This window comes from Carettochelys insculpta, chromosome 7 (assembly GCF_033958435.1).
Source record: "Carettochelys insculpta isolate YL-2023 chromosome 7, ASM3395843v1, whole genome shotgun sequence".
In the NCBI taxonomy this organism is placed as follows: Eukaryota; Metazoa; Chordata; order Testudines; family Carettochelyidae; genus Carettochelys; species Carettochelys insculpta.
In genome coordinates, this window is record NC_134143.1 from 3286333 (window position 1) to 3356362 (window position 70030).

The 70030-nt window shown below is 54.0% G+C and overlaps 6 non-coding genes across 6 annotated transcripts; 1 reads left to right on the top strand and 5 right to left on the bottom strand.

The window, feature by feature from the left end:
- Window positions 1-6690: 6690 nt before the first annotated feature.
- TRNAK-CUU (transfer RNA lysine (anticodon CUU)) lies at window positions 6691-6763 on the bottom strand. Its single transcript has one exon. It is a non-coding gene; the product is annotated as a tRNA-Lys (tRNA).
- Window positions 6764-19945: 13182 nt separating this feature from the next.
- TRNAT-AGU (transfer RNA threonine (anticodon AGU)) lies at window positions 19946-20019 on the bottom strand. Its single transcript has one exon. It is a non-coding gene; the product is annotated as a tRNA-Thr (tRNA).
- A 12178-nt stretch (window positions 20020-32197) lies between these two features.
- TRNAR-CCU (transfer RNA arginine (anticodon CCU)) lies at window positions 32198-32270 on the top strand. Its single transcript has one exon. It is a non-coding gene; the product is annotated as a tRNA-Arg (tRNA).
- An 11301-nt stretch (window positions 32271-43571) lies between these two features.
- Window positions 43572-43643, bottom strand: TRNAP-UGG (transfer RNA proline (anticodon UGG)). Its single transcript has one exon. It is a non-coding gene; the product is annotated as a tRNA-Pro (tRNA).
- Window positions 43644-57133: 13490 nt separating this feature from the next.
- Window positions 57134-57226, bottom strand: TRNAI-UAU (transfer RNA isoleucine (anticodon UAU)). The gene is given in 2 exon segments: window positions 57134-57169; window positions 57189-57226. It is a non-coding gene; the product is annotated as a tRNA-Ile (tRNA).
- A 12051-nt stretch (window positions 57227-69277) lies between these two features.
- Window positions 69278-69387, bottom strand: TRNAL-CAA (transfer RNA leucine (anticodon CAA)). Its single transcript has 2 exons — window positions 69350-69387; window positions 69278-69323 (listed from the first exon to the last, which is right to left on the bottom strand). It is a non-coding gene; the product is annotated as a tRNA-Leu (tRNA).
- Window positions 69388-70030: the final 643 nt, after the last annotated feature.

Here is a 70030-nt window from a genome sequence, read left to right on the forward strand (position 1 = left end):
AACCCCCAATGACCACAGAGTCTAGTAAGGTGCGAAGGCGCGTCAGCCAGGTTTATTGCTGTATTGGATACAGTAGTAGTTCCCTGTAGATTTCTTAGTCTAAGTCAGGGCATACTACAAATATGCACCCACGGTCAATGGACTCGGCTCAGTCAGTGGCGGGACTTTCCACTGCCCCCTCGGCCGGACCCAGACCACATCCCAAGATTACATTCTTATACACAGCTACAAACAACTTACTCATCACTCCTGACGTATTGAGGTGCACCCTTCTACGTAATCAGGTGCCGCCTCTCACCTTGTACATGGTGGTTTGAACAAAATTCTATCCATCATATTACCCTTCTGCCCCTGTCATTGGGATGGGTTGGCCTGTTCTTTCTTATCTGTGGAATGGTCCAGGGTCGGGTGTTCTGGTACCATGTTCCTTTTTTCAACATGCTAAGTAGATAGGTTTCTGCAACATCAACCCTCTTCTTGCCAACTTCTGTGAGCAATGCATTCCTTTTGCTTACAGCTGCACTTTGCTTTCTGTTAGCAAAGTTTTGACCATTACTTTGGTTCAGGCCTCATACTAGGCCTGTACTTACTAGAGCTACTGTTAGTAAACAGGACTGGTGCATGTTAGATATGACCCCCAAATGTACATTCTGATGATTTCCATGATGCTGGCAGGGACTCATAGCAGAGCTGCTGACAGCTCAGTGCTCCTGGCTCCTCTATTGGTGGGGGCAGGGTCCTGGGGGGTGGGAGGCTCTCTCTGGGGGCCTGCAGGCCAGGGCTTTCCCCACCTTTGATACTCTGTGTTTTTCAAGCCCCCCCATGGAGCTGTCAGCATTAGCAGCCCCCTGCTGCAGGTTCCCAGAGGAGGGGAGTTGTGGTGGGCTGCAGCCTGGGATGACTCCTCCCTTCTGCTTTCCTCTGACTTCTGAATCCTGGACTGAATGCTGGACTAATCTCGACCTTCACAGCCTCCTCTGGTGAGAGGTTCCATTGGTTGGCTGTGAGCTGGGTGAAAAATGCTTCCTCTTTGGTTCTGGTTGAACTGGTGCCTATTAATTTCATTCAGTGATGCTCGTTCTCGTGTTATAAGGAGTAAATGGTATTTTCATATTTATGGTCTTGTGAGGGGTGGTGTATTCAGAACCCCCTTTATGTTTCACAGGGCAGCGTAAACTTGCGGCCACAGTCAATAGTCCAAGTGCTGTCTGCAGGGCAGCCTGGCCTTGCGGAGAGAATCAAGACAGCCAGGTCCTTAATGGATGAGCGCTTTGGAAGGGGTTATGGGGTCACAGCCACAGACCCCACAGCAGGGAGCTGGTTTCTCGCTAAATCACATGGCTAAGCAAGTCCAGCAGTCTCTGCAGCTGTGCCAGGATTGTGTTCCCAGCACCCCCACATGACGTGAAGTTTGCGTCAGTTGGGAACCGGCTAATTTCCTGGCAGAAGGCCCCTTCTGCAGCCTGGGAAGCAGCAGGAGCATCTGAGCTCCTGGAGCAACTTTTGAAAGGTAAGTCCTGGGGTTGGGGGGCAGCTGAGGTGGATTAAGCCTGGCTGTTGGTTGGGGCTGTGGCAGGGGAGTAGCGGGATGAAGGCTTGGGGGGGTTAAAGCTGCAGATGGTGAAGTTGAGCCAGGGCCATGCAGCCCTGCAGAGGATTGATCTGGAGCTGAACATAGTGGGGGTGAGTCAGAGCTGCACGGTGGGTGGTGATCCAGAGCCATGCAAGGGCTTGAACTGAGACTGCACAAGGCCAGGTGTGGTGAGCCAGGGCCAAGGGGGCGGGATTTTGAGTTTGCTTAAGGTGCATTAACCAGTGAAACCTAAACCTGCCACACACCTGAACCACTGAAACGTAACCCCCCCTGCTACCCTGTGCACTCCCAACTGCCAAAACTCAACCCCCCCACCAGCCCTGCAGCCCCAAACCTAAACCTCTGACACACCTGAACCACCGAAACATAACCACCCCTCTGCCCCGTGCACCCTGAACTGCCAAAACGTAATGCCCCCACAAGCCCTGCAGCCCCAAACCTAAACATCCCATACACCTGAACCACCGAAACATAACCCCCCCCCCACCCTGTGCACCCCGAACTGCCAAAACTTAACCCCCCCGCCAGCCCTGCAGCCCCAAACCTAAACCTCCCACACACCTGAAACACTGAAACGTAATCCCCCCCGCTGCCCCGTGCACCCCGAACTACCATAACTCAACTCCCTGCATGTGACCACTATTATTCTAATGAGGTGCTGCATATGCATGGCAGAGCTTCATTAGCAGCTGTTGAAATGGCTCATTAGTATCCCCCTTTTGAAAGTGTAGCCACAGCCTAAGTGATCAGCTCTTCTGAGAAAGTTTTGATATCAATTTCATACTGCTGAGAATTACTTTTTTTAAAGCACGTGTGAGGAGAGAGAATAAATCTGGTGTTTAAACATTTCTATGTTCTGAAGTTGTTGAAAGAATTCTCGTGTTCTGTTCTGCACACACACATTTCTTTGTGATAACCTGTTGCAAATGTTTAGGCTGGAGCCTGGTTCTGCTTTTCTACTTTTTTCCCCACAGCTACGTCTGCACTGGAGAGCTTTTTTTTTTTCAAAAAAGCTGCAGCTCTTTCAAAAAGTCCTGTGGAGCATTGACACACGAAGCCTGTGGCTACACTGCCCAGCCCTTTTGGAAGTGGCATGGAAATGTGGCCAATAGGAAATGCAAATGAGGTGCAGATTTAAATATTGCGTGTCTTATTTGCATAACCACTCAGGACCTCAGTTCTGGAAGAGCTGAAATTGAAAGTCCCAGTTGTGAGTGCAGCTGCTTCCCTCTCCTCTAGCAGCTGAGCCGGTGAAGGACTCCCCCCAGTTTTTATAAGGGCCCCCACCTGCATGTGGCAGGGCAAGCAGTGGCTTCAGGGTGCGAATGAGGGGAGGGCAAGGTACCACACAGCAGCAGGTCAAGCTCCTGTAGTGGAGTCGTTATTCCATTTACCTGACGCACAAAAGGTCCTTCCTTCAAAACCAGGCAGAAGCCTCAATGCCTCTGTTTTTCGAGCTCCCCCTTATGCCCACAAGGGCTCGTCTCTTTCTGCCATAACCTTTCCCTCTGATAAGCCCAACGCCCCTGTGACAGGAGTTGAACCAGACCCTGCTCTGCAGCAGGAGAGCCCAGCAGGTGCATTGCAGCGAGTGCACAGAAACCGTGTCCCTGCACGTACCTGAAGGCTTTTCCCTCACTGATGTCCCTGGCGAGGAACCACAGAGCTGTCTTTGCCTCTCAGCCAACAGAAGCTGTGCCAGGCAAGTGCCCCTGCCCTCTCCCACACCTTCCCTCCCAGCCCCAGCCTGCTCCTGAACCTGCCTCCCACCCCAGCCTGCTCCCCATCCGCCCCCTCCCTCACAGCCTGGCCTGGCAGAGAAGGGGCCAAGCCAGCTGGAGCTGCTGTGCTAACGGAGCAGCTGGAAAGGAGCAGAGCATGTCAGGAGCAGACACAGAGGCTGCAACCCCTGCCGATGGCCGGCCATGGCCCTGGTCCGTATCCACCCAGCAGGGGCACATGGAGAGAGCCGGTGCAGGGCCCAGCCCCAGAGCAGAGACTGACCACGGCCGGGCTGTGCTGCTCTCAGGACAGGGCACAACAGGGCCCTGCTCACCCCAGCAAGCAGCACTGCAGGGTACAGGAGTGAGCGTAGCCCTGTTGGGCAAAACCTGCCCCTCCTGTGTCCCCGGCCGGCCAGCGAGTGGCAGAAAGGTTCCTGGCAGGGTGAAGTTGGGCCGTACAAAAAGGTTCCAGGCATGTTGGGTGAGGTGGCTGGGGGTGAAGGCAGTGGACTGCTAATCCATTGTTCTCTGAATGCACGTGTGCAAATCCAGCTCTTATCGAACCTTTCCAGTCACCAGCCGGCTGAGCTGTGTTGAGTTCCAGGCTAGTGTGTGATGCCACTTCCACTACAGCTGAGCCTGCCGCCTCCCAGCTCCTGTGCTGGGCAGACTCCAAGCACAGGCCATCTGTGTGAGGCTGAGCTGAGCTCTGGCTGCAAGGGGTGGGATGATTTCATTTGCCTCACAGACCCCAGGCTGTCTCCAGTGTCAGCCCAGCAGTGCTGTGTTCATCTCAGTCCCCTGCAGTGCTGCTGCCCGGGGAGAGCAGAGACCCAAACACTGCCAGGGTGCAGGGGTGCAGTACCCAGCCAGACATGGGGGCCAGGTGGGGGCAGCCCTGGTTCAGCTGCAGCCAGTGACATGGGCAGCTGCCTCTGAGGAAGGGCCTGTTCCCAAGGCTGAATCAGGGGCTCTGGTCTCTCCCAGCTCCTGGGCTGGGCTGGGCAGTGCACAGCTGGGAAAAGAGCAGATACTTGCCCAGGGGAAAGAATGTTTCTCTGCCCCAACTGCAATAGGTCCTTCCACAGCACCAGCTACAGGCCCTGGGGCAGGTCTCCATTCAACTGTGCCACCCTGGGCAAGCCCTGAGTTCTTCTGTGCTTCTCAGCAGCTGGGGATGCCTCTTTGGGACATATCTCCTGCCCCACTGCTAAAAGGAGCCCTGCAGTAAAGAGGCCCCACTTGGAGATTGGCTGATTTTGTACCACCTTGTGCTGCTGGCCTCAGCGTGCAGGCTGCTTTTGGGGTGGGTTTGGTGGAGGGGAGAAGCCAGGTGGGGGGGCTCTTTATGGAAGTCCTCTGGCCACATGTAGTCATGGTCCCCCTTCTTCTTCAGCTGTCCTGAGGTGCTCTGTGGCATTGGAGCCATCCCACGGATGTGTCACTACCAGCAGCTGCACCTCCGGGTGCCCGAAGGAGGACAGGTGAGCTGGGCTGCTGCCCGGAGCCATCAGGCCCACCAAGAGTGGGTCCATGTCTGGGAAGCCCTATGGGAGTACTTTGACTGGGGCGGTCCCAGTGAGCACCACCCAAGCCACCCCTGGTGCACACCCTGCACACTCATACCACCACCTGCACACCGCCCCCACCACCCACTCACTGTCCCCATCACCCACACACCAGCCCCACCACCCACTGACCACCCCCACCACCCGCTCACCACCCCCACACGTAACACGGGTGTGTGTGAAAATAAAACTGATTCCTTGTTAAACAGCCAAAAAGCTCACCTCTGAGTGTGGAACATAACAAACACCATCATAACTCAGTGTGGACATGGGAGAAACGAGATACACTAACTATTTACATGGGGGGACGGGGCACATGGGACTGCCCAAGGGTGTGGGTGCTCATGGGCGCTGGTGGCCGTGGCCTCATCCGTGGGCTGTCGTCTGCCAGGCCCAGGCATGCCAGGGTCATGCCCTGGGGGGTGTGTGCCCTGTGGGGTACCTACCTGACAGTCCAGTGCCGTGGTCAGGGAACGCCCGTTGGGCAGATGCCTGGCTGGAGCCGTAGGAGGGGATGTCCAGCACAAGCTCAGCCTCATTGTTGGACCACTTTGACAGTGGGGTGACTGGCTCCTGCTCTGGCCCTGGGGGTGCGGGGCTGGGCTCCGGTCCAGACTCAGGCTCCACGTCCTGCTGGGTCTCCTCAGCCATGGCGCCAAGGAAGGCCGGGGAGAGGAGGTGTCGCTGGGGCCCAGGATGGCGATGAGCTCGCAGTAATAGGGGCAAGTGGTGGGAACAGCCCCACACCAGCTGGCCGAGTCCTGCGCCCAGGCGTAGCCCTGCTGCAACTCCTTGACCTGACTCCTGATATGGTGAGGGGTGCGGGCAGGGTGACCGAGGGTGGTCAGGCTCTTGGCCAGCTGGGGAACACGTCTGCGTTCTGCTGCTTGCTCCCCATTCCGTGGAGCACCTTCTCCTCACTCAGAGCCCCAGAGGTCACGGAGCTCAGAGTCAGTCCAGGAAGTGCTCCTAACAGCCGACTGCTGCCATTGCGGACCCCACTATTTCGAAGTAGAGGGACGTGGAATGTCTACACACGTCCTACTTCGATGACAGATGTCGACGTAGGGCTCTGTTCCCATATTCTGATAGGAGCTGCAGCTTTGACATCACACTGGCTAACATCGATTGCAGCTTTGAAGTAGCGTGTCTCACGTGGAGATGTGGCACGTGCTATTTCGAAGTTGTGCTTGCTACTTCCATCTCGCTTTCTCGTGTAGACGCACCTTCTGTGTTCTTTCCAAATAACTACAAATTGCCCCGTGTGCCCTTTCCATGTGAGAGCCATCTAGTGACTGACACTCACCTTTCCACTGCCCTGGCGAGACGGGCGGCAGGAGTGAAGAATCAGAACATTCCAAGCAGAAATCTCCATCCCTCCATTGAACACAAACCATCACTGCCCCTGTCCAATAACACTTTTCCCCTCACACTTTTGAACCCGCAATCTCTTGCTCTTGTGTAAGTGAATAACAAGAGCTCCTCATTTCGTCACCATCCCCTGGATAGTTGGAGCTGATTTGGACACCCAGTGCCCACCTGGAGCCAATGCAGAAAGATGCGAAGCTACCGAGCACTGAAGAGGGACAGGCAGCTGGGGAGAGGATTTCTTCTCTCCTCCTTGTGCAGGTGGGAATAGAGACGAAGAGAAGAAAATCCTCTTCCGCTCTCTGAAGATGATGAAATAACAGTTTGTAGAAGAGACAAGAACAAGAACACACATTTCCTGCCTTAGGCCAGGACGTCAGACACATCTGTTAGAGAATTGCTCAATGAGCTGAGAGCACTAGAGCAAGAAGGAAAGCACCCAGTATGGGGCTTGAACCCATGACCCTGAGATTAAGAGTCTCATGTTCTACCAACTGAGCTAGCCAGGCCACGAATATGGAAGCTTCCCATGTCCTATCACAGAGCAGAAGGAGTCAAATGTGCATGTCAGCTGGTTCTCAGTCAAATATGTGTGGCAAAGTGCTCACAAGGGCCAGACTCCAGTCTTTGTTCTTTGGGCTGCCGGAGGTGAGATGCAAAGAAAACAGACGGTTGGAGTGAATCTTGGCCAAGCCTCTCACTGCTGCTGCGAGCTCTCCCGCACACCTCACACACCTACGGCCATTTCTGCACAACAAATTAACGCTGACACCATTTCCCCCAGCGCAGAGCCGGTGCAGGCAGTCGAACACGTTTCTTTTTCATACAGAGAGAACACGCAGGTGAAGAGAGTTTTCCGTGGGAAATTGCCTGTTAGTGACTCTCCAGAGAAAGGGGCATTAGTGGCTCACAGGCGGTTGTGCTTTTCAACGCTGGGCAAAGGGAGTAGAAAGGGGGACCTGATTCACTCACCCTTCAGTTCCACTGGGGAGGGCAGAACCCTAACCGAGTGTTTCCTGCCTTCAATGTGCCCAGCACCGGGTGGATCAGGCTCTGACCTGCCCCAGATGAACGTCGGTCGTCCAGCGCAGTTAGTTATGGGGCAGGAGAACGGGACAAAGAGGCTCCTCCTCATGCTCGTTTTCCTCACCCTGATTCCTCTCCAGCCCCGTGGGCAGAGCTGAGGAAGGAGAGTCCCTGAGGCAAAGCCCCGGGGGTGTCTGAGATGTCACCTGCCCTGCAGCCTGTCCCGCGTGGCTGTTGTAATGGCCTCTCTGTGAGGTCATCACCTTCCAACTTCTTTTAACCAATCAGCTGAGGTGCTGTAAGAGGCCCCTGTGATGTCACTACCACACCTACCTGTACCCTGCAGGGCTTGTGTCCTGCCCCTGGCAGCCCCTTTGCATGGCTGAGCTTCCACCCCTGTGTCACCCCCACTCACTCAGGGACATTCTGGGGCTCAACTCGGCTGCACATGGGAACACCAGAGGCTGCTCTGTGCCACAGGCTGTTTGCAGAGATCATCTCGTCTGACCTCCTTGCACATCACAGGCCTCCTGCATGGCGCAGTCGGGAGCAGGGCACCAAAGCGCACACCAGACAAGCACTTGGTCTGCACTGGAAGGTGCCCAGGGCTAGAGAAAGCCCCATACCCTGGGGGTATTTGGAGGACATTAATGCAGTGACCGGAAGGGAAAGGACCCAAAGTCCACTCTTGTGGGTCTGCATCATAATTCACATGCAGAACAACTCTGTGCTCAGGTCTGCACATTTCACAGTTTTATTTCTCTCTCAGGCTGAAATTGAATTCTTTGAGCAGTGAGTTCTACAGTTCCTAATCGGGCCAGAGTAACGACCAATAGATAGATAGATAGATAGACACCAAATATCCATCAATCTATCTGTCTAATTGGGAATACAACTATATGTCATAAAATTCCTTCCCTTTAACTTTAATTAAATTGAATTCCCCTTTAACTGCAGCAAGGGAGATTTCGGTTGGACATTAGGAAATATTTCCTGTCAGGGCAGTTAAGCACTGGAATAAAATGCCTTGGGTAAAGGCAAAATCTCCATCTTTGGAGATATTTTAGAAGTTGGATAAATATCCAACGGGGAATATCTAGATTAGGGATAAGGAAACTTTTTACTTTGGTCCCCACTTTTCATCTCTGAAATTAGGAGCTACCCCACAACCTCTCGAATGTGATCACAACGTACAGAAATTTCAGTGATGTTCACAAGCTTAAACGCCCCTTTGGGCGTGTGAAAGAAAACAAGTCTGTAAAAGAGAAGAACTTTATTCATCAGTGTATAAATGTGATGACACAGACATAGAAACAGTAACAGATTTCATCATTTTTCATTAGATGGATGAGCCTGAGACCCAGCAGGTAACTGGGCTGTGCCCCACTTCTGAAATTTCATGCCCCCTGAGGTTTGCTCACCCCACGATAGATGGTGCTTGGCCCCGCCATGAGGGAAGGGGTCTAGACTTGATGACCACTTCAGGTCTCTTCAATTCTAGAGCCCTATGAGTCTGAGACTCCCACTGGCCCTGGCCCTGGCCCTGCTTCACTTCTTAAGACTTTTGAATTTCTATGCCCTGTTCCTTAGCCTTGGAGTGTCAAGTATTCTCTTTAGTGGCCAGCACATCCTCTGCAGCCCCAGGGGAAGGCACTGAAGGGGGAACTCATATCTGCCCTTGACTGCAGGAATTGCCCCTGTGTTTCCCATTGGCCAGGAAGGGGGAACCGCAGCCAATAGGAAGTGGTGTGTGGTGCCTACGAATGGCAGGGAGTTCACGGAGCCACTTTCCCCTCACCCCCAGGAGCTGCTGTGAGTGGGAGGTGAACCTGCTTTAGCCCCACTGCACCACCCCATGGCTGCACCAGAGTTTGATATGCCCCAATCTACGCTGCTGCACAAGGGATACTGCAGCTACCCAATGCACTGCAGCCCCTGGAGGGTTTGTTGGAGGCAAAGCGCTGTCTAAGCAGAGTCCCTGACCCTGTACATCAGGTCTGGCATCCCCAGGGCCTCTCTGTTCCCTGCCAGCATGGCCCACACAGCACAGAAGGAACACAGGGCTGAGACTGGGGACTCAGGTGCCCAGCTGCCGTTGCAATGAATGGAATGAAACGGGAAATGCTGAGGTGTCCTATGCAGCAGCGCAGTCAGCATGTGGGTAAGGACGGCCCTGCCACCGGATACTTAGCTGGCAGAGAGCAATCTAGAGCTCTGATAGGAGGAGACACCAGCATGCACATGTGGTGAGGCTGGCCAGCCTGTTGGAAAGGGGCTTTGGCCATCTCCATCCCTCCCCTCGCTTGGCTACTTACTTCATAGGGTGTCATAAGGAGGAGGGAGAAAACTTGCTCTTCTTGGCCTCTGAGGATAGAACAAGAGGCAATGGGCTTAAGCTGCAGCAGGGGAGGTTTAGGCTGGACATTAGGAAAAAGTTCCTAACTGTCAGGGTGGTCAAACACTGGAATAAATTTCCTGGGCAGGTTGTGGATTCTCCATCTCTGGAGATATTTAAGAACAGGTTACAGAGCTGTCTATCAGGGGTGGTTTAGACAGTACTTGGTCCTGCCATTGGTGCAGGGAGCTGGACTCGATGGCCTCTCAAAGTCCCTTCCAGTCCTCGTGTCCTATGATTCTATCACTGATTCACCTGACTGAGAAGCACCTGGGCCCTGGGCACAGCCTGACCAGCCTTTCCCCATCCCAGGAGATGATGTTGATCACAAGGTTCTTCTCCAGTCCTCATTGTGTTGACGTGATGGACAAAATTCTTGCTGTCAAAATACACCCCACCGGGGCAGGGTCTCCAGCCCATGAGGCAGAGGAAGGCTTAATAGTCACCACCTCTACAAAAGGGACAGGCTTCCAAGTGGGTCTGGACCAGGGGAGGCTGGGGCTTGCCTGGACACAGCTTCCCAAAACACAAAGCCAGCCCCCCATTAGCTCACACTGCACCGCACACTACCCCAGGAAGGGGCAGCAGGAGCACCCTGCCAAGTGGCACCTGCCCTCCACAGCAGCTCCAGTGGTTTTCTCTGCTCTCCATTTCCTCCCCAGTTCTGCTGGCCTCAAAGCTCTAGGAATCAGGGAAGTCATAAACACAGGAGACCACTGCCCCAGCCAGTCATGGCCCCCAGCGCTTCTGCAGAGGTTGTTGTGGAACTCTGCAAATCCGCTTCAGAGACATTCAAGTGTCTAAGTGTCTGGCTGTGCTACACAAATTAGTTCAGAGATGTTAAGGGTGGTGGGACCTCATTCCTCTGCCGGGGTGGGATGCTCAGCAGGAACTAAAAACCTTCTGAATAACTTTGGATTGCAACCTTCCCTCAAGATGTGATACCGAGTCTTCCCCCCAGCACTCCCTTCCTTCCCTTGGAGGTGGTGGGATTAGAAGGCCTCCAGGGCTCTGCTTTCTTAGTTTTCAACTTTAAGCTACTGGATGAGGAAGAGTGGCCAGGCCAGTGGGTTGCTGAACCAGGGGACAGGCCAAGCCAGCAGGAACTGGTGGAGTGACAATAAAGTCAGAAGAAAGAAGGGGGCACTGCTCTCCCATTGCCTTGGAAGAAAAGGCTGCATAAAACCACTCTCAGTGGAGAACAGGGGTATCCATCCCCCTACCTCTTGCATGCGAAGCAACTGCTCTACCATTTGAGCGAATTCCCCTCTGCTTAAATAAAATTTCTGCCCCAGCCACCTCATTGTTGAGTCCATATGTCCCTGCAGCTCCCCTGGCTCCTTTCCAAAGATGACACTTGTAAAACCAGTTCCAAGCAGCCAGCCGGCTGAGCTGGTCAGACACATCTGCTACGTGAGCCCTTGGGGCATCTTGATGAAGTGGCCTGGCTGCGTTGGATGGGGAGGTTCCAGCATGTATGGGGAGCTGTGCATGTCCAGCTGTGCAGGAGAGCTCTAAGGACATCCCTGCCTGCATCACAACGCCACTGCCTGGGGGTGCTGGTGCCTGGCAGCCTGGCTTTGCAGAGCCTGGTGTCCTCAAACCAGGTTCCGCTGCTGTATCACCTCCCTGGGCTCAGACTTTCATTGAGCTACCTGGGCAGGTGATCGACATGCAACAGGGGTGGCTCTGTGAACTGCAGAGGTCTGTAGCATGCGCTGCTTTGGCAGATGCACCATTTCTGAGAGCAGCTGCAGAGGAGATGATGGACAGTCAGTGTCTGTGGGAGGAGGGGTTCACTTTGGGGCTCTGGGGCATATTTTTATGCTTTTAATTACAGGCCATGTCTGTGATTTATTTCTCGAGCTGTTTTCAGAGTGCCCGATCTGGGTGTGTTTCCAAGTCAGAGCTGTTTGAAGCACCCACCTGGGCTGAGGGGTACGACCAATGAACGAGCAGCACCCACCCGGGCTGAAGGATTCAACCAATGAACTGAACATCCCTCCCTCTCCATGGCCTCCTACTCAGAAGATAAATGGTACATTAGTTTGCCACAGGAGGCAGGATCCAGACATTCGGCACAATGGGGTGCCGGACACGTTGGACTCTGGCCTCAACCAAGCACCCAACATTCCCTGGGGTCTGGCCAGCCCCAGCAGGGGAGTGTGCTGATGGGAGGGAGTGTGTGTGGGTTCTCAGCCTGTGTGTACTTAGCTGGGTTAAATTGGGATAAAAGTTAGACCATGAACCGTTCGAGCTGCACATGACTTTTGATTGGCTTTCTAATTGGTAACGATTCCAATGAAACCTGGTTTGGAAACAATTCACTCGTCGGTTACTTTGAAGTAACCGGCACAACGTCAAAATAGCGCATTGTGTCTGCTCGCACCATGCGCTATTTCAGTGTTAAAATCAACGTTAGGAGGTGAGACGTCAAAATCGCTATTCCTATCCAAAGATGGGAAAAGCCCCCGACTTCGACACTGAACGTCAAAGTAGGGCATGTGTGGACAATCCACGTCCCACTACTTCGAAATAGCAGGGACCTCCATGGCAGCAATCAGCTGAGGGGTTGAGACGTGCTGTCCACCCCCTGCGGGGCTCTATGATCACTGTGCACAGCAGCCCTTAATGCACCATGGACCTGCATTTCCTGTGGCAGGAAGCTGAGAGCATGCAGGCAGCAGCACACACATGTGCTCGCCTGCAAGCCCTCTACGGACCTCAACCCGAACACCCAGCACCAATTCATCGAGCCAGCCCCCTGACAGCCCCCGGGGCTCCCCCCCATGGGGACCCAGGGACTCCCAGTACCCAAACGGGGGACCAAAAAGCAGTAGGGCCCCTCCTGGTTGGAGGCCTAGCTGTGAGACCTGTTGGGGCTCTGGGGTGAGGAGGACGCACTCCATATGATGGGGAGCAAGCAGCGGAAGGCAGAAGCATTGACCTGACTGGCCAAGGGCCTGGCCGCCCAGGGTCACCCTGCCCGCACTGCAGATCACGTCTGTAGCAAGGTGAAGGAGTTGCGGCAGGATTACACCCGGGACTGGGAGTCGACCAGCTGGTCTGGGGCTGCCCCCACCACTTTCCTCTTATTACAGGGAGCTCAGGGATATCCTGATCCCCCAGAACACCTCCTCCCCCCAGACCACATTGGACACAGCAGCTGAGGAGTCCCAGCAGGCCTTGGATCTGGAGTCCATCCCGGAGGCCAACCTTGCACCCCAGGGCCCACCCGAGCAGCCACCCCTTGGGATGGAAGAGGAGGGATCCAGCAGCAAGGAGGGGGGGCTCCTCATAGACCTCTCCTCTCAGAGCACCAGCCGGGCATCCACCCACCAGGGTTCCCTCAACCGTGGCAGTGGAGGGTCAGGTACATATCCTACAGGGCAAACACCTCCGTGCCACTGGGCGGGGGCACCAGACACGACCTGGAGCCCACACACCCCCAGGGGACCCCGACCTGCAACTGCCCAGCCACAGCACAGTCCCAGGATGGCGGCATGGCCAACAGCACCCTGCTCAAATTGCCACACATTCTGGGTGCACATGGCCCAAGCTCAAAGACCCACCTGGCCCTGTGTGAGCCAGGGCTGCCCATTGCAACAGCCTGTCCCTGGAGCAAGGAGCTGGAACTTGGGGCTTGTGCCTCAATGCTGTGAGCTGCACTCCAGCAAGCCCCTTGCTGCACTGCAGAGCTTGTCTACATGAGCCGGTGGCATCAACTCAGTTCCATTCTTATTACATCAGCCCAGAGGCTTTCCAATTCAGGCGGCCTGGATTCCCCCTCTGCCAGCTGCCAACTCCTCCTGGGAGCCCCAGATCTGAAACCAGGGCAAGAGGCAAATCCCCTGGGACCATATCCCAGCCCCAGCTCCCCCGTGTGGGGCAGACACAGCAGGGCTCACACTCAGCAGAGGAGCCGCCCTCGGCCCCAGCACACACTGTCTGTGCTGCCCAGGGAGTGAATTGCACTAAGGGAGCCTGTGAAGCGAAGGGGCCTCACCACAGACCTGCAGCCCTCGCCAGTGCAGACGTGTGGTGCCCCTCACTCCTGACCTCCAGCCCCTAACAGCCCTGGGAAGCCTCTTACTCATGACTTGCAGCACCCACGAGCCCAGCTCCGTGGTGCCCCTCACTTCCCACACGCTGTCCGGATACTGGGCTCGAGGGCACCTCTGAGCTGGGCCCCCAGGGCCAGTCCTGTTGACACAGCTCCACACTCCCTGCAGGTGAGTGACTGTTGTGAAGAGGATCCAAAGGGCAGCTGGTCCCTGTGAGAGGAGTCTGGGCCAGGGCTGCCTGTGGGATCCCCTGGAAAAGCCAAGAGCCCCTGGGAGGCCATTGACTGGCTGCCAAGCCCCCGGCCCTGCTCAAAGGTTTCACACAGGGAAAGCTGTAAAGTCAGCCCCACCCCCAGGGCACAGGGATTTGCACTGGGCTGGTAACAGAGCAAAGGGGTTGTGTGGAGGGTCACAAGTGGGACTGAAGGGCAGAAGGAGACAGAAAGGCAAAATGTTCTTCTCGTTACGCTGCATCAAACACTCACCCTGACGAGCTCCAGCTGGGGCAGCGCAGCCCATCCCCCCTCCGTGAGAGACAGGAGATAACTGTGCCCCACAGCTGGGCCCTCCTCGCCCCACCCCTGGGGTGTGAACAGGGAGAAAGGAGGGAGTGGGGAGCACAGAGTGAAAGTGAGGGGGGGTCTCAGGCTGGGGGAGCAAAGGACGGGCAGGACTCCAGGCTGTGCTGGTGGGATCCTGCACTGGGGCAGGTGGGGAGAGAGGAGGCTTCCCTCAGGCACAATGTCTGTGCTGGGGAATGGGAAGGGCTGGTTGTGGGCATCCATCACAGTGGTTCAGCCCCACAAAAGCTCAGCACTGGATAAATTACGTTAGTAACCTTTAAAGTGCTGCAGGACGGGTTTCTGGTTGAAGACACAGACTTATGCAGGTACCTCTTTGTCAAAACCCACAGCTCAAAGGGTGGGGCACCAGGGCTTAGCTGGCTAAAGCCCCTGTCTAGTAAACAGGAGATCCTGGGTTTAACTCCCAGTGGTGCCTTGCTGCACATCTGTGGCAATGTTTCCCTACATCTGTCTGGGGAACAGAAGAGCCCTCCCTAAGCAATCGCAGTCATTGCTGGGGAAGGTAAAGGGTGATGGGAGAGGGGCATTGGAAAGCCTCCACTCACAGACTAGAGCTCAGGCAAAGTCAGCTGGAACTGGTGTTGGGAAGGTGACTCCTCTGGCAGGAAGAAGAGAGGATGATCCTCCCAGCTCTGGGGCTGTCTGGGCAGGGCAGGAGAAGGAGAGTTACTCTCCTCTCACATCCCTTTGTCATTGACAAAACCCAAACAAGTTAGAAGAAAAGTCCCAGAAAGGCAGAACATGGCCAAGATGGTGGGGAAGCACATGGAGGTGTGGGCTGTGGGAAGAGAAGTACCTGCACAGTACAGCATGTACTGTGCCCCCTCTCACATCTTGCTCACAACTCTCCTGTTCATACATCCCAGAATCACGTTTGCTTTTTGTGCTACAGCATCACCCTGTTGATTCATATTTAGCTTGTGGTCCTGCAATGAACCCTAACTCCATTTCTGCAGTTCTCCTTCCTAGACAGTCACTTCCTCACTGGGCCACTTTCCATTTCAGATCACACTGACACACACAGGAGGGAGATGGGGGTTACTAGCTCCTCTTCCCAGCTGTGGTGTATCACACTCCCCTTGAAGCCCCAGTCATACTTCCTGAACGCAGCTGCAGCCCTCGGATCCAGCAGCTGAGCCTGTGAAGGGCTCCCCACAATTTCTTTAAGGCTCTCCAGCCCTGTGTGCCTGACAGAATGTCAATGGAATTGGAGGGATGGAAAAGTCTTGCCCCAAGAGCTCCTGTGGTGTAGTGGTTGTCACATTTGCTTAACATGTAAAAGGTCCCTTGCTCAAAAAGAAGTAGAAGCCTCAACGTTTTCCTTATTCTCTCTCCCCTCACCTCCTTCTGCCCCCACCTGTCCCTCTAATAAGCCCAGCTCCTGTGTGACAGAAGATGGAGACCTCAGCTGAGCATTGCCTTTGCTGTGAACATGGGGAAGCTGCAGGAGATAAACCAGTCACTTCTAGGAGGCTTGAATCTTGGCCTCCCTGCCCTTGGAGGTTCTCCTGTGGAGGTCGGCTCTCCCTGCTGGCCTCCTCTGCTTGAGTTGCTGAAGGAAGAAGTGAGGCAGGAATGTAGGGGAAGAAGGAAGCCAAGCTGAGGAAGGAGGGCGGGGGGGAAGCTGAGTGCTTTAGGCCCATAAATGGAGCACCACCCTTTCTTCTGCCAAAGCCTGTGGAGGTGAGGCTGCCTGAGGGAAGGAAGAATCCTGTGTCTGTCTCATGGCATGTCCGGGGTGGCTCATGGCAGCCCAGGAGCAGACGTGGGTGTCGGAGTGGAAGGGAAAGAAGCAAAGCTGTGTCCAAGAGGGCAAGACCCACCACTCCATTGTGGCAAAGCTGAGTGAGCAGAAGTGGGTTTGAGGGGGCTCCCTGTCAGCCTCAGGGAACTGAGAAGCACTGACCCTTTGCAGCTGAGCCAGGGGAGTGGTTCATAGTGTTGGGCATGGCTGGATGTGAGCCACTGGACACCACGAAGCCCCAGCCAGCTTGTGTAGGAGGCAGATCTGAGGCAATTGTCCTAAATAGAGGCGGTAAGGTAGGGGGGAAATGTTTGAATCATTCACATATTACAAGCTCATTTCTGTGTGTGCAGACTTTCTATTTTGGGTGATGGCTGTGTCTGTCTGTCTGTCTGTCTGTGTTTCAGAACTTCTGCTCTGTCTCTGGGTCACGCTCAAAGCCAGTTGGGCAACGCACTGCCTAGCTTGCTCAATGGCCCCTCCTGTGGCATCTCCTATCCAGTTGCCCCAATGAGAAAGCCAGGAATACAGCTGAAGGCTACGCAAGTAGCTCTGACCATGCCCATGCACAGAACCCAGAGCCTTCCAGGCCACATGCTGAACGGCTTTTGCCTGGGACAAAAGAACCGCAAATCACATGGCAACAGGAAGACAAGAGGGAGCTGCATCTTCCCCAGCTTGTCTTCATTCCTGCTTCTTCTCTCTGGGGTAATTGTTCTCCAACCAGAGCACTGAGAAAAGCACTGAAAGACCCACCCCAGCTGTGGCTGGATCACGGAGAGACTTTCAGTCCTGCAAACTCCCCAGAACTGCTTGGAATCGGAAGGTCTGGGAGGCTTTGTGTGCCTGTGACCTGCCATTTAACATCTCCCATCCTGTTCAGTTGTGTTCTCTTCAGAATAAACCTTTTGTTTCACACACTAAAGGGTTGGGTGGCCTGTGGGGTCAGAAGAACATTTTTGTATGTGAGCAGGGCGGTTAAACTGATTCTCACTGTCCCAGACCTAGTTCCTGATTGGGAGTCAGAGAACTGGGATCAAATCAAGCCCTGAGAGTGGCCAGTGCCTTCAGCAGGGGCAACATCGAGCATTTCCAGGGAGGATGGACCCAGACTCACCAGAATGAGGACTCCAGGCATCTCTGGGCCCACTGCCTAGTTCTACAGCACCAACCCATTGCCCCAACCCCTCCAGCCAGCTAAGCCAAACACCTGGATCCAGCAGGCCTGAGTCACCCTGCTCTCCCTCTCGCATGGGATGAGAGAGGGAAGCAGCACAGAGAGCTTGCCAAGGCAGCGCTAGCAGGTGCCTCTGACCTTGAACTGTGACTGCAGGAAGCAGAGCCCTGAATGGTGACCTTCACCCCTCCCCAGCTGCTCCTTACGCATTTGAACAGGCTGGTATTCCACGCTGGGCACCTCTCACCCTCAGCTGGCAGCAGCACTCTGCCCTCATTGCTTCCCTGGAGCTGCTCTTTCTCCCGGGACCCCCTCTCCCCACCCTGGGCTTCCTTAGCATGTGGCCCCACGGCACTTCCTCCAGTCAGAGACTGAGCTGTCCAGGCCCATTCCTGTGGAGATGTGATTAGAATCATAGAATCCTAGTGCTGGGAAGGACCTCAGGAGGTCATCCAGTCCAGACCCCTGCCTTAAACAGGACCAACCCCAACTAAATCACCCCAGCCAGGGCTTGCTCAAGCCAGGACTTGAAAACCTCTAGGGATGAAGATTGCACCACCCGTCTAGGTAAAGCACTGCAGTATTTCACCACCCTCCTGGTGAACTAAAAGCAGCACGACCCAAACACTGCGCTATTACTGCTACGGCTTGAACCAAGGTTGTTGTAGCCACAATGCAGAGTACTTAACCACTGTATAGTCAGAGGCAGCGACAGGAGGCCTGCAGGGAGCACTTTCCTTTCTCAGGCTTTGCCTGACAGTCTGATGTGAGGCTGGAAGGCCTGGGGAGGTGATGCAGAGCAGAGAAAGCCAGTGCAGCAGCTGTTGGGGACGGCTGGTTCCCTTGGCCTTGCGTTGCTGGTGTCTCTTCCTGTGTGAGGTGGGTTTTGCCGTGTTGAAGAACTGGGGAATCCTCTCCTGGCCCACACCCCAGCTGCAGCCCCTCCCTTAGCCGGGGGTGGTGACTCTGGCCTGCTCCCTGCCAGCCACTCAGCCTGTTTCCCTCATCTCTGTTGCTCTCCTGCCCAGAGGGGTCAGGTGAAGGACAACAGGAAACACCCTTCAGTGGCCGGCATGGGGCTGGGACTCACGAGTTTGGTGCTCTGAGTACCAGGCCCTGCCCAGCTGAGCTCTCCAGCCTGCAGAGAAGGGCCTCCCAAGGGGCCTTTTGGAAATGAGCAACAGGCAGCTGCAGGGCCCCTGGCCACTGAATGAGATTTTCTCCCCTCCCCCACCAGCCTGGCCTCCCCTTTCAGCCTCTGTCACCCACCCCCACTGCTCTGAGCCCAGCTAGGGGGGTCCCCTCAGCCCCGGCTGCCCCTTGCCAGCTGTCCTGGGCCCCTGCAGTGTGTCCCTCAGACCCTGTCTCTCCCACCCCTCCCCACTGCCCTGAGCCCCTTGTCCCCTCAGCCATAACCCCTGGCTGGGTTCTCCCCACACCTGCCACCCCTCCCCACTGGCACCCGACCTCCCCCTCCCTTTCCATTGCACAGTCACCAGCTGAAAACTTTGGTCCTGCCCAGGGGCTGGGTGAGAACAGAGACAGCCTGTGGGTGCAGCCCCTGCCCGGAGAGATCCTGCCCCGCTCCCACCTGCACCATTCATGTCCCTGCAGGGGTTTTGCTCCCAGCAGGACAAGGACATTTCGAGGGGAAGCAAAGGGAAGCCACAGGAGGGGTCCCAGGCTGCTCCCCGGCAGTGCGGGTGCATCAGTTCAGCACTGGGGGCAGCTGGGGGAGGGGGAATTACCACTGCGGGGGCAGAGCTGGGTGTGTGCACCTGGGAGCGAGACTCTCCCTGTCGCTCACTAGCGTGGGGTGTCTCTGCAGTGGCAGGGCTGGGGCAGGAGTTGCTCCCGCAGACAGGGCAGAACGTAGCTCCTGCCGGCTCAGGCAACTGTGTCTGTGTCACAAATGTGCTGCAGGAGCTGGTTAGCACTGACCTGTCTGGAGAGGGCCAGGAGGCAGCACACACTGTGACCGGGATTCCCTCGTGCTCCGTGGCCCAGGACTTAGTGCTGAGCACTGGGCTGCACAGACCTGGTGGTGAATAACAAGAATCAAGGGCGTCACCTCCCTGCCTTAGTAACAGACAAAGGGCTTTGGGGTTCCTCCCATGCTCCCCAGGCCCCTCTGCAGCCACCTCAGCCGTCCACCTGTCAGTGTCTGTTACTTCTTCCTCCAGAAGGACGGCAGCCGCCTCCTGCAGCTCTGAACTCTCCAGCACAGCCCAGAGGTGCTGCAAAGCAGGTGAGAGGCAGCCAGAAATATTTGGCCAGGCACCACTGGGTGCTGCTTTCCTCATCCCCATGTACCTGGGAGGTCCATGGCCAGGGGAGCCACAGAGCCTCTCTGGGACTTTTCTCCTCACTCGTTTGGGTTTTGTCAGTGACAAACAAAAGGATGTGAGAGGAGAGTAACTCTCCCTCTCCTGCCCTGCCCCACTGCCACCTTCTGTGTGCACAGACAGCCCTAGAGAGCCCCAGCGCTGGGAGGATCAGACTCTGCTCTTGCAGCCAGAGGAGTCACCTTCCCAACACCAGTCCCAGCTCCCTTTGCCTGAGCTCTGCTCTGCGACTGGATAGTTTCCAATGCCCCTCTGCCATCAGCCTTTACCTTCCCCAGCAATGGCTGGGATTGCCAAGGGAGGGCTCTTCTGTTCCCCAGACACAGGTAGGAAAATGTTGTTTAGGACTTTCCACAAGACACCACTGGGAGTTGAACCCAGGATCTCCTGTTTACTAGACAGGTGCTTTAGCCACCTAAGCCCTGGTGCCCACCTTGTTTGAGTTTTGTCGCTCCTGACACAGAGGTGTCTGCCTAAGTCTGTGTCTTCATCCAAAAAGGCACCACTGGGAGTTGAACCCAGGATCTCCTGTTTACTAGGCCGGTGCTTTAGCCAGCTAAGCCAGGGTGCCCCCCCCTTTGTTTGAGCTGTTGGTCCTGATAAAGAGGTGTCTGTGTTAGTCTGTGTCTTCAACCAGAAAGCAGCCCTGGAGCACTTTAAAGATGACCAACCCAATTTATCAAGTGCTGAGCTTTTGTGGGGCTGAACCACTGTGATGAACTGCCCACAACCAGCCCTTCCCATTCCCCAGCACAGACATTGTGCCTGAGGGAAGCCTCCTCTCTCCCCACCTGCCCCAGTGCCAGGATCCCACCAGCACAGCCTGGAGTCCTGCCCGTCCTCTGCTCCCCCAGCCTGACTACCCCCCTCACTTTCACTCTGTGCTCCCCACTCCCTCCTTTCTCCCTGTTCACACCCCAGGGGTGGGGCGAGGAGGGCCCAGCTGTGGGGCACAGTTATCTCCTGTCTCTCACGGAGGGGGGATGGGCTGCGCTGCCCCAGCTGGAGCTCGTCAGGGGGAGTGTTTGATGCAGCGTAACGAGAAGAACATTTTGCCTTTCTGTCTCCTTCTGCCCTTCAGTCCCACTTGTGACCCTCCACACAACCCCTTTGCTCTATTACCAGCCCAGTGCAAATCCCTGTGCCCTGGGGGTGGGGCTGACTTTACAGCTTTCCCTGTGTGAAACCTTTGAGCAGGGCCGGGGCTTTGGCAGCCAGTCAATGGCCTCCCAGGGGCTCTTGGCTTTTCCAGGAGGTCCCACAGGCAGCCCTGGCCCAGACTCCTCTCACAGGGACCAGCTGCCCTTTGGATCCTCTTCACAACAGTCACTCACCTGCAGGGAGTGTGGAGCTGTGTAGACAGGACTGGCACTGGGGGCCCAGCTCAGAGGTGCCCTCGAGCCCAGTATCTGGACAGCGTGTGGGAAGTGAGGGGCACCACAGAGCTGGGCTGGTAGGGGCTGCAAGTCATGAGTAAGAGGCTTCCCAGGGCTGTTAGGGGCTGGAGGTCAGGAGTGGGGGGCACCACACGTCTGCACTGGCGAGGGCTGCAGGTCTGTGGTGAGGCCCCTTCGCTTCACAGGCTCCCTTAGTGCAATTCCCTCCCTGGTCAGCACAGACAGTGTGTGCTGGGGCCGAGGGCGGCTCCTCTGCTGAGTGTGAGCTCTGCTGTGTCTGCCCCATGCAGGGAGCTGGGGCTGGGATATGGTCCCAGGGGATTTGCCTCTTACCCTGGGATCAGATCTGTGGCTCCCGGGAGGAGATGGCAGCTGGCAGAGGGGAAATCCAGGCCGGCCTGAATTGGAAAACCTCTGGGCTGCTGTAATAAGAATGGAACTGAGTTGATGCCACCGGCTCATGTAGACAAGTTCTTCAATGCAGCAAGGGACTTTCTGGGGTGCAGCTCACAGCACTGAGGCACATGCCCCAAGCCCCAGCTCCTTGCCCCAGGGACAGGCTGTTGCAATGGGCAGCCCTGGCTCACACAGGGCCAGGTGGGTCTTTGAGCTTGGGCCATGTGCACCCAGAATGTGTGGCGATTTGAGCAGGGTGCTGTTGGCCATGCCGCCATCCTGGGACCATGCTGTGGCTGGGCAGTTGCAGGTCTGGGTCCCCTGGGTGTGTGTGGGGCTCCCGGTCGTGTCTGGTGCCCCCGCCCCATGGCACGGAGGTGTGTGCCCTGTAGGGTACGTACACTCAGGGTACGTACACTCAGGGTACACTGACCCTCCACTGCACAGTCGGGGGAACGCTGGTGGGTGGATGCTCGGCTGGTGCTGTGGGAGGGGAGGTCTATGAGGAGCCCCCACCTTGCTGCAGGACCCCTCCTCTTCTGTCCCAAGAGGTGGCTCCTCGGGTGGGCCCTGGGGTGCAAGGTTGGCCTCTTGGGATGGACTCCAGCTCCAAGGCCCGCTGGGACTCCTCGGCTGCTGTATCCAATGTGGTCTGGGGGGAGGAGGTGTTCTGGGGGCCCAGGATATCCCTGAGCTCCCTGTAATAAGGGCAAAGTGGCGGAGACAGCCCCAGACCAGCTGCTTGACTCCCAGTCCCGGGTGTGTCCCTGCCACAACCCTACACATGCCCTACCTTGACGTTCAATGTCGAAGTCGGGGGCTTTTCCTATCTTTGGATAGGAATAGCAGTTTTGATGTCTCGCCACTGAACGTTGACTTTAACATTGAAACAGAGCATGGCGCGAGTAGACACAATTTGCTATTTTGACGTTGTGCCGGTTACTTCAAAGTAACCAACGAGTGAATTGTTTCCAAACCAGGTTTCGTTGGAATCGTTACCAATTAGAAAGCCAATCAAAAGTCATGTGCAGCTGGAACGGTTCATGGTCTCACTTTTATCCCAGTTTAACCCAGCTAAGTACACACAGGCTTATAACCCACACACACACTGCCTCCCATCAGCACACTCCCCCGCTGGGGCTGGCCAGACCCCAGGGAATGTTGGGTGCTCGGTTGAGGCCAGAGTCGGACGTGTCCGGCACCCCATTGTGCCGAATGTCTGGATCCTGCCTCCTGTGGCAAACTAATGTACCATTTATCTTCTGAGTAGGAGGCCGTGGAGAGGGAGGGATGTTCAGTTCATTGGTCGAATCCCTCAGCCCAGGTGGGTGCCGCTCGTTCATTGGTCGTACCCCTCAGCCTGGGTGCGTGCTGCTCGTTCATTGGTCGTACCCCTCAGCCCGGGTGGGTGCCGCTTGTTCATTGGTTGTACCCCTCAGCCTGGGTGGGTGCGTTCAAACAGCTCTCCCAGAACAGCTCTAGAAATAAATCACAGACATGGTCAGTAATTAAAAGCATAAAAATAAGCCCCAGAGCGAACCCCTCCTCCCACAGACACTGACTGTCCATCATCTCCTCTGCAGCTGCTCTCAGAAATGAAGCATCTGCCAAAGCAGCGCATGCTACAGACCTGTGCAGTTCACAGAGCCACCCCGGCTACGTCTATACGTGAAGCCAACATCGAAATAGCTTATTTTGATGTAGCAACATCGAAATACGCTATTTCGATGAATAACGTCTACACGTCCTCCAGGGCTGGCAACGTCGATGTTCAACCACATCGAAATAGGCGCTGCGAGGGTACGTCTACACGCCAAAGTAGCACACATCGAAATAAGGGTGCCAGGCACAGCTGCAGACAGGGTCACAGGGCGGACTCAACAGCAAGCCGCTCCCTTAAAGGGCCCCTCCCAGACACAGTTGCACTAAACAACACAAGATCCACAGAGCCGACAACTGGTTGCAGACCCTGTGCATGCAGCATGGATCCCCCGCTGCCGCAGCAGCAGCCAGAAGCCCTGGGCTAAGGGCTGCTGCCCACGGTGACCATAGAGCCCCGCAGGGGCTGGAGAGAGAGCATCTCTCAACCCCCCAGCTGATGGCCGCCATGGAGGACCCGCCAATTTCGACGTTGCGGGACGCGGATCGTCTACACGGTCGCTACTTCGACGTTGAACGTCGAAGTAGGGCGCTATTCCGATCCCCTCGTGAGGTTAGCGACTTCAATGTCTCGCCGCCTAACGTCGAAGTTAACTTCGAAATAGCGCCCAACGCGTGTAGCCGCGACGGGCTCTATTTCGAAGTTAGTGCCGCTACTTCGAAGTCGTGTGCACGTGTAGACGCAGCTCCCTGTTGCATGTAGATCACCTGCCCAGGCAGCTCAATGAAAGTCTGAGCCCAGGGAGGAGACACAGGCAGCAGAACCTGTTCAGAGGACACCAGGTACTGCAAAGCCAGGCTGCCAGGCACCAGCACCCCCAGGCAGTGGCCTTGTGATGCAGGCAGGGACTCCCTTAGAGCCCTCCCACAAGGCTGGACCTGCACAGCTCCCTGTGCCTGCTGGAACCTCCCCTTCTATAGCAGCCAGGCCACTTAGTCAAAATGCCTCAAGGGCTCAGGTAGAGCTTGAAACCGCCACCGTGGCCTTGTTAGCAGCTGTGTCTAAACACCTCAGCCAGCTGATAGGAACTGGTTTTACAAGTGTCATCTTAGGAAAGGAGCCAGGGGAGCGGCAGGGACATATGGACTCAACAATGAGGTGACTGGGGCAAAACTTCTGCTTAGCTAGAGGGCAATTAGTTCAAATGGTAGAGCGCTTGCTTAGCATGCAAGAGGTAGTGGGATCGATACCCACATTCTCCACTGAAAGTGGTTTTCTCTAGCCTTTTCCTCCAAGGCAATGTGAGACCAGTGCCCCCCTTCCTTCTCTGCTCTTCAGGAAGCTCTCAGTGTGGAGGGGGCATTTGGAGCTGTCTCTGCTTGGCTGTGTGCAATGGCACAAAAGAGTGTTCGAACATCTCCTCTCCCACCTGCTGAGAAGAACAGCTCTGACCTGGAGGCTGAATTTGAAGGAGGAAGCCATGGCCATGGGCTGCCTCAGGTGAGAGAAAGTGGTGATGCACATGTGAGCCATGTACCTAATATGGTGATGCCCCAGAGCGGGAAGCAGTGAGTTGTAGGTCAGTCTTTGTGGTGGGCAGGCTCAGCACTGCACACGCAGAAGGTTCTGGAGTTGGGGTGACAGCTGTGGGGTCTGCTCCTCTGGGCTCTGTGCCTGTGGGTAGGAGAGCAGACAGGGCAGCTGCTGGTGCAAGGCCATGTGCTCTGGATGAGCTGGAGCAGCTGAACTCAGGAGCAGGCAGCAGGCTGGGGTCCCTCCATGGGAAGCACGTTGCAGCAGGGGGTGATGGTGTTACCCCCTGCAGGGAACATGGGCCATGTAAATCTCGTGATCAAGGCAGTGGAGGGAGGAGATAGGCAGGGTCTGTGGGGACATCCGGCAGGGGCCTAGGACAGGGGGTGAGGGGCAGCAGGGTCAGAGGGAATTCCCAGCCATGGCTCAGGGTAGTGGGGAATGGGAGACAGAGTCTGGGGTGGGGATGCCAGGTTGGGGTTCAGGGTGGTGGAGGAGGGACAGAGGGGATGTCCAGTTGGCTTGTTTACATCTGCTCCCTCTCCTGCGCCTGGCAGGGCTGTGACTGTGCTGCTGGACCTCCTGTGCACTGGGGATGGAGCCTGGGAACACTGTGTCTGCTTCTCCTAAGTGCTGTGGGTGCAAGCACTGGCTAGAAGAGAAGCCATTGATGGTCTTGCATTCTGGTTTCCTGTTTTGTTGAAGGAGTCCCTGGGTGGTGGCAGGAAACTTTGAGTGGATATGAACATTGATGGTTGGAAGGTCTGGCTGTGTTTCGTCTCCTTGTGAAAAAAGGAATTGGAGAAGCTATTGCACTTTTGTTATTGATGACATTTTTAAAAGTTCTTGGTGCCCTTTTCTTGCCCATTGTTCAAAGAGAATGTGGCTGATGCACTGGCTCCTGAGAACACTTCAGAAAAGCACCAAACTGTCAGTGTGTGCTGCAGTGTTGTGGTTAGCACTTTGGCCTAACCTGTAAGTCATCACATGCTCAGTACCAGTGCTCCTGTCTCTTGTTATTTCTTCAGTGGGGCCAACTCATTTCTGGAAGAATCATTAAGAGCGCTGCCTTCTTCCTCAGTGTGTTTTTTTTCTTTTCATGAAACTTTGATATCTAAAGATCAGGCAGAATAAGAGCCAATAAGAGCTGCTGTCTCTTGGGTACTTGGTTGCCACCTACTTTGCAAATATGAGCGTAGAAAAATTCCCCTCCTCACTGTGGCAAACTGGTAGTTTTTTCTTCAGTTAATGCCATATATATAACACCAAGTCAAAGACAACACCAAGAACCAAACTGCATTGCAACTTTCTTTTCTTCCACTTACACTGATTTCAAAAAGGGAACCCTGTGCAATCCATGTTTTATGCAGATACACCAACTGCCCTGTCCCCCACAATGACTTGGGGCATTGGTGAGATTTCACAATTCTTCTGCTGAGTGTTAGCATAAATTGTGATTTTACAACAATGTGTTTACAATCGAAAAAAAATCTCATTGCTTCCTTGCTACCCATCAAGCATTCTTTGCAAGGTATCACACATGGACACCTTTGCATTCTCATGCAAATGATCTCTGGGCGACACATTCCTCCCAGCCTTCAGCAGCATTGAGTTCCCCCTGGCACATTCCTGACATAAGTAACCTAAATTTTTCTTGCCAAAATCAGGCCTAATTGGTCGAGAAAACCCTGAGGGGTACCAGAAATCATCCCCTTTTTGCTGCCTTAGAAAAAAAGACTTGAGGAGAAAAATCACCTCCTTGAGGAAGTTCCATCTTTGTGCTGCAGCCGCCGTCAGTGTTCTGTGTAAGGTGTGGGTTTGTGTGAGTGTTCAGCAGAGATTCCAGTGCTTCCCAGCTGGTTAGCAGAGCATGTCCACCTAGGTTTCTTGTGTCTATTCATGGTGTGCATTTGCTCAGACATAAGATCCAGGGGTGGAAAGGGGCAACAGAACTGTGAGAGGTCTCTAGGGAAGGGACAGGGGGCCATACTCCACATTCCCACCAGGGTAGGGATGGGGCTGGGATCATGAGGAGGTGAGGGCAAGGGAGGGGTCCAATATGCTTGGGTTAATTAGGGGCTGCAAGAAAGGAGGGAGGGGTTGGAGGCAGATTGGGTGGGAGCAGGGCAGCAATGTTAGGGACTGTGGGCGGATGTGTGGGGAGAGCTGTGGGACACTGTGGAGGACATGTTGGGCAGGGTCTGTAGAAGTGGCTGGTGAGAGAGTGGGCGGCTGGGCCAGCTGGGTGGTCACAGGCTATGTGAGGGTGTCCAGACAGCCTGTTATCCAGTTGGGCTCCATCTGACCTAGTGGTATCCCAGGTGGGTCCCACGAGGCTGTTGAGCTCCTGGAAGTGGGGCAGATGATGGCTGCATCATGGGCTTGGCAGTAGACCTGCCACAGTTCCTTCATTTTGCTCCATCGTTGGTCTTCTTTGCATGTGGGGTGTCCCTTGGAGCTCAGACCAGTCAAGAGGTGGCTAAAAACTGCAGCATCCTGGCACCTGCTTGTCATGTGGAGCAATAGCTCCTCATCCCCTCAGAGGACCAGAATTCCTTGACCTTGGCCTCACTCCTGGCTGGGTTTCTGAAACCCCTCAGATGGGTTGAAGGGGAGGGTCTGGGGGATACAAGGCTCCAGGTCATTGGCCATGGATTGCCACAGGATTCGTTTGGGGAGCCATAGGCCGTGTCTACATGTGCCCCAAACTTCGAAATGGCCACGCAAATGGCCATTTTGAAGTTTACTAATGAAGAGCTGAAATGCATATTCAGTGCTTCATTAGCATGCGGGCAGCAGCGGCGCTTCGAAATTGACGCGGCTCGCCACAGCGCGTCTCATCCAGACAGGGCTCCTTTTCGAAAGGACCCCGCCTACTTCGAAGTCCTCTTATTCCCATGAGCTCAGGAAGGAAGTGATTCCACTGTGAGAAGTGTGCCTAGGTGCCGGCTTTTGGAAAGCTGCTGCGTGTAAATGAAAATGTTCTTCTATTTGCACCTTCTTGCAACAACATTTTCTGAATTAGAAAACTATTTTTTTCCTATTTCACACTGAACTTTCTCCAGGGCAGAATGATCCCCCTCCCCCACCATCTGCTGCCCCAGGGCCACAGTTCCCTCAAATGTTCCCTGGGGACGTAGAATACATTTTGCTCAGTGCACCAAGGCCTGGGCAGATGTGCACCTCCAAGAGAAACACCGGCTGCTGCCTGTGGGGCTCTGCTAATTAGCCAGGCACCACCTGCATCTCTCCTGAGCAGCTGCCCAAGCACACAGCTTCCAGGGACACTGCTGGGGCTGGGGCTGAGGACGGGGAGGGCAGCAAACCGCCCCAGCTGTCTGGCAGTGTTCCTGACCAGCCTTGGCCCACCGAGCATTCACCAGGGTCTCTGGCCTGGGGACACAGGTGGTCTCCCAGCTGTGATGGCCGAGTGGTTAAGGCATTGGACTTCGAATCCAGTCGGCTTCGTGGCTGGAGGTTCAAATCTTGCTTACAGAGAGGCCTGTGTTTTAGCCACACCAGGACAACACAGCTGCACACGCCCTGAGACACTGCCCAGGGACTGCCTGGGGGCCGTCTGTGTCAGAGGTGAGGGGAAATGCTGGCAATGTGGGCTGGTCACCACGCGGGACACAGGCTGGCTGCTGCTGGGCCCAGCCTGTGTCAGCCCAACAGCGCTGCACTCACCTGTGCCCCCTGCAGAGCTTCTGCCTGGGCTGAGCAGGGCCCCAAGCACAGCCAAGGGTGTAATGCCCTGGGAAGCAGTGGGCAGCCCTGGTTCAGCTGCAGCCAGTGATAGGGCAGCCGCCTCTAAGGGAAGGGCCTGTTCCCAAGGCTGGCTCAGGGGCTCTGGTCTCTCCCAGCTCCTGAGCTGTGCAGTACACAGCTGGGAAAGGGACAGACACTTGCCCAAGGGGGAATGAAAGTCACAATCTCCTGTCTGCCCCAACAGCAATAGACTGATCTACACAACCAGACACAGGGCCTGGGGCAGGTCTCCATGTGACTGTGCCGAACCCTGTACAAGCTCTGGCTTGTTTTGTGCTTGTCTCCAGTGGGGGAACAGCCTCTTCAGGACACATCTCCTGCCCTCACTGAGGGATTGGCTGATTTCCTCCCACTTTGTGACGCTGGCTGCAGACCACACACTGCTTTGGGGTGTCCTTAGTGAGGGGTTGGTGGTGGGGAGCAGCCTGGCTTAGAGACGTTATGAAGATTCTCAGGCCACATGTGGTCATGGCCCTCCCCTCCTCTTGCACTGCCCTCAGGTGCTCTGTAGCTTTTGAGCTATCCCATAGAGGTGTCACTACCAGCTGCCCCACCTCCAGGTGCCCAGAGGAGGACAGGTGAGCTGGGCTCCAGCCTGGGACTCCTCCTCTCTCCTGCTGTCCCGTGACTTTTTTAGCCTGGTCTTGGTGCTCCCTTCTTTAAGTGCCATGTGTGCAATAGGAATAGCCCGGCACCTCCAGGACCAGTTGTGAGGGCATCAGGGGAAGCCATGAGAAACACAACCTCAGACTGCCTCTTCACGCACTGGTGAGTTCTAGGGCCGCAACGTATTGCAGACAGATTGGTGAGTCAGCCCAACCAGACACCTGGCTCCAATGGGCTTCATTCATCCAGCAGGAGGAAAAAACACTCACTCGGGTACTCCTGGGGATAAAATAGCCAAGCCTTTGGAGAAGAGGTGGACAGTAGAGAGCCCCCAGGTCCCACTGAGATTTGAATTCAGATTGCAGAATTCAAAGTCTTGAGCACTGCCCTTTCCACCACGCAACCCATAAGCAAGTGTATTTTCTGAGCACCCATGACTTTTTTCGGGCTGGTGGTGGGGAACCCTGTTCCACTGGGGTACAGTGTCCCCCAAAGGTCTGAGGCTGGAGGTCAAAGCAGTGAGGCAAGAGTGAGATCTAAAAGGAAACTTTATGATGCATGCATGCAGGCTGCCAGCTTCCAAAGAAGTGGGAGCCCTGAGAACCAGTTCCAAGGACTCTTTCCAGTTTGTTTGGACAGTTTAGTCGTTAATTGTCGTCTTTAACATATAAAAGTCTCAGCAGAATTGCCCTGAGACGTGTCTGCAAACACCAGCTGTGCTTGAGGCCAGTTTACACTACAAAGGTACCTGATAACCCAGACAGAGGAGCCTACAGGATAAATCGTCTCTCGGCAACAAGATAGGGACTTCGAGGTGACAGGGTGGGGACTTCAAAGAAGTGCAGATGACCCCCTGGTATCCCCTTCCAGAGTGAGTCTGGTTAGCGTGAATAAAACCCTTTTAACCCTGAGAGCAGTTTTTTCCCCCACACCCCTTTTTGCTCTCTTGTCACACCGCTGTCAGTGTGGAGGGGGCCTGCTAGGTGAATTGCAGGAACGGTCCCCTGAGCTGCTCGTGAACTGTAGGCAAGGAGGCATCAGCTTTTCTCCTGCTTCTCAGAATTTTTTTTCTTCTTGTAAAGAATGTGCCAGCAGGAACTCAGTGCTGCTGGGGGATTGGGGAATGTGCCCTTCAGAGGTCTTTGCCACGAAAATGAAAAGGGGTGCCCTTGTGGTACCTTGTAAACAAAGCCTGATGGGAGCAAGTGAAGCAACGATTTTTCATCTATTGTAAATAACTTGTTGTTGTAACGTGACAATTTGTGCTGTCACCCAGGGTAAGAATTGTGGAGTCTCACCAATGCTTGAAGGTATTGTGGGGCATGGGGCAGTCACCACTGCTGTGTAAGATATGGGTTACACAGGGCTCCCTCCATCAAAGCATTATGAGGTGGAAAAGGGGAGGAATAGTGGTTAATTGAGCTTGCTGGAAGCCTTTGGGCGATACAGCAGGAAAACTGGTGTGACTATTTCTTCCCCCTGCTGTTGGAAGGTAGAGCTGGAGATGGGTCTATAACTATTCTGTAACAATCCATCCTGGTGAGACTGAGATGCTGTACGTAGGTCCAGAGCTGAATACCACTCTGGACTGAAATCCCCTGTGAGCGGGTAGCTGAAGCCCTGGAGTGCTACAACCCCAGGGTTCTGTCCACTGCAAAACCCACAAGAGAGTAGAGGGGCATCTGGTGTGAGAAGCAGCCAGCAGGTGTGCTGGCGGGTGGGCAGCTGGCAAGGGAAGCGGAACGATGGTCCAGCACAGAGGTTGCATTACCTCCTGTTCAGTGCGGGAACGCGTCAACGGCCCCATCGACACCAGCCTCTTCCTTTCGGAAGGGGCATGGTCATGAGTGAGGTCAGAAGATGCAAAGGAGGTGGCACCATGAATATTCAGTGCCTCATTAGCATAACGGAGGACACGGCGATTTAAAAGTGCCACTTTCGAATCTTGTGCCGTCTGTGTGGGGGGGGCCTGTCGAAGGGACCCCCTATTCTTCAAATGTCCCTTCTTCCTGTTTAGTTTTATGAAGGGGCGAGTGTAGACAAGTCTAAAGTGATGTGTCAGGGCCTGCACGGACTGGGCAGACTTGTAAGTGGGCCATTTGAAGCAGGTAGGGAGAAAGTTTGGGTGTGTGGATTGACTCTTTACAGTAGAGGACTGCTGAGCCTGAGAGGCAAAGGGCGCTGCTCCATCTAATTGAGCTGGGACACTTAGTTGAGGGTTGGTTGCGAACTCTGGGTGTGGTATTTCCCCAAGCTTGTGCCATATGACTTTTCTGCCTCTTTCATTAAAAGCTTATTTTCTACACTCAGACTCTCTGCTTGTGAGTGGGGAAGCATTGCCTCTGCCAGGCGCCCAGGGGTGTGAGAATTTCCCGGGCTACTGGGTGGGGGCTCCAGCTGGTTCTATGTGAGGTGGATGAAAAGGGACCCCTGGATGTTGAAACAGGCCCTGGTTGCTGCCGACTCATTCTGACAAAAGGCTCACATTACACAGCTGTAGACCATCTCATTAGAGTGAGCTCCCTCTTGAGTCCCTCAGTAAATCAAAGGGGTGACCATGCTCCAGTCTCTTTCATCGAGTACTAGAACTGGAAGGGACCTCACGAGGTCTACAAGCCCAGTTCCCTGCACTTTACCTTGCACAGACTCCCCAAATGTCAATCAAAACCGCAGCAGCTAAGATGAAACATTAAAAAGCATTTATTCCCCACAAGCAGATCAGTTGCATGTGTTTCGAGGTGGTATTGGTGCTGGAGTCCAGAACTGCTCCAAGAGAAAGAAAAGAGAAATTCTGGTCTAATTCCTAAATGTTCTCAGGCTGAGCCAGATTGGAAGGTTTCCCTTCCCCATAACTTCTGGCAGTTTGTGCTTGCTGGGATGGTTTTCTGGTTTGGACAAGTCAAAGGTTTCTTTGACTTTCCAACATTGTTGCTGTCTTCAGTGTAGGTACAGGAGGAGAGGAGAAAAGATCATATCAATGTCCCTTATTTTACATGCTCCTCTGGGTGCCAGAAAGATCCTTGGTGAGTCTCAGAGCCAGGCAGCTCACGGCGTACAGCCCATTGAGCAGCTGCCTTTCATGGGAACTGTGACTCTGTTACCTACATGTCCCTTAGTGGTGAATGGCCAGGGATGGTAACTTGACATCTAGCTGGGTGTGGGTCACTCCTTTGTTGCTACTGCAGAGTTAGTCCATGGGTGTTTCTCAAAATCACAACAAAGAAAGAGCAAATGTTTTGTCTTCCAAGGTAAGAAACGTACATTTATGAGAGAGAATTTTATCCTTCATTGCTTCCTTTTGCATGAGTACCCCAGTGGCCTAATGGATAAGGCATTGGCCTCCTAAGCCAAAGATTGTGGGTTCAAGTCCCATCTGGGGTAAAGCCCTGTCTCCCTGGTATTAGTTGCAAGGCAAAGGTGGGGCTTTCATAAATCAGATAGGGTCCTTGCAGCAGTGGTCCTTTTGAAGTGCAGGAGGCTGCTTTTATGCTATCGAGTTGTTGCGCATTGACATCACTGCCTGATTAGCATCTGTTCAGGCTTCCCAAGCTCTGCACCCCATCCGTGGGCAGGACTGACTCTCCCTCAGCAGGAGAACAGCAGGTTTATTAGCTGACAGGACACAGCATCTTACAGGAGAGTCAGTACGGTAGGCAGAGACAGCCAGTCCAATCCGTGTTGGGAAGAGGAGGCCCTGAGGGGCCCCCAGAACCGGGGCCTTGCCCCCTCCTTTGTCTCTCTCTCCCTCCCAGCCCAGACTAACTGCTCCCAACTCCCAGTTTCAATTTAAACTCCTTGGGCTCCACCTCCCGCTTTATCTGCAGTACAAAGGTGTTACCTGGTCACCAGGTTACCCTCAGCAGGAGCCCCACCCCCTCTGTGAGCCACTCACACACACACACACACACACACACACATACCCCCCTACATCACAGCATCTTCTGAAGTGGCGCACTCCCATAGCCCCTGCAAAAGAGAGGCTCGTGTGGCCACATCCCACATGTGTCAGACAGAAGTTGGGTTGTGGAGAAGGAGAAAGGGGTTGCTTGAGAAAAAGCAGATCCTGAAAATGGGCCACTGTGGGAAAGGAAGAGACTCAAATCTGTGGGTACCCAAGAGGCTCCTGTTACCACCTGCCCTCAGCCTGAGGAGACTGATGGAGTGAGCTCTCTCCCGCTGGCAGCACAAGCCCTCTCCTCTTCCTGCCCTGGGCTTTGCCGTTCCTCTGTACGCAAGTGACAGACACTCGCTTTTGAGTCATTGATCTTCAGGCCCCTGCAAGACAAACCCGCTTCCCCGGCTCCTTTTCCTCCCCCATGCCAGAGTGGTTTTACAAATGGAGTTTCATTAAACTTTCTCTCTCCAGAACAAAAAAGCAGTAAAGTAGCACTTTAAAGACTAACAAAATAATTTTGAGGTGAGCTTTCGTGGGACAGACCCACTTCTTCAGCCCACAGCCACAGCAGAACAGACTCAATATTTAAGGCACAGAGAACCAAAAATAGTAATCAAGGTTGACAAATCAGAAAAATGTATTATCAAGGTCAGCAAATCAGAGAGCAGAGGGGCGGGGCGGGAGGGGAGTCAAAAATTAGATGAAGCCAAGTATGCAAAAGAGCCACTGTAGTATCCCAGAAAATTTGCATCCCGGTTCAAACCGCGTGTTAATGTGTCGAATTTGAATATGAAAGAGAGCTGAGCAGTCTCTTTTTCCAAATCGGAATAAAAATTCTTCAATAAGATGCAAATTCTTAAGTCATTAACAGAATGGCCCACTCCATTAAAATGTACACTGACTAGTTTGGGAATCAGGAATGTTTTGATGTCCATTTTGTGGCCATTAACTCTTTGTCTGAGAGAGTTTGAAGATGTCAGCTTTGATTACTGTTTTTGGTTCTCTGTGCCTTAAATATAGAGTGTGTTCTGCTCTGGCTGTGGTCTGAAGAAGTGGGTCTGTCCCACGAAAGCTCACCAGAACACTCTGCTTGGAGCCAGCCCCCGCGCCTCTCAGAGAAAGGGAAAATCCAGTGGAGAAAATGACTGACCTGCACCGCAGGCATTGTGGCTGCACCGGGGGTGAAAACAGGTTCTCAGTGATCTCTATTTCTGGGTGTGGCAAAGAGGGCTTGGTGTAAGCCTCAGCCTGGTTGTCTTCTGAGCAGGTGGGCTGGGCTCAGTGCCTGAGTTTCTTCCTTCCCTTCTGTTAACAGATCAGTTGGTACAGTGGGAGTGTAGGCAATGTGTCAGCAGGAACGCAAGGTTACTGAGGCTGGGGTTTCCTGAGGCTGGGAGGAACGTGTCTCCCAGAGATGGTTTGCATAAGAATGCAAAGGTGTGCCTGTGTGATACCTTTCAGGCAAAGCCTAATGGGTAGCAAGTCAGCCATGAGATTTGGTCTATTGTAAACATGTTGTTGTAAAATCACAATTTAAGCTGACACTCTGTGTGGGAATCGTGAGATCTCACCAATGCTCTGGGTTGTTGTCGGGGACAGGGCAGTCGCCGTAGCTGCATAAGACATGGATGACACAGGGCTCCCTGTTTTAAAGCATTGTAAAGCCAGCAAAGAGGGGCATTGATTTGCTCAGCTGTTTGAGTGTCTTGAGCTTGCCTGTGCTTTAGCTGCAAAAGTATAAACTTGTCTTAAGTAATTTTCTCCACCTGTTAAAAGAGAGAGTTGGATAGAAGAGCAAATGTAAAACCCCACAGGAAATATTGGGAGCTGAAATTACAAAGTAGCACCTAAGACCATGTAAAGCTGAAATCAGAGGGATCTGCCTCAGGATGATTCCCAGCAGTATAATAGATAAGGGAGTAACAATGATGACTGGTAGGTGGCTGGAAGGAGAAGTGGTGGATGATTGGAGGCCAGTGGCTGGCAGGAGGCAGCCAGAGGATGCTGCAGACAAGTGGACAGCTTGTACTGCCCTGGTGATGTATGTGTGGGCTCTGGGTTCGGGACTGCACTGCGGGAGGCAGGCCCTGTAATTGTGTTTGTGATAAAGGGCCAAGAGCCCCAGCAAGAGACTGGGTTCTACTGCATATGGGGATGGGATCTGGGTGAAGGGGGTTTGTCTCTTCTTTGCTTAGATACACTGCATCTGTCACTGTAACCTGGGGGTACGTTATGGTCATTAAACAAGCTGTTTCTATCTCAGACTCTGCGCTTGCGAGGGGGCAGAACCGCCTTACAGGCACCCAGCACGGGGGTGAAATTGTCCCAGGCCACTGGGTGGGGGCTGAAGCTGGTTGGTTGTACCCTTGACAGGAAACCCCCCAGGAGTTGAGCCCGGCCCTTCTGGCAGCACCAGGCAGAAATAGAAGGGTTACGTGAGGAAAAGGAAAGGAAGAAGAAAGAGCATGTTGGTTTGCGGGGGCTGCTGTGCTGATTTCAGGTTTAAACTGCTGGCTGAGGAGGAGAGTGGGCCAGGCTGGGGGGGTGTCTGAGCCAGGGGACAGACCACACCAGCGGGAAATGGTGGCCTGACAACTACTTGCATTTACTGCAGCTAACTCAGTGCAGTGCCAGGTTTGTGGTGGCTGCTGGTGGGGGGGAGGTAGTGGAGATTAGGAGGGGCCCCTCCCTTAGTAAAACAGTGGCTGGCTGAGTGGGAGGAGAGAGCAGGAGGGTTTCAGCCACAGCCTCCCTCAGAGCAGCTGAGGTGAACACAGCAACCAATTCCCCTTTGGCTTGGTGCATGGGGAGGGCTTGGAACCAGTGGGGGACATGGGCCAATTTCCGGGAGGTTCCTCTGAAGGTGCGATACTCTTGGTGGAGCTCCAGTGAGCCTCATTCATACAGCATGAGGAAAAGTCCCACACTCAGGTGTGCCTCTGGATAAAAAAGGCCCAGCCCTTGAACAGACAGAGATTTACAGCCAGCACTCGCTGTACCAGGAGGTCCCACTGAGCTGTCAACTAAGATTGCACAGTTAACAATTCTGAGTGAGTGTTGCCCATTACACCAGGCAACCTGCAACTTAAGCCTTTTCTGGACAGTCTTGGGAGGCCGGCACCATGTACTCCTGGGCTGGCCAGACTGTCATGTTCACATTCCTTCTGAGAGAGGTCAAGTTACTTCTCCATTGTAACAAAACTCTCACCATTTTCCACTGGTGAATAACAAGGTGGTGGTGAACTTGACTGAAGCTGAAGAGGTCCCAAATGCTCCTTTTCACAGGGTTTCCTTAAAGGAAATATATTTTCATCTCCCTCTTCAGTAAGTGGGGGGTTGCACTAGATGTTTGAAATGGATTTAAACACTGCACGTTTCCATTGGCAAATGTACCAGCACTGAGCACACGCAACCCTCAGATGCAGTCAGTTCCCAGCCTGCGAGGCTCAGATTCTTCTTCGAGTGTCCCCGTGGGTGCTCCACATTAGGTGTCGGGCTCACCCGGCGCCGCAGATCGGATCTTCCAAGCAGTTTCTGCCGGACCGCGCATGCGCCGGTGCGCGCCGCTCCCCCGCGCGCTCCCGGCCATGTGCGCGATCCGGTCCCGGCCAGTTCCTCTTAACCGCCGTCGGCTGCAGACGGAATCCAACTAGGCTAAGGCCAAGTAGTGTATTCAACGACTTTATCTGTTTTTTCTTAAAGTTTTTTTCAGGCACTTAGGCTACTATAAGCTAGCCGGTTGTTATTTTGTAAAAAAAAAAAAAACAAAAAAACAACGAACAAGCTAGGAGAGGGACAGCTCAGCCAGTCCCAGTAACAAGCGCCGGAGGCCAGGAGCTAGGGCTATCAGCCCTCCTGCTAAGGCAGGCCATCGGACGGGGAAAACGGCACAAAGAAGGTGCTAAGTACCCACTTAAAAACTCAAAGACTCACCAACAATGTCCTCTTCAGGCTTTAAAACAAGAGAAAAAAAAAAAAAATGCTGCTTCTCGATAAGGCCCTCCAGCCAGAAGCGCCGGAGCGGCCGCAGCAGGAGGGACCCTCCGGGGCCCTTAAAAGGAAAGCTGCCTCCCTCACTCCATCAGCGCAGAAACGGAGGAAAGTATCTCCAGCCCGATCCCTGCCGGCAGCAACAGCGAGCGGGACGGGAGGAGCAAGCAGCCCCCAGCCGCAGCAACAGCTGATCGGCGGCGGCACGGAGAGCCACGTGGAAACGGCTCAGCCTCCAATACTCAGCCAGCCGCCCAGCACCGCAGGCAGGGCGGCGGCTAAGCAAACGCCGGTACCGGCGGCACCGCAGGCAGCGGCACCGACCCCCGGGGAACCGGCGGTGCAGAGCGCGCAGGCACACAGCCTGCCGGCACCGGAGGACACCGCACATGCGGCATCGCCCTCGAGCGTGCCGAGCTCGGTGCGGACGGGGCCGGAATCCCCTGTATGCTCCCCAGCCCGATCCCTGCCGGCAGCAACAGCGAGCGGGACGGGAGGAGCGAGCAGCCCCCAGCCGCAGCAACAGCTGATCGGCGGCGGCACGGAGAGCCACGTGGAAGCAGCTCAGCCTCCGATAATCAGCCAGCCGCCCCGCACCGCAGGCAGGGCGGCGGCTAAACAAGCGCTGGTACCAGCGGCACCGCGGGCAGCGGCACCGACCCCTGGGGAACCGGCGGTGCAGAGCGCGCAGGCACGTAGCCTGCCGGCACTGGAGGACACCGCACGTGCGGCACCGCCCTTGAGCGTGCCGAGCTTGGTGTGGACGCCGGAATGCCCTGTATGCCCCCCAGCCCGATCCCTGCCGGCAGCAACAACGAGCGGGACGGGAGGAGCGAGCAGCCCCCAGCCGCAGCAACAGCTGATCGGCGGCGGCACGGAGAGCCACGTGCAAGCGGCTCACCCTTCGATAATCAGCCAGCCGCCCCGCACCGTAGGCAGGGCGGCGGCTAAACAAGCGCCGGTACCACCGACCCCCGGAAAACCGGCGGTGCAGAGCGCGCAGGCACGCAGCCTGCCGGCACCGAAGGACACCGCACATGCGGCACCGACTTCGAGTGTGCCGAACTCGGTGCGGACGGGGCCGGGATCCCCTGTATGTCAGGGGCGGAGTTACCTCCTCAAGGGAGGGGGAAGACTGCACACAAGAGGAGGCATTGCAGCCCCTCTCCTCACAGGGCTGTGTAGTTGCTTTCTCACAGCCCTCCGCTATGTTGCAGACTCCAACTAGAAGGCAGGGGTCCCCCCCCCCTTGGCCTACCCGGAGCCCCCTTCTCCATTTCTGCAACCAGCCTCACCCTGGCTGGGACCACCTCTCCAGGGTCTCGACGGTCTCCCTCCCCCAGACGCAAAGGGTATGCACCAAGGGAGTGGTCTAGGTCACCTTCCCAAGACCAGTGCTTATACTGCCATGGTCGCCCCTACCACGCAGGGCATAGACACCATCGGCAATCTACTAGGGAAAGATCCCTACGAACGATCTCGTACCCCCGAGGGCAATTGTGACCGGGGACAGAGACTTAAGCATCTCAGGGGGGACTGGTTATGGAACCCCGAGATTTTTCCTCGCACACCTCTAGTGAGAGGGTGTACCATCATCAGCAGGAACCGGAAGGGTCCAGAAAGACGTACCCCAGCGGTTCCTCGCTTTTCTCCCCGGATGAGGCTACGGCCCCGGGGGGCGTCCATCCTCCGGACGATCTCAAACAGTTCCAAGAGCTGTTTTACGAGGGTGGCCTTCACGCAAGGCTTCCAGACAGCAAAGGTGCAAGAGCAACACCATAAGCTCCTCAAAAATCTGAGACCTCCGGCCTCCTCCAAAATAGCAATACCGCTGATGACGCAATCTTGGAGTCTGCCACTATGATATGGCAGACTCCTGCGACTATTCCGCCTGTCCACAAAAGAGCGAAAATAAATAAATAAATAAATAAATAAATACTTCGTGCCCACGAAGGGCATGGAGTTCCTGTTCAGCCACCCACAACCAAATTCTTTGGTGGTGGAGTCGTCGCAACGTGGGGGAATAAACAAACATGCCAAAAAGCTAGAGCTGTTGGGCAGAAAGGTCTACTCCTCCTCCACGCTACTGTTGCCAATGGCAAATTACGCAGCGCATCTAGCGAACCATAATTTCAACAACCACATTAGGTTGACCTCCCTCATGGACTCGCTTCCAGAGGGCACGAAACCAGTGCTCAAGGCCATCATCCGACCATTTTATAACCAGTGGCAAAGGATCACCACAGACACATGGGTGCTGGAGATCATAGCCACGGGGTACGCCATCCCCTCCCAGTTGCTCCCACCGCCATGACCTCCACCCGGGGCCCCACCTCCAGGAGACCTCCCATGTAGCGAGGCTCAAGCAGGAGGTAGACCATCTCATGCTCGTAGGGGCAGTGGAAAGAGTGCCGGAGCAACTGCAAGGGAGAGGGTTCTACTCGAGGTACTTCCTCACGGGGAGGTCCATCTTAGATTTTCGAGGCCTCACCGGTACCTGCGCAAGCAACGTTTTCGGATGATCACAAACGCCTCCATCCTTACGGCACTAGACGATGGAGATTGGTTCGCAGCCCTTGACTTACAAGGTCCTACCGTTTGGGCTCTCCTCAGCCCCCAGAGTCTTCACCAAGACCTTGGCAGTGGTGTCAGCCTACCTGCACAGACAGGGGGTATTTATATTCCAGTATCTGAATGACTGCCTACTCAAAGGGGCCTCAAAGGAGGAGGTACTACGCATAATATGTGTCACAGCAGGCACGTTCTCTTCGCTCGGCCTGCTTATCAATCTGACAAAATCAAAGACAGACCCCGCACAGGACATAGAGTTCGTAGGGGCACGCATAAATTCTATTACAGCGAGGGCGTATCTACCAGAGACTCGCTTTCGGGCCATCGGCTCCCTCGCGCAAGGCTTCACCTTCAGCCCTATGGTGCCGGTTCTGACGTGCTTACAGCCGCTGGGCCACATGGCAGCAGCAACGTTTCGTAGAACAGAACGCCAGGTTACACATGCGCAGCATGCAGCATTGGCTGGCGAGCGTATACAAACCGGCAGCACACACTGTTCACAGGATGGCGTCGCCCACAACGGAGGTGCGCAAATCCCTGCAATGGTGGGTAAACCCCGAGAACCTGCTTACAAGGGTACCCTTCCACCAACCACACGTATTGGTTTTTCTTACTACAGATGCCCCCCTCATAGGGTGGGGAGCACACATGGGCGAAGAGGTGACGCAAGGGCTGTGGTCCTCTATGGAGCAGTCACTGCACACAAATATACTGGAGCTCAAAGCAGTGTTCAACGCCTGCAGACACTTTCGAGACCAACTGAAAGGCAAGGTAGTCGGGATCAGTACAGACGATACCTCCACCATGTTTTATATAAATCGGCAAGGAGGAGCTCGGTCCCGTGCCTTATGTGTAGAAGCAGTCCGGTTGTGGAACTGCTGCATCGCCAACAATGTAACCTTGAAAGCCTCGTACTTACCAGGCGCTCGCAATGTGAAGGCAGACCAGCTGAGCAGGCGTTTCGCACTCACGCACGAGTGGCAGATCCGTCCCGATCTGCTGCAACCGATTTTTCCACGCATAGGGTTTTTCCCCAGATAGACCCTGTTTGCTACTCAGCACAACAAGAAGTGCCCACGATTCTGCTCCAGGGCAGGACTGGGACGGGGGTCCCTGAGGGACGCCTTCGCGATCTCATGGAGGGGCCCCCTGCTTTACGCTTTCCCTCCCACAGTGCTCATCCACAAAGTGTTGCAGAAAGCCAGGAGGGAAGGAACCTGAATGATCCCGATAGTCCCAACGTGGGATCGACAGCAATGGTTCCCCCTATTCCTGTGCATGTCGGACCGGCCACCGATGTCCCCTCCGGTGGCGCGGGATCTGCTCACGCAAGCCCAGGGGTCCATAGTGCATCCGCACCCCCAAAGCCTGCGACTACAAACGTGGTTAATCCATGGCTCAGCTCCCTAGAGAGCACATGTACGGAGGAAGTGCAGCAAGTCCTAGAAAGTAGCAGGAGGACTTCCACCAGGAAGACCTTCAAGCAGAAATGGACTCGCTTTACGGCATGGTGTTCTACCAAACAGCTAGCCCCCTTTCGGTGCCTATGGCTGTGATATTAGAGTATTTACTGGACCTCAAGAGAGGAGGACTCTCGCTATCCTCGTTTCAGGTCCACCTGGCCGCCATTTTGGTGTTCAGACACGAAGAGGAAGGGCACACGGTGTTCGCCCATCCCATGGTTACCAGGTTCTTCAAAGGGCTGGTAAGCCTATACCCCCCTCAGAAACCGCTTCCACCTCTGTGGAACTCGGACCTGGTGCTTAATGCGAAAAGGGGACCACCGTTTGAGCCTTTGGCCACGGTTTCCCTCCGCCTCCTTATGATGAAGACGACCTTTCTTCTCGCAATCACGTCAGCTCGCAGGGTGAGCGAGCTTGAGGCAGTTATGGCAACGCCGCCCTGCGCTGTTTTTCCAAGGAGGCGGTAACCATACGGCTGCATCCAGCCTTTGTTCCTAAAGTTTCTTTCTGAGTTTCATACTAATGAACCTATTGTTTACCCTTGTTTATCCAAAGCCTCATAACTCTAACAAAGAGGTGCGCCTACACCTCCTGGACGTGAGCAGGCGCTAGCTTTCTATATGGACAGGACCAAGTCCTTCCGGAGAACGGATAGGCTCCTAGTCTCTATCGCTCCCAAATCAAAAGGAGAATGTCTCTCTTCGCAGAGAATCTCTAAGCACATCGTATCTTGCATAAAAAAGTGCTACAAACTCAAAAAGACTCCTTTACTGGCCACGCCCAGGGCTCATTCCACTAGGGCGGTGGCAGCATCAACAGCCTTTTTTCAAGGGCGTTGCGCTAAAAGACATTTGCAGAGTGGCGACCTGGTCATCCTGTGACACCTTCGCCAAACATTACGCCCTTCACAGGGTATTCCAAGAGGATACCCGTCTCTTGGCAGCGGTCCTCTCGGGGACAAGCTGCACATAATCCGATTACCCACCTCCTATCTTGGGTTACTGCTGGGTAGTCACCTAATGTGGAGCACCCACGGGGACACTCGAAGAAGAAAGAAAGGTTACTCACCGTAGTAACGGTGGTTCTTCGAGATGTGTCCCCGTGGGTGCTCCACTACCCGCCCATCCTCCCCGCTCCGGATCTCTGTTTAGTGTTTTGCAGGAGCATCCGAGGCGGTTGGTCAAGGAACTGGCGGGGACCGGATCGCGCACATGGCCGGGAGCGCGCGGGGGAGCGGCGCGCACCGGCGCATGCGCGGTCCGGCAGAAACTGCTTGGAAGATCCGATCTGCGGCGCCGGGCGAGCCCAACACCTAATGTGGAGCACCCACGGGGACACATCTCGAAGAACCACCGTTACTACGGTGAGTAACCTTTCTTTTCTGGTCCATTGGTCGCACAGAGGCACAATATGACGTGCACATGCAGGGCCTGCTCACCACAGGCTGTGCTGGGCAGGGGAACCAGAGCCAGCACTGGGGGAGTCAGGAGTCTGACACACAAAGACCTCATGGTGCAGGACAAGCTCAGAGCTCTTTGGCTCCATCACAGTCAGACAGCAGCAGTGGGGCCTGTCCCAGGCACAGGGACAAGCCCGTGGCTCTCAGCAGGCAATATTCACCAGGCTGGGGCAGAGCTGCCAGGAGCCCCAGAAAGGCCCCAAGCCCAGGAGCAGCACAGCCCTACCAGAGAGGAAACTGCAGAAGTGACCAATGCAGCAGCAGAAAAGGCCCCAGTTCCTGAGCTGCAGGCGTTGGCCAGAGCCCCTGAAAGCAAGACCTGAGTGAGCCAGGCTAACAGCAGCCCTACTGCCATGGGTCAGAAGGTGGCGCTGAGACGAGCATGCAGTGACGCCCGCCCCCAAAGGCTCATGTCGTAGTTAACCTTGGGGCTACCAGAGAGGCTAGAGTCCTGGTCTGCAAGATGAGGGGTTTCTCACCTGGGACAGCTGCCTGCCATGTCCCCTGCTGCTCTGCTTGGCCTCAAAAAAGAACCAAACCCAAGAACCAACCAGAGCAACAAAACACGTGCAGAGACTGGAACAACTCAGAGTCCTGAGCGTGAACTAAACCAGACGGTAACTGTGGCAGGACATCCCCCCAGCACAGGCTTGTGAAGGAATCACTGCCCAGGCTGCACCTGGAGGAAATGACGAGGAGCACAGAGCGATTGCCAGCAGGAGCAGCTGGGGCTGCAAAGGCAGGATGGATGCTAGTAACACAGAGGCTGCTGGGAAATGGCCATCACTTGAAAGGCTGAGGGTTCATAGCCAGTAGAGCCAAATGAAGGGGGAGTTGTAGGACGCAATGCAGGGGAGGAGCAGTGGGAGCTGGGAGGGAAAAGCCAAGAAGTGCTTGGAGTAGGGTCCCTGCTGGGCTGGAACCAGAGGGAGAGTGGGCCTGGGTTCCCCCAACAGCCCCTGCTGGTGTAGCATAGATTGGGCCTGTGGCAGGGAACAAGTGTACTGCCTGGGTCACTGTAGGAGTGACAGAGAATTGAAGGGCCTTTAGCTCAGAAGATGGGAAATGCCAAGTTATCCAAAAGGCAGCTGAGTTGCAAGCTGGGCATTGGTGGCTTCTGCCAGCAGGAGGTGCTGCCACACTGAAGAGAAGGGGTGTAGTCACTGGCAGGGGCCTCATCTTGGCAGAGCTACTGCCTGGGCTGAGCCATCCAGTTCAATTCAACTACTTCTACACACTGAGCAAATGAACTGAGGCAGAATTAGTGCAAGGCCACCAGCTGCCCAGGGAGAGCATGAGGAAAAGGGCTTGTCTGGGATTTGAACCCAGGACTTCTCCCACCCAAAGGGAGAATCATACCCCTAGACCAACAAGCCCCCTTTTGAGAACAGACCGGGAATATGCTCCAGGACCAGGTTTGAACAAACAGCCAGTGCTCTGAGAAGTTCTGCATCAAACTTCTGATTTCCAAGGTCATTTCCAAGGTGTCTTCACAGGTCTAAATGAAGAAACTAACTTCACATTCTGAACAGGTCACAAACCACTCTGAATGGGAGAAAAATGTCGGGAACAACACAAAGTCAAGGAGAGCAGCAAACACACTCTCTGGGGGCAGCATCAGGGAGTTCAACTCAAGACTTTTTGCTCTCTGAGCAACACTCGGCCTTGCAAAGCAAACCCAGCTGTGCAGGAAGAACAAACATCACTTCTCACACCCACTGCACCTGACCTCACCTCCCAAACCTTCCCCACACTCCCTCCTGCCTGGAGTGAGACTCACACACTCTGAGCTGGATGGACTGGTGGTACTGGGCTTAGTCCTTCATGGCCCCTTTACTTGCCTGGTCTCTGACTCTACCCAGCAGAAGCTGAGATCACTCTGGTGCCTTACAGGATCCAAACACCAGCAAAGCTGGGCAGGCCCAGGTGTTGGGGCTGGCAGGGAATCAGGTGTGGGTTCTTGGTATCCTCTGTGCTGCTGGGCCTGGGCTCTCACACATTTGCTGAGCTAGATGTGATGGTGCTATACATGCAACAGGGATGGTTTTGTGAACTGCAAAAGTCTGCAGCTTGCTCGTGTTTTGGCAGATGATCATTCAGAGTCTTTCAAATGTGTCATATTCAGCTGCATGGTGTCTGCACACTTTGCAAATGTGTGTGCAGAGAGGATGTCAGTTACCCTGTGAATTCACAGCCAGAGCTATTATCTCCTCTGTTGGCCGGATATTGCTCTACAATCACCACCGACCTTTCCAATCTCTGCATCTCCGTTATTTGTCTCCAGCTGGTTTTTGTAAAGGAAAAATGGACTTATCTCATCATTCTTGGGGCGTCAGAGAAATGTGTCCCAGCAGCCAGTTGCAGTCAGCAGCAAGAAGGGCTGGGGCTGATGTCTGGAGGAGGAGAGAGGCAGAGATGGGGCAGGCGATGAAGCAGCTGGAGGGAGGCAAGGAGCACATGGCAGCAGCCTGCCAAGAATCACAGGTTCCCAAGAAAAGTACAACTGCAGGGCCCATAGGGTAATGGGCAGCACTCAGGGTTCTCATTCCCGCAATCTGCGTTGAAATCTCAGTGGGACCTCGAAGTGCTGGGGTGGTTGGCTGCAAATCTCCGGCTCTATCATGGTTGTGCTTCTCCATCCACATGCTTGTTAAGAGAGGGGTTTGGGCCTGATGGTGGATGAATGAGGTGGACTGGAGTTCAGTCTCTGATTCGGCTGGTTCACTGACATAGCTGCAATGTGTGCAAGTGCAGAGGAGACCGTGACTGCCTTCAGGCCTCCATAAAGACCCAGTGTGGGGCTCCTCCCCCTCACTAAGGCCATGCCCAAACGAGGATGTGGCTGTCAGGGCATCATCACAAGGGGGTAAAGAAAATGGCCAATCCCTCTGTGGGGCTTGCGTTGGAGTAGGACATAGACCTGGAAGAGACTTTTTCCCAGCTGCTGCTGAGAAGCACGGAAGAACCCAGGGATGGCTGTGCTGGTGGAAGGGGAAATACATTCAGGTACAATGACTGGTTGCAGAGTTCAGACAACAACCTGGCTTCCAGCAGGCAGGGGGGATTTGGGGCTCTCTGTGTGTAGCCATGTGCAATGGCACAAGAGAGCACCTTGAACGTCTCCCCTCCCCCTGGAGGGAATGGGAACAGCTCTGACCAGGAGGCTGGATTTGGAAGAGGAAGTCAGGGCCATGAACGAAGTGCAGGGCTGGGATGCGAAACTCAGGACCACTTCCCCAAATGTACCTTCTATCCCCCATCTGACACTGTGTTCTGCTAAAGCTGCCCGGCTGCCTCCAGCGTGAGCTGAGCTCAGGGGCAGTTGGCTCCCTCACTCAGTGCATCCCAAGGCCAAATCAGGGCAGGGCTGGGTGCGGTGCTGTGCCTGAGGCCCTGTGCCCCATTAGCTGTGGGCTTGTTCAACTGCTCAGGAGAGATTCCAATGTCACTCAGCTGATTCGCAGAGTGCTCACTACTGAGGCTTTTGTTTCTGTTGGTGGTGCTCACTGGTGCATAGTTCAGAGCATATCAAATTTATTCCACACATGGATGGAAGAGGCTGGAGGGAACATTGTCTGTGGGTGTCCAGCCAGGCCAAGGGAGGGCTGTTCATTGTGTGTTGGACCTCACTGGGAGTTTGGGGAGGGCAGCTGGGGCGGCTGAGCTGGGTGTGTGGCTGGGTTTGTTGGGTTACATCACAGTGGTTTTCTCTTCTGAGGTGTGGTGCTTTTTGTGGGGGGAACTCTTATCCCCATGACACACCTCAGGCAGGAGCCTTTTCTCTTTGTGCCAAGGCATGTGGCTGGGATCCAGGACTCAGGACCCTTTCCCCAAATGTACATATTCCCCTCCCACCACACACATCTGACACTGTTCCACTTCAGACTCTGGAGCCTTCACTTTCCCTGGCTGGTGCCTCAAACGGCTTGTATATGTGGGGGGTTAGCTCAAGCGGTACCTCCTCCCCTTTCAGGTGAGGCGAGAGTCGGTTCCATGTGCATATTCTCCCACTGCTGGTTTTCCTTTCCCAGGAGCCCAGTGTTGTCGGCCTGCAAATGTCTCTCTCTTCTGTAACTTTGGCCTCCCTCTTACTAAAATCAGCCACGACAAACTTGTTCAACCTAATTTTGAAGTGTAGACAGAGTCAGAGGCATTTGAACCAGGCTGAGTGGGATTTCTAGGGTGCCACATGAGTCTCTGCTGAAGTGTGGCTGTGTGTGTTTGGCTTAGGTACTGGATTCCTGTTTCTATGACTTCCTCACTTCCTAGAGAGGGAATCCTTGAGGCCAGAAGACCTGGCAAGGAAATGAGGAGCAGAGAAAGCCAATGGAGCTGCTGTGGAGGGCTGGTGCCATTGGGAGAGTGATCCTGCTGCTCCTTCCTGTGTAAGGAGAGCTGTGCAGTGTGGGCTTAGGGCAGGTCGCTCTGAGCCTTGGGAGGCTGGGTCCAGAGATGTCCAACCCTCACCTGCTCTGCTTTCTTCCTCATTGGTTTTTTATCTTTCATGAAACTTTAACACTTGAGGGATAGTGGGGAATAACAGCCAAAAAGAGATCCCGTCACTTGGGTGCTTGATTGCCATTTATTTAACAAATCTGAGCAGAGGAGAATTCCAACCCTCAGACTGCGTCTGCGTTAGCAAGTTCTTTCGAAAGATGTTTTGAAAGAAGGGGGCTCTTTTGAAAGAGCCCATGGATCGTCTGCGCTCTGAAACCATTCTTATGGAAGTCAATGGAAAGAATGCAGGGCTCCTTTTGAAATCAGTCTTCCTTCCTGTTCCAGGAAGAGACCTCCGGGGACGCGCTTCTACACGGCGTTTGGAGTCCGGAAGAACGGTCTTCCGCACTCAAAATTACGTGGCAGTATGCTAATGAGGAATGGGGAGTTTACATCCATGTCTCATTAGCATATTTCAGGTTGTGTATTCCCAGGCCACTTTGGAAGAAAGTGGTCTGTGTAGACACGGCCTTTGAAGGGCCTTTCTTTGGGAAGAACAGTTTTCATTTAGGATCCCTGGTGCGTTCTTTCAAAAGAGCGGGAGCTGGGTGGATGCTCTCTTTTGAAAGAGCAGATCACACTTTTGATTCTCTTCTTTGTGTGTGGACAGAGAGAGTCAAATCTGCCTGACTCATAAAAAAAGTAAGCAAGGTTAGTATTGAAAGAGCTTTACTTTCAGTCCTGGGAAGATGGCCAACTGATCAAAAGCCCTAACCTCAAGACATTTCCCCCACCCCTCACTTGCGTGTTCTGGTCTCCCCAAGGAGGCATGGGTTCAACTCCCATTTGTGGCATCAGTTTTATTTTCTGCATGCCAAACTGGCCTCCAGAGGCTCCTGGAAAGAACTGACCTATCAGCCCACTTCCACTTGTTGGCATCTTCTAACCTTGCACCAAACCTTGCTTTGGATTTCTGTTAGAGCAGTACCACGACAGGCATAACTCAGACATGAACTTCATGGGGAAGTGATGCTGAACCTGCAGTGTCAGTATGACACTTGGAAGTTGCTGAAGGGGAGAATTGGTCTAATGAAGTGGTGTGTGTACACAGCAGCCCTTCCTTAGTAATCTCCCCTGGCCCTGATTACCGTGTCCCCTTTTTAGTTAGGGGAAGTGTAGAGAAGCCCCTTGAGGCACCAGCCAGGCAAAGTGATGGCTCTAGAGTCTTGTGACACGGGTGTGTTGGGAGGAATGTGTCAATTTGGGAAAGGGTCCTGAGTCCTGATCCCAGCCACATGCCTTGGCACAAGGAGCAATGGCCCCTGCATGAGGTGTGTCAGAGAGATCAGTGTTACCACCTCAAAAAGCACCACATTGTTGAAGCAAAAGACTTCTCTGTGTGTAGGCGGCTAACGTTCAGCTTTATTGAATTCAACAAGGCAACAGATGAGCCAAACTGGACACCAGTAAAGCCAGGTCCAGCAAGGCTGCTTGATGCAGCTAACTCCAGTATTTTATACCCTCACACAAAGTCCAGAGCCAGAAGGAATTAGTGAGAGAAACCAACTAGTTTGAGAGAGAAAACTGTAATCAGCCAGGAGGAACAGGTACTAGGGAGGAAGAGCCCCAAATACAGAGTTCATTAACGCATTCCACTCAGCTCACCCTCCCTGCCGTTCCCAAATAGGCCAGGAAAACTCAAGCTCTTGTGTACGTGCAGAACTAAGAAACAAGAAACGGCGTCTATCTAAGATGGCTTCCACAACACCGCAGAAAAGAAAACCACCGTGATGTAACCCAGCAAACCCAGCTGCACACCCAGCTCAGCAGCCCCAACTGGCCTTCCCCAAACTCCCAGTGAGGCCGAGCACACAACGAACAGTCCTGCCTTGGCCTGGCTGGGTACCCACAGGCAATGTTCCCTCCAACCTCTTCCACCCATGTGTGGAATAAAGTGTATATGCTCTGAACTATGCACCAATGTGCACCACCAATGGAAGCAAAAGCCTCAGTGGTGAGCGCTCTGCTAATCAGCTGGGCAACACTCGAGTCTCTCCGAGCAGTCACACAAGGGCACAGCTGATAGGGAACCCAGCCACAGACACAGCACCGCACCCAGCCCTGCCCTGCCCTGACTTGCCTCACTGCAGGGCACAAGGGCTCAGCTCCCTGGGATGCACTGAGTGAGGGAGCCGACTAGTGGAAGGGGTCCGATGCCCTCTCAGCTGTAGGGCAGGTCACCCACATGCCCCTGAGCTCAGCCCATGCTGGAGGCGGCCGGACAGCTGAAGCAGAACACAGTGTCCGATGGGGGTAGATACGTGTATTTGGGGAAGGGGTCCTGAGTGCTGCATCCCAGCCAAGTGCTTCAGCCATGGCCCTGACCTCCTCTTCCAGACCCAGCCTCCAGGGCAGAGCTGTTCCCGTTCCCTCCAGGGGGAGGGGAGATGTTCAAGGTGCTCTCCTGTGCCATTGCACATGGCTGAGCACAGAGCGCCCCAGATCCCCCGTGTGCTGGGAGCCAGGCTGCTGGGTGAATTCTGTGGTGCTGAGGACGTCAGGCCTGGGCCCTGTGATTAGTTTCCAGTGTCTCTGGCTTAACACCAGGTGCCACATTTCAGCTGTGATGGTTGCGCGATGAGGGTGTTGGACTAGACCCCCAATCGGGTTTCCCTGGGCAGGTTCCAATCCTGCTCACAGTGAGGCCTGTGTTCGCCACACTCCTACCCTGGCAGTGCAGGCAGGCGCTCTGAGCACGGCCTGAGCTCGCCACACAAAGGTGCCTGTGCCGGGAGCAAATGCTGAGGCTGTGATGCGGTTGCTGCTCCAGACACGCACTGGCTGCTGCTGTTTGGGGGAGCTCAGAGCAAAGCTCCAGGCAAGTCGGTGCCCCCCTCATGCCCCACTGCTCTCTGCCCCTGAAATGGTGTCCTGCTCTGCTCTGTCTCTGCCCCACCCTCCTCTACCTCATCCCCAGGCCCTGCCGCTCTCTGCCTCTTCCTGTCCCTGCCCCAACTCCTCCCCTCCGGCCACCTCCTGCTCCCCGCAGGCAGGAAATAGTGACAGGCCTGGCCCTGGTAGCTCCACAGACAGGACAGGGCTGGGGGAGCCAGAAATGGGGCAGTGGAGCCTTAGGGGATGAGCCAGAGAGTCACTCAGAGTCCTGTCTCGATTCACACAGCGCCCTTATGGAGCATCCGATCCGCGCGTCCCTGGCATTGTGTGTGTCACTGCCGTGTGCAGGAGTCCAGCCTGGGGCTCCTTGTGCTCGGGGCTGTACAGACACAGACAGAAAAGCCGCCCCTGCAGCCGACAGCTTCCAGGCCCAGCTGAGTGACTGCAGCTGCAAACAGACAGGCAGACGGGGAGCAAGGGAAGAAGCAGACAGCCCTGCCCAGCAGTGCAGGCGGGGATCTCCCAGCACCCGCAGCCTCTCTGCCGTACCGCTTGCTGGAGGACCGTGGTGCAGACGGGTTTGAAGGAGGCGGCTGGGAGCTTTGTGGATCTCTCTGGAAAGCTGCTCCCAGGTGGGAGGGCCTGCGAGGGAGAGAGCAGGAAACGTGTGTGTGGCTGGTCCAAGAGGCGATGGAGGCTGCGGTGAGGCTGACAGGAGGTGGGACCTGAATGGGGTAGCAGTTGTGCAGGGCGGTCGCTCATGAAGGGCCAGGTGAGTGCGGAGCTGCAGCCTGTGTTTGAGGAGGTGAGAAGTGGGAGTCAGCGGAGGCTGCAAGGACAGGGGAGCTGTGTGAGCAGCAGGCCAGGAGAAGGCCCATTTTGCAAATGCTGCGCTGACGGAGCAGCTGCAAAGGAGCAGAGAGTGTCGGGGGAGACACAAGAGCTGCAAACCCTGCCCAGGGCCGGCCACAGCCCCTGTCTGTACCCGTCCAGCAGGGACACATGGACAGAGCTGGTGCAGGACCCAGCCCCAGAGCGGAGCCTGCCAGTGTCCGGACTGTGCAGGTCCCAGGGCAGGGCACTACAGCTGGGTTTTGTTCTAAGCAGAAGCAGGGGAAGAGGGAGCTTCGGTCCGGGCTGTGCCCAAGGTCCATGCATCAGGGTTTTCCTTCCACTGCACAGAGGCTGTGGGTGAAGTGGGTTCAGTGGAGACTGGGGAAGTGTTGAAACAGCTCCCCTCTGCCCCACGCCCTGCCCTCGCCTCCGGCTCTGCCCCTCTCCTGCCCCTGCCCCACCTCCTCCTCCAGCAGCGTTGATGGTGACTGCGGTGGGAGTGGAAGCTGGAGGGTGCGAGTGACCCCTAGTGCACCCCCACGTCACTCTGCACTGCACGTTGGTGAGGCCCTGGGACTGGCCATGGGCAGGAAGTCAGAGCAGGGCACCAGCAAGGGCTGCCTGGCCTGACAGTGTGTGGGTCTGACAGGCTGAGGGGAGTCCAGGGGACAATCACTAACCCCTGGGCTGCAGGCAGTGAGGGAGCTGGGAGGGACACCCCACACTGCAGACGAGTTGTCCCCCCCGGGGAGGAAGGGCTCGGGTGTGCACAGACCCACCGCCAGGGGAAGGGGGATTGCTGGGCGTTCAGGCCATTACAGCCCCAAAAGCTGCAGCTGCCGCTCTGGCCGAGTCCCTGGGAGCAGGAGGAGCGAGTGGGGCCGAGCTTTGGGCTCCAGGCCCTGTGTGTGTCTCTGCGCCCCAGGCACTTTCTCCCACCCCTGGGGTTCGTCTCCTCTCTCTGTGCCCAGCCCCAGGTGCTCCCCACGGGCGCTTTCTCAGGAGCTCCCCACACGGCATTTAGTGCAGGCAGGGGCCATGTTCTGCCTGTGCTGTTGTGCCGGTGGGGAAGTGCCCAGCTCCCAGGGCAGCAGGAGAAAACGGCACTTTCAACAGCCTCTCTCTGGGCACCCCTGAGCAGGGACCCCGGGGGCTCCAGGGCGGGATGGCCACAGGGACGCCTGCCTCAGGCCCTGTGGCTGGTGCTCCAGACTGATCTATTGCTCTCAGTGTCAGAGAGGGGAGTGTGACATTCATCCCCACAGGCCAGTGTCTGCCCCTTTCCCAGCTGTGCACTGCCCAGCCCGGCCCAGCAGCTTGGGCAGACCAGAGCCCCTGAGCCAGCCTCGGGACAGGCCCTTCCCTCAGAGACAGCTGCCCATGTCAGTGGCTGCAGCTGAGCCAGGGCTGCCCCCACCTTGCCCCTGTGTCTGGCTGGGGCACTGCACCCGGCTGTGTTGGGGGCCCTGCTCCCCCGAGGAAGCCGCAGTGCAGGAGACAGGAGTGAGTGTAGCCCTGTTGGGCCAAACCTGCCACCCTGTGTCCCCGGCTGAGCAGCCAGTGGCAGAAAGGTTCCTGGCAGGACTGACGTTGGTGGAGGTGAAAAGCCCATAGAGGTAGCAGGGGAGGTGGCTGAGTGGGGAAGGTGATGCACTAATAATCCCTTGTGCTCTGCATGCCTGGGTTCAGATCCCCTCCTCCCTGCACCTTCCTAGTCACAGGTTTGCTGAGCCCCAGCCTCAGGGTGTAATGTTGCTTCTGACACCCCCCCTCCCCTGAGCATGCTGCCTCCCAGCTCCTCTGCTGGGCTCATGCAAAGCACAGACCAGCTCTGTGAGGCTGAGCTGAGCTCTGGCTGCCAAGGGTGGGGGTGGGATGATCTCATTTGCCTGACAGGGCCCAGCCTGTCTCCAATGTCAGCCCAACAGTGCTCTGCTCACCTCAGTCTCCTGCAGTGCTGCTGCCAGGGCCTCAGCAGGGCCCCACGTGCACCCAGGGGTGCAGTGCTCTGGCAAGGAGGGGGCAGCCCTGGCTCAGGTGCAGCCAGTGAGGGGGAAGGGCACCTCTCCAAGACTTGAGATGGGGCTCTGGTCTCTCCAGGCTCCTGGGCTGGGCAGTGCACAGCTGGGAGAGGAGCAGGTACTTGCCCAGGGGAATGAATGGTGCTCTGCCCCTGACAGCAATAGATCCAGCCACAGGGGGAGGGGCAGGTCTCCACTCAACTGTGCCACCCTGTGCAGCCCTGAGTTCTCCTGTGCTTCTCAGCAGCTGGGGAAAAGCCTCTTTGGGACTCATCTCCTGCCCCACAGTTAAGAGGCCCCTCTGGGGGAGTGGCTGCTTTTCTATCCCATTTTGAGGCTGGCTGCAGAGCACATGCTGCTTTGCAGGGGGGAGCAGCCAGGCCCTGTGATCTTTAGGGAAGTCCTCTGGCCACATGGAGTCCGGGCCCTCCCCTCCTCTTGTGCTGGCCTTGGGTGCTCGGTAGCATTAGGGCATCCCATGAAGGTGTCAGAACTAGCAGCCCCTGCTCCAAGGGCCCAGAGGGGGACAGGTGAGTTGTGCTCCAGCCTGGAACTCTCCCTCTCACCTGCTGTCCCCTGACTTTCTCAGCCTGCTCTGGATGGTCCTTCCTTTAAATGCCGTGTGTGCAATAGGAACAGCCTGGCAGCTCCAGGTACAGGCACCACTTGTGTGGCAATCAGGAGAAGCTGTGAAAAACACAACCTCAGTGCTCATGTATCTCTACACAGACTGGTAAGTTCCAGGGTCCCAACCTATTGCAGCCATGTTGGTGAATCAGCCCAGCCAGAGACCTGTCTAGCTCCAGTGGGCCTCACTCATCCAGGAGGAGGAAAAAACACTTCCTCAGGTGCACCTGTGGATAAAGAAGCCCAAGCTTTGGGGAGACAGAGATTTACAGCAACAACACAACCAACAAGGAGACCACTGAGATTTGAACTCAGATTGCAGAGATCAGACTCCTGCTGTTTACACCCCAGGACCTACCAAATGGAACTTCTTGGGGCACCTGTGACTCTTGACATGCTGGCACCCGGCACTCCATGCCACCCTCCAGCTGTTTCACCTCTCAGGAAACTCCTTCCTGCCCCATTTCTACCACTCTTCTCCCCGAGACATTGAGCCCAGCCCGTCTTGCTGCCGGCTCCACCTGGCTGTAAGGTGACATTTCTCTGAAGCCCCCAAAAGGATGAAAAGGGTCAATTTTTCTTTTACAATAACCAGCCTGCAGAGAATTAACAGAAGTGCAGAGACTGGGGAGCTTGGTAGTGCTTGTGTGTAAATATCTAGCTGAGGGAGAACACAATAGCCTTGGCTGTGAATTCCCAGAGTAATTAACGTCCTCTCTCCACACATATCTACAAATTGTGCAGATACCTTTCCTGCTGGAAGTGAAATATTTGATAGACTCTGAATGAGAACCTCTTTACAGAAATGAGACCCAAAATTCCTCATTTCAGTATCAACTGTAAGTTTCCCTGTGTAGCCAGATTTCAACAGAGGGAGGGGTTTGCTAGGTTTATCTGCATTGGCACTGGTAAATATTAAGGGTTCATCTCCATTTTCAGGATCCCCACACTATAGAAATCCAGAGTATGGTGGTTAAGGTGAGAAAACTCTTGTCATACAAGTGGCTGCCTTTTAAAAGGGGAGCATGGATTAGAAAGAAGATCACTTCATCTGAAATCAAACACTCTACCACTGGCCCACACCCACATTTCACTCTTGCTTGAATCACTAATCTTCAGGTCCCTGTTGGACAAACTCTTCTTCCCCAGGCTCTTTTTTCTGTCCCAGCCTAGAGTAGTTTTTTCAAATGGGGGTTGATTAAACTTTCTCTGCCCAGCTGCACACCACAGCTTCTCCACTAACCTTGCTTCTCCCACTCACAGAGCTACCATCACTCAGGTAGGCAGATTTCCTTTGTGTGTGGGACAGTGTTTTTCTGTCTGCTTGGAGTCTCTTCAGTGATTATAAAGAAGTAGGAGAAAATCTACTGAAGGACATCAGCTCATCTGTCAGGTGTGGCTGGGTTTGCATTTAGGGTAGGTAAGTCTTCTATCTGGTGCATTTGATTATCTAGCTTGCCCTGTGAGTGATAGATAATAGAGCTTCTACTATATTAATATGTCACAGCTTATGAAAATATAAATATGGGGTTGAAGACACATGTAGTTGAAATCCATTGTAAACTTTCCCACAGAGCTGTCAGTACCTGCAGTGGGAGTTCGTCTCCGTAAATGTGGAAAGCTGTGAGTGTATATGATGACCCTTGAAAGTGAGCTTGTGGGTCTAGGGGTGTGATTTTTCTTTCCCCGTGGCTGTGATCTTGTGTTCAAATCCCCGATAAGTCCTTTCAGTGGGGGAAGCTGTTCTAGATTTGATTTTCCCAAATAGGGAGGAATTGGTCGAAAACTTGAAAGTGGAAGGCAGCTTGGCTGAAAGTGATCATGAAATCATAGAGTTCACAACTCTAAGGAAAGAAAGAGGAGAAAACAGCACAATAGAGATAATGGATTTCAGGAGGGCAGATTCAGGAAAACTCAGAGAGCTGGTAGGTCAGGTCCCATGGGATTCAAAACTGAGAGGAAAAACAGCTGAGGAGAGTTGGCAGTTTTTCGTAGGGATATTTTTGAGGGCCCAAAAGCAAGCTATCCCGCTGCACAGGAAAGAGAGAAAATATGGCAAAAGACCAGCTTGGCTTAACCAGGAGATCTTGCATGATCTCAAAACAAAAAAAGAATCATATAAAAAATGGAAACAAGGAGAAATTACCAAGGATGAATACAGACAAATGACACAAGAATGCAGAAGCAAGAAAGGCTAAGGCACAAAATGAGCTAAAATGAGCTAAAGGAATAAAGGGAAACAATAAGGCTTTTTATAAATATTTTAGAAACAAGAGGAAGACTAGGGACAGGGTAGGGCCATTGCTCAGCAAGGAGGAAGAAACAGTAACAGGGAACTTGGAAATGGCAGAGATGCTTAATGACTTCTTTGGTTTGCTCTTCACTGAGAAATCAGCTGAAGGAAGGCCCAACATAGTGAACGCAAGTGGGAAAGGGGTCGGGTTAGAAGTTGAAATGAAAAAAGAAAAAATTAAAAATCACTTAGAAAATTAGATGTCTGCAAGTCACAAGGGCCTGATGAAATGCATCCCAGAACACTCAAGGAGCTGATAGAGAAGGTATCTGACCTTTAGCTATCATCTTTGGAAAATCATGGGAGACAGGAGAGATTCCAGAAGACTGGGAAAGGGCAAATATAGTGCCGATCTATAAAAAGGGGAATAAGAATAACCCAGAAAACTACAGGCCAGTCAGCTCACCTTCTGTGCCAGGAAAAATAATGGAGCAGATAATTAAAGAAATCATCTGCAAACACTTGGAAGGTGGTAAGGTGATAGGGAACAGCCAGCATGGATTTGTCAAGAACAAATCATGTCAAACCAATCTGATTGCTTTCTTTGATAAGATAACAAGCCTTGTGGATCGGGAGAAGTGGTAGGTGTGGTATACTTAGACTTTAGTAAAGCTTTTGATATGGTCTCGCATGATATTCTTATTAAAAAAACAGGCAAATACAATTTAGATGAGACTACTATAAGGTGGGTGCATAACTGGCCAGATAACCGTACTCAGAGAGTAGTTCTTAATGGTTCTCAAGCCTTCTGGAAAAGTATAACAAGTGGGGTTCTGCAGGGGTCTGTTTTTGGACTGGTTTTGTTCAACATCTTCATCAACAATTTAGATATTGGCATAGAAAGTACACTTATTAAGTTTGCAGATGATACCAAGCTGGGAGGGGTTGCAACTGCTTTGGGGGACAGGGTCATAATTCAAAATGATCTGGATAAATTGGTGAAATGGTCTGAGGTAAACAGGAGGACGTTTAATAAGGACAAATGCAAAGTGCTCCACTTGGAAAGGAACAATCAGTTTCACACACACAGAATGGGGAGAGACTGTCTCGGAATGACTACAGAAGAAAGGGATTGAGGGGTTATAGTGAACCACAAGCTAAATCTGAGTCAACAGTGTGATGCTGTTACAAAGAAAGCAAACATGATTCTGGGATACATTAACAGGCGTGTTGTGAAAAAGACACGAGAAGTTATTCTTCTGGTCTACTCTGCGCTGGTTAGGCCTCAGCTGGAGTATTGTGTCCAGTTCTGGGCACCGCACTTCAAGAAAGATGTGGAGAAATTAGAGAGGGTCCAGAAAAGAGTGACAAGAATAATTAAAGGTCGAGAGAATGTGACCAATGAAGAAAGGTTGAAAGAATTGGGCTTGTTTAGTTTGGAAAAGAGAAGACTGAGGGGGAACTTGATCGCGGTTTTCAGGTATCTAAATGGGTGTCATAAGGAGGAGGGAGAAACCTTGTTCTTTTTGGCATCTGAGGCTAGAACAGGAGGCAATGGACTTAAACTGCAGCAGGGGAGGTTCAGGTTGGACATTAGGAAAAAGTTCCTAACTGTCAGGGTGGTCAAACAGGGGAATAAATTGCCAAGTGAGGTTGTGGAATCTCCATCGCTGGAGATATTTGAGAATAGGTTAGATAGATTTCTATCTGGGATGGTCTCGACAGTATTTGGTCCTGATGGCCTCTGGAGGTCCCTTCCAGTCCTCATGTTTTCTGATTAAGAGTCGTCCAGGTGAGTCTCTTTTTTTTGGAAAAGCCATGCTCCAGGTGAGGCTCGAACTCACAACCTCAGCATGTCTATTGCAGTACTGCTCTATAAGTACTGTGCGCTAACCCATTGCACCACTGGAGCCATGTTTTTGGGGGTGTCCCATATGACTTAGGGGTCAGGTCATATTTCAGCCCCAGGACCTGTTTGGACAGGTCACAGCCCTTCACCTCCATCACATCCATGTTGCCGAACGCCACTATGGCCTTGGGACCCAGCAGGGGAGTCACACAGCGGAGCCTGTCTGCGGGGCCAGTCTGGGGCAGATCACAAACCCTCTCCAAGGCTGTGACATGGCATCAGTATCCTCCCCCTCTTAACACCAGGGCAGCAGTTTGAGTCCAGTTTCCCCACAACACTGGCAGCTTGGGGCCCATCCCCACTTACCCCTGCTCAGCCCCCTTGGCTGCCTCTCCTCCAACTCCAGCTCATGCTTCTGCTGTTTGTAGCCAGACAGAATTCCCCTGCTCTCCTCTATCCTGCCCCTCTGAGGTGCTCCAGAGCACAAAGGACCAAAGGAAACAGCCCAGTCTTGGAATGCCTGAGAGCACAGATGCACTAATCTCAAGCACAGTCTTTGATGCCTCAGAGCACAGATGTCCTGCCTCATCATGACCCTGAATGGGCTAAAACCAGACAACAAAAGACAAACGGGCTAGCAGACGACCAGGGCCTCAGGCTGCCCTTGGCTTGTACCGGTGACTGATACGCCTGCACATCGTCCCAGGAGAGGAATCTCACGTCCATAGGAAAAGAATGTCTAAATTATCTCCACCTCACAGGTGTGAATTAAGCCCTTGAAACTCCTTGTGAGAACTGGCATCACGAGACAATCTAACATAATTGGCATCTTTAAGATAAGGAAGAGTGAACTTGACCCAAGTGGTATAAAGAAGGGGCCGGCAGCCCCGTCTAATTGAGCCCTAACTGCCTATACCTGCCAGTCAGGAAGGTCTTTGCCTCCCGAGGTCCCAGGGGACTCCATCCTCGTTCTCTTCTTCCCGAGGGATTGAGTGACAGACGCTGGCCACGCCAAGACAGGTAACACAGTGGTGAGAATAATACCTGCTATGTGTTTTGCTTTTGCGGTCATTTAATAACAGATCTATGAATTAAAGTACTTTTGTTATATGCTCGCTACTTGTAACTGCGAAGTGAAAATATAAGCCTTGTAACCGTAAGAGTTAAGCTTTTTTATTAAATAAATAGTAACTGCTTAAGTTTTAACCTGACTCCTCCTGTTACTGTGCAAACGGAACACAAATAAAAGAACCCAGCTGGTTTTCGGCTGCATTAGCATGGTCACTGGTGAGGCGCACTGAAAGGTGAGCACTGGGTCGTGCCGCCTCCTTGGGGCAGACTCTTGGGGCACCTGTCAGCCTCCCTGGCTGCCCTCTGCGAAGGGACTGTCTGTCCTCGCAGTCAAAGTCTCGGGTGGAGGAGGCTCTCAGTACAACCTTTGGGGCACCCTTCAGCCTACGTAGCTGCCCGCCGCGAAGGGACTGTCTGTCCTAGCAGTGAAAGACTTGGGTGATAAATCCTTGGGGCATCCGTCAGCCACTCCTGGCTGCCTGCTGCGAAGGGACGGCCTGTCCTAACAGTTAAAGACTCGGATGAAGTGAGGGGACACGTGGTATCTCACCAGACCATCGACTAACACTGTTCCACGCAGTTGCTGTGGGTAAGGCACTAAAAAGATGGAGGTTTAATTCCCAGCCCTGCTCCAGACTCCCTGTGGCACTTGGAGAAAATCACTGACAATTACTGTTGCTCAGCATCTCTCGGTGTAAAATGAGGTGTAGGAGAAAGGGGCTCCTTGTAGGAGAAAGGGGCATCCATCCTCAATAGCACAAGGCTCAGAAAGATTGTGCTTGGTTGGCTGGTGTGAGGCAAAGGGATTGTTTTCCCTGCCCGGGTGCTCCTGCGCAGCTGCTCAGCATGGACAGGGGAACCAGCCCTTTTCTTCCTTTCATCTTCCTGGGGCATTAACATTCCCCCCTTTGCGCACAAAGCCGGCCTGGCACCCAGCACAGCAGGTTCTGGTCACTGGGCTTCTGAAGGTTCTGGTGAGCTTGGATCCCTGGTGCCTAGAATTTCCCATCAGTATTGTGCTTCTAACCGCTGCCTGCCCCCAAAGCCAGACTCCAAACCTGCTCTGCTGCAGGAGCTGCGAGAGACCCATTTCCACACCCCAGGGAAACAGGAATTCAGCCTGAGTTTTCTGGAAGGACAAAGTGACGCAGATGAACCTTTGTTTTGAACAGAAATCTGTAAGGCCCAGGAGGGCCAGGTCCCAGCAGCTTTCTGCCCCAAATGGGCTTCTTTTGCTGGGGGGCAAGCAAGCAGGAAGAGGGAGGGGGCACTGGAGAAACTTAGCTCCTGGCCTGACACTGCTTTGGAAAAGAAGGAATAAGGACACCAGTTCCACTGCAGAACGTGGGCATTAATCACACTGCTCTTGCATGCAGAGGAAGTGCTCTACCCATTCAGCTAATTCCCCTCTGCCTGTTTGAGCATCCTGACCCACCAATCCCATTCTGGAGGCCACAGTATCCTCGCAGCTGCCCATAGCTCTGGCTCAGGCACACAAAGGCTGTGTCTGCACAGCAACGTTAGTCCTGAATAAGCAATGCCAGAACTGCTGAATCTGATGCAGCGCAGCTCCACACAACATGGATTTCAAACTACTGCTCAGCTGTTTTGACATACAGCATCTGCAAACAATAGAGACTGTTGTGAATTCGAGCTCTTGGATGGACTTTGGCTTATTTTGAACAAGGCTCTATTCCCTGGCTGCACAGCCATAATTTCAAGAGAGCTATTTGGAATATTTGACACAGGTGGAATCATGATCCCAAGAGACGCCCAGCCAGTTCTCTGCTCTCTCTCTCTGTTTCCTTTGGGATCCTGGTCTCAGGCAGGAAAAGTCTCTTCTTCCCTGCCCTAGAGAGGAGAAATTGATATTTCCATCACCCTCAGCGAGGAGAAGAGGATTTTCTTCTCTTCCCTTCCATCCCCACCTGCCCAGAGAGGAGAGGAAATAACCCTTCACCAGCTGAGTGGCCCCTCAGCACTCTGTAGCTTCATATCTGTCCACATCAGCTCCCTGGGCCTATCAATGAGCTCCATGTATCCAGGGGAGAGGAAGGAAATGAGGAGCTCGTCTTACTCACGCCTACTTCTTTATAATTCCTGATGAGGCCCCAAGCGGATGGGAGAGCTGTTCCCCTGAGTCCTCGGCATCTTCCGCACCCGGAGCTCCCTTCTGGCAGCCCAAATCCCAATTTTCCAGCACCTTCCTAAAGCCCGAACTCCCAGGCAGAGCCCTCACACTGCTGCACCCCAAGCCTCTGCCACAGCCCAGAGCCCCTCCCCCTCAGACCCTTGGCCGCACTCCCACCACAGGAGTTGTGTTCTGTGCACCAGGGTGAAGCTGAGGTGTCACACATCAGCTGTGTATTGCACTGCCCTCTGCCTCGCGACGCACAAGCAAATTCACACCACTCAGGGGAGGAGAAATTTGAAGAGACTCCAGCTGGGCCAAGGGCTTAACTCGGCTCTGCCTCTGGGCCCCTGGTGTCCTGGGTCACTCCCAGAGAAGGCTCCCCCCTCGCTCTACTTCCCCCCACCAGGCCCAACCGCCAGTGGATGAGAGCATACGGGGGATGCTGTATGTGCTCTCTGCGCTCTCCGAGGACAATGGAGCCTTTGTGAACTGGAAGGGAAAGTTCTTCCCTGGTGAGATGCTCCCAGCCCTGCGCCAAAAGCCCTGGGCCAGGCCGTTCCAGTGACCGCGCTGTCAGCTCTGCCTGTGTTCTCAGTCCAACCACAGAGCTAACGCAGCAGCCGTGCCTGAGCCTGGCCAGGTCTGTCCTGCCCTGGAAGCCACCTCACCCTTCTGAGTGGGAAAAGGGGATGAGGAAGCACTCGTGCTTCATAACGGCTGAGGAGACAGGAGGCCTTCATCCCTCACGCTTGTGCTTGACTTCTGGGCAGGCAGCCACACCCCTTCACGGCCTGGGCCAATGCTTAACAATCTGTGTCCCGTCGCTCACGTGCCAGTCCTTGGAGTTCCACACGTGCATCCCATCAGACCTTCTGTTTATCATCGCCCACGCGCAGGGTGGCCACATTCCACTGGTTTCGCTCCACCTACTGTTTCTTCCCACCGTTCTTACCAAAGCAACATACACACAGAGCAAGGACAGGAAAAACGAGATGCGTGTTCCCAGCACATCCCACTGACGCTGAGAGCCGTGTGCTCCCTCTGCATCTATTCCGGGGGCTGCTCTGGTTCAATGGGCACACCCCAGAAGGCCTCAGGAGGCAAGCGCATTTAGCCAGAGTACCTATGTCAGCAGACCATAGCTGTGTCTACACGTGCACGCTACTTCGAAGTAGCGGCACTAACTTCGAAATAGCGCCCGTCACGGCTACACGCGTCGGGCGCTATTTCAAAGTTAACTTCGACGTTAGGCGGTGAGACGTCGAAGTCGCTATCCTCATCAGGAGATGGGGATAGCGCCCTGCTTCGATGTTCAACGTCGAAGTAGGGACCGTGTAGTCATTGCGCGTCCTGCAACTTCGAAATAGTGGGGTCCGCCATGGTGGCCATCAGCTGAGGGGTTGAGAGACGCTCTCTCTCGAGCCCCTGCGGGGCTCTATGGTCACCGTGGGCAGCAGCCCTTAGCCCAGGGCTTCTGGTTGCTGCTGCGGCAGCTGGGGATCCATGCTGCAGGCACAGGGTCTGCAACCAGTTGTCGGCTCTGTGGATCTTGTGTTGTTTAGTGCAAGTGTGTCTGGGAGGGGCCCTTTAAGGGAGCGGCTTGTTGTTGAGTCCGCCCTGTGACCCTGTCTGCAGCTGTGCCTGGCAACCTTATTTCGATGTGTGCTACTTTGGCGTGTAGACGTTCCCTCGCAGCGCCTATTTTGATGTGGTGCTGCGCAACGTCGATGTTGAACATCGACGTTGCCAGCCCTGGAGGACGTGTAGACGTTATTCATCGAAATAGCCTATTTCGATGTAGGCTTCACGTGTAGACGTAGCCCATGTGCGTTAAAAGCCTTTTGCAGCCCACTAAGATGAAGGAGGGGCAATCATGCATCCAGTTCGCTAGCTTAGGTTACACGGCTCTGGGTCTTGGGCCCCATCAGTAGGGCATCTTGTATACAGTTAGCAGAGAATGGTTTTGACTCATCAATCTCTGGGTTATGGGTACAGAACACGTCTGCTCTACCACTCTGCTCAGCTGAGCTGGTGCTACCCAGCATGCAGTCTGGTGAGTATCCTGCACTGATGCTGACAGAAGGCGAGTATTCTGCTGACAAGTGGCTTTGCAGCTCATGGGGTTTCCCTGTGGCTGTTAACTAGAAAGGTGGTGATTGAAGCCCACCCAGGGATGGTGCTGTTAAGTCTGCTTCTGAGTACCTTTGTGTGAGCTCCCACATTACTGGAAGCAGCCTTCCCTCTCAGCTTCTCACCCAAAAGAGCATACAGTGCCAATTCTTTACCATCCAAAAGTGAAAGGTTTCTTCAGAAATAAGAAAAGGACAAAACGCTGACAGTCAAGTGATTAGAGCCATCAAACTAGAGACCCTAATTGCAAAGATTTTGGTGCAGGCTAGTAGCACAGACGGAGTAAACTGCCAGCTTGAGAAAACAAGTCTCTGACCTGCTCCTCCTCTTTTAGCGTGGCTCAGAAGGCCTGTAGAGCTCAGTGTAGAGCAGAGAGGTTCCACAAGAGAGGAGCTGGAATAAAGACCAAAGTGGAGGCACCCACAAGGCTTTCTCCTCAGCTCTCTAGCTCGTGTGGAGGGAACTGCATTGTTTTCATCTGTGAAACTAGATTCCAAGAAGAAGTCTGTCACATAAACAAGTTACCTGTCCACGCGTGACACAGTCCTTTGTTGGTAGCAGCCATTGCTTACATGCTCCGCTCAACGTTCACAGTAAAAACCTCAGAAGTGGACTGGCACCTATTAAAGCGCATTGTCAGACACTCGACCAGCAAGCTTTGCAAAGAGCTTGGCCAAGCCGTTGGAAATCTCCCAGAAGCAAACATTTGACGTTCTTGTTTGCAGCCAAAACTCAGAACTTCAAATCCAAAAATGAGACATTCCTGTGAGGAGTGGAAGAAAATGCAGCAAATCATCAGTTTTTTATACATACATTCCCTGACCCACTTGCACAAGATTTGGTGCAAACAGAGGAGTTGTGGCAATGATTTGTCTCTTCATCTGACAATCTAATAATGTCACCCCCGTCTCAGGCCGTGCCAGGAGAGCGCGGCCATGCTCCCCAAGCCTGAGTCACCTCTGGTCTGAGTGAGCGCAGAGCCAGGTGTGCCAATGGCAGAGTGAAGTGGGAGCTTTGTCTCTCTCCCCTCAGGGCCAAGCACAGCTGCTGAGCACCCCAAGAGCCTGCCTCGTGCACTCCCTCAGCAGCCACCCGCACAGCCTTCTGGGTGGGAAAAGGGGCCAGGAATCACTGATGCCTCTGGCTGGCAAAGGAGGCAAGAAGCTCTCACCTCTCACACACCAGCTGTGGGAGTCTTGGCAGGAGGGGATGCGGGAGTGAGCTGGAGTGTGTAGTCTGGGTGATTGAGGGGATGTATGTGTGCAGCTCCCCAGGGATTTTTTTTTGGTGCCTCTGACATTGAACTCTGACTGCAGGAAGCAGAGCCCTGAATGGTGCCCTTCACACCTCCCCAGCTGCTCCTTACACATTTGAACAGGCTGGTATTGCACGCTGGGCACCTCTCAGCCTCAGCTGGCAGCAGCACTCTGCCCTCATTGCTTCCCTGGAGCTGCTCTTTCTCCCAGGACCCCTCTCCCCACCCTGGGCTTCCTTAGCATGTGGTCCCACGGCACTTCCTCCAGTCAGAGACTGAGCTGTCCAGGCCCATTCCTGTGGAGATGAGATTCGAATCCTCGAATCCTAGAGCTGGGAGGGATCTCAGGAGGTCATCCAGTCCAGACCCCTGCCTAAAGCAGGACCACCCCCAACTAAATCATCCCAGCCAGGGCTTGCTCAAGCCAGGACTTGAAAACCTCTAGGGATGAAGATTGCACCACCTGTCAAGGTAAAGCACTGCAGTATTTCACCATCCTCCTGGAGAAGTAAAAGCAGCACGACCCAAACACTGGGCTATCACTGCTACGGCCCGGCTTTGGATTTGACCCAAGGTTGATGCAGCCATAATGCAGAATACTAACCCCAGTAGGATCACAGGAAGCTTTTGGATGCCTGCTGGGGGCATTTTCCTTTCTCAGGCTTCACCTGACAGTCTGACGTGAGGCTAGAAAGCCTGGGAAGGTGATGGAGAGCAGAGAGAGCCAGAGCAGCTGTTGGGGAAAGCTGGTGCCCTTGGCAGAGTGTTCCTACTGTCCCTTGCTGTGCGAGGTCAGTGTTGAGAACCTGGGGAATCCTCTCCTCGCCCACACCCAATCTGCAGCCCCTCCCTTAGCCTGGGGTAGTAACTCTGGCCTGCTCCCTGCCAGCCACTCAGCCTGTTTCCCTCACCTCTGTTGTTCTCCTGCCCAGAGGGGTCAGGGGAAGGACAAGAGGAAACACCTTTCAGTAGCCAGCAAGGGGCTTCAGCTCACGATGTTGGTGCTCTGAGTACCAGGCTCTGGCCAGCTGAGCTCTCCAGCCTGCACAGAAGCACCTCCCAAGGGGCCTTTTTGGAAATGAGCCAAAGGCAGCTGCAGGGCCCCTGGCCACTGGATGAGATTTCCTCTCCTCCCCCACCAGCCTGGCCTCCCCTTTCAGCCTCTGTCACCCATCCCCCACTGCTCTGAGCCCAGCTAGGGGTTCCTCAGCCCCGGATGCCCCTTGCCAGCTGTGCTGGGTCCCTGAAGTGTGTCCCTCAGATCCTGTCTCTCCCACCCCCCCAATGCCTTGATACCCTTGTCCCCTCAGACCCTGCCTACCCCCCACTGCCCTTTTCTCCTCCCCCCTCAGCCACAAGCCCTGGCTGGGTTCCCCCTCACACCTGCTAAAACCCAGGCACTGCTGGGAATGGGACCTGGGCTCTTCTGTTTCTCAGATATGCGCTTTAACCTGCTATTCCACAGACTGTCAACAACCAGGGGCTCAGCGCTCACTGGTGGCCAGCACCTCCCTCACAACTTCCTTCATTCTTTCCCTGTCCAGTGTGGAACAGCTCAGTTTCCGTAGACTAACTCCGAGCCCACCTACGACATCATCTACACATTCTCTGTGGGCTCTGCCTCTCCTAGTCGAACCCTCCATTGTGCTAAATACCAGGGTCTTGATTTTTCTTTCCTCCATTCTGCAGAGATACTCAGGTACCTGTAACTTCCATTGCATAACCTTCTGCAGTAGGTTCTCTTTCAGTTGCTTCTTTCTGTAGAATTCCTCATTGGTGAGCTTCAGCATCCATCCGATTATCAGCATCTTTCCATAACAGCTCCTCTCGAACACCAATATCCTTCTCTTCTCTTCTCCATGTCTCACATCCATACAACATGCTGTTGAATACACACGTTTTCAAGACACTCAGCTTTGTTCCTAAGATAATCGCTTTGTTTTTTTCAGTTCTTATCCATTGTCTTCAAAATTGCACTTGCTTTCACTATTCAAGTCGCTATTTCATTCTTACAGTCTAGAGCATATATGATGTTACTTCCCAGATATGTGATATTCTGTACTTCGATCCCATCTACGCTGATCTCCCTTCCAATTTTCTTATCTACATGTATCATTGTTTTTGTATAACGATGTTCATAATCAGTCTGTACCACTTCCCTTCCTCGTTGAGCACCTGTACCATCCTCGTTAGCTTCTCTTCATCATCTTCAAAGAGAACTATATCATCCACGAACCTCAGCTTGTAGGTTATCATCCCATGCAGCTATTCCTTCTACTTTGTCTATGATCTTGTCCATCGTTCTCTCTAGGTGCATGATGAAGATACTTGTTATAAACCAAATTCCCATCCCTCCACACATTCTTACCACTGCCTTCTCATTGTTGTTGATACCTATCAACAACCGATCAGTCTGCTATCCACTCCCTGTCACTCCAACAGCGCCCAAGTCACTTTCTGATCTATCCTGTCAAAAGCCTTTTGAAAATCAACAAAGAGACTGTAGATGTTTTGTGCTTTCATTGAGCTTTCTCTGCTGTCAGTCTTAGTGTCAATATCCGCTCTATGGTACTTCTGTCTCTCCTGAATCCCACTTGCGTGTCCATTAGATGTTCCTCTATCTGCGATCTCAGTCTCTCTGTCAGTAGAACCATCAGCACCTTGCCTAGATCACTGGTTAGGACAATCATTCTGTGGTTCTTGCACTCCAATGCATTTCCTCTCTTGCGTATTGTCACTAGCGTCAATGTTGTCCATTCCTTAGGTGCCCTCCTTTCTTTTCATGTTGTGTTACATTGTGGGTGTATTTCCTGACATACTTTCTCTGCCATTTTTGAGCATCTCTCCCATGATCTTACCATTTTCAGGACTTTTGTTCTTCTTTAGTTGTCTCACTGCACTTTCTACTTCCTCCTTTGAAATATTGCACGAAGCTCTGCTATCTGCCCACACCTGAGTCCCTGCCAGCCCCAACACCTGGGCCTGCCCAGCTTTGCTAGTGTTTAGATCTTGTAAAGCACAGCAGCAAGCTCAACGTATGCTGGGTGGAATCACACAGCTCAGGCAGCTCTGTGAAGGAGTGAGCTCAGCAGCATCAGCCCCGTTCCCAGGTTTTGAATCTCACTGCAGGCGGGAGGGAGTGTGGAGAAGTTCTTGGCAAGGTGAAGTCATGTGTGGGGAGCTCTCTGGTTTTGCTTTTGTTTTAAATTGTGAGAAGCGATGACTGCTTCTCCTCCACAGCTGGGTTTGTTTTGCAAGCCTGAGTGCTGCTCAGGGCACAAGAAGTCTTGAGTTGAACTCTGTGATGCTCCCCTCAAACAGTGTGTTTGCTGCTCTCCCTGCCTTCGTGGTCCCTTTCTTTTTCTCCCACACAGTGTGGTTTGCGAACTGTCCCGAGCATGAAGTTTCTTTCTTTCCTCAGGGCTGTGAAGAGAGCTTGGAAATGACCTTTGAAAGGTGAACGGAGGCACAGTACTTCTCAGAGCATGGGCTGTGAGTTCAAGCCTGGTTCTGGAACATGGTCAGTACCTTCCCTTCTGCTGTGGCTGGTTGGGCTAGGGGTATGATTCTCCCTTTGAGGGTGGGGAGAGGTCCTGGATTCAAGTCCCCGACAAGCCCTTCTTCTGCCTCTGTCCTTTGCAGACTGTTGGGGGGCTTGTGTCCTTGTGCACATTTTTCCTCTGTTCCTTTTCTGAGTGTGATGGAGCAGCCAGTCGCCACTCGGTGGCTCCGCTGAGGCATTAGCTGTGTCAAGATGAGGCCCTGCCAGTGACTACCCACCTCCCGCTCACTGGGGCAGCACCTCTTGCTGGGAGAAGCTGCGACTGTCCAGCTGCTGACTCAGCCTTTGTCTGGATAACTTGGCTTTTCCTTCCTTCTGAGCAACAGTCCTGCAGTTCCCTGTCACTCCCACAGCGACCCATGGAGCACTCGTGTTCTCCGCCACAGGCCCCAGCTCAGCCACAGCCTCAGTGGCTGCTGGTGGAACCCAGGTGCCCCCTCCCTCCGGTTCCAGCCCGGCTGGGACCCTCCACCCAGCAGCTCTGAGCTTTCCCGTCCCAGGTCTCGGTGCTCTTTCCTGGACTGCATCCCACACCTCCCTCTTCATTTGGCTTCACTGGCTATGACCCCTCAGCCATACAAGTGACTGCCTTTCCCAGCAGCCTCTGTGTGACCAGCTTCCGTCCCTACTTACAGATCCATCTGCTCCTGCTGGCAATGAATCTCTCCTCCCTGCCTCTTCCTCCAGGTACGGCCTTGGCCGTGGTTGGGCCCAGTTGCCCACCTCACAAGCCTGTGTTGGGCAGATGCCCTGGCACAGTTACCTTTTGGTTTCATTCATTCTGAGGACTGTAACTTGTTCTGGTCTCCGAATGTGTTTTGTGGCTCTGACTGTTCAGTTCTTGATCTAGGATCTTTCCTGTGGCCAATCTGAGCAGCCGGGGACATGTCAGGCTGCAGTTCCAGGTAAGAAACCCCTCTTCCTCCAGACTCTGGCCTCTCTGGGAGCCCCAAGGTAAACTGGTAAATGAGCCTTTTGGGGCAGAAGTCACTCCATGGACCTCTCATCCTTAAGGCCAGTTTCTAACCCCTGGCTGTGGGGCTGGTGTTAGCCTGGCTCACTCATGTCTTGCTTTGGGGGCTTTGGGCCAATGCATGGGGCTCTGCAGCTGGGAACTGTCAGTGACTTTTCTGTGGTGTGTTGGTCCTTTCTGCAGTCCCCACTGTGGTAGGGCATTGCCTGATCCTGGGCTGGGTTCTTTTCTGGGGCTTCCAGCAGCTCTGCCCCCTGCCGGTTGAATGTTTCCTGGTCAGAGGCACAGGCGCCTTCCTGTGCCTGGGGTGGGCCCTGATGCTGCTGGGTGAGCGTGATGAAGCCAAAGTGCTGTGAGCTCCATCTGAACCAAGTGGCCTTTGTGTGTTAGATTCCTGAGCCCCCTGGCTTTGGGCCTGGTTCTCCTGCCCAGCACAGGCCACTGTGAGCAGGGCCCTGCATATCTGTGATGTATAGTACCCTTGTGTGTTCAATGGGAACAGAACCCTGAGCTTTGCAGGCTGGGGACTGATCTCAGCTGAAGGATCGGTTTGCTCAGTGCTGGTACATTTGCAGAGGAAAATGGTAAGTGTTTAAATCTATTTCAAACATCCAGGAAAATCCCCAAATGTACTGGAGATGAAAATATATTTCCCTTAAGACAACCATCTGTGAAGGAGCACCTGGGACTTCTTCAGCTGCAGTCAAATGCTCCACCACTAAGCTGTACTCTTCACCAGTGGTAAATGCTGTAGAGGCAACTGTACCTTTCTCAGAAGGAATGCGTGTATGCCAGTATCAATAGCTAATCTCCAAGGAGTCACAGGTGACCAGAAATTGTTTATCTGCAGGTCCCATGGGGAGGGAAGCAGACAGGAGAGTTTGACAGAGGGTGTGTGAGAAAGGGAGTGATGGGGTCAGGTTAATGCCTTTGGCTCTTTCATGTCTTTTTTAGAGCCTCTGGAGGCCAGTTTGGCATGTAGAAAATAATGCCAGGAATGGGATTTGAACCCATGCCTCCTCGGGGAGACCAGAACACCCAGGGGAAGAGAAAGACAGTGCCTTGAGTCTGGCGCTTTAGACCACTCGGCCATCCTGACACGGTTGTAAGTGATGCTCTCCCCACACTAGTTTTGCTTTATACTTTATGAGTCAGGCAGGCTCGACTCTTTCTGTACTCATCTGGAGCACAACTCTTCCAACACCAGTGAGCCATTCTCCAGCACAGCTGGCTTTCATACTTAATAACCCCCATATGACCTAATGCTTGGAGGTACTTTGTCCTTAGCTGAAAAGTAATGGATGAAGAAGGAACTGCCTGTGAAAAAACAGATCAACAGAGCCAGACGTGTGCCACGAAGCCTCTTGCTACAGGACAAGCCCAAGAAACCAGCAGAACACCACTAGCCATCACCTACAGTCCGTCCTCAGCTAAAACCTCTACAGCGCATCATCAGGGATTTACAACCCATCCTGGACAATGATCCCCCACTTTCACACGCCTTGGGAGGCAGACCAGTCCTTGCCCACAGACAACCTGCCAACCTGAAACAAATCCTAACCAGCAACTATACACCGCACCACAGTCACTCTAACTCAGGGACCCTTCCATGCAACAAACCTCGTTGCCAGCTCTGTCCACATATCTACACCAGCAACACCATTACAGGACCTAACCAGATCAGACACACCATCGTGGGTTCATTCAGCTGCACATCTACCAATATAATTTATGCCATCATG